General features: G+C 34.6%; 1 long non-coding RNA gene across 2 annotated transcripts; it reads left to right on the top strand.

The window, feature by feature from the left end:
- Positions 1 to 37,973: 37,973 nt before the first annotated feature.
- On the top strand, positions 37,974 to 58,118 carry LOC129051529 (uncharacterized). Of its 2 annotated transcripts, none has more exons than XR_008515884.2 (6): positions 37,974 to 38,051; positions 38,152 to 38,271; positions 39,307 to 39,493; positions 39,593 to 39,703; positions 46,374 to 46,476; positions 49,300 to 52,360. It is a non-coding gene; the product is annotated as an uncharacterized LOC129051529 (long non-coding RNA). The 2 variants fall into 2 exon arrangements; XR_010137570.1 differs by lacking the exon at positions 49,300 to 52,360 and adding an exon at positions 56,014 to 58,118 and having other exon boundaries at positions 38,012 to 38,051.
- The last annotated feature ends 13,971 nt before the right edge of the window (positions 58,119 to 72,089 follow it).

The following is a 72,089-nucleotide window of genomic DNA, read 5'->3' as shown; positions in this document are numbered from 1 at the left end:
ACTAACTCACTGTTTGATGGGAGACTTATCGATTGGTTTCAAGGGTTTTGAGACCCTCCACCTGCCAAAAATAGGCCCGTTATCAACCCATGGCCCCATCTCTAAGATCCTCCCCCTGTCAATGAAGCCAATGACTTTTCTTGTAGGAAATTACCTTTTATTTTCAGTTTCTGTCTGGCCCCTGCAGTAATAACCATTTATTGCAGTCACTGTCAGTTACCTTAAAAATTAGAGCTTCTGTCAGTGACTAATCAGCTTCCACCCACCCAAAGTTCAAGTGCCCTTTCAAAGCATACAGTAACCATCAGTGCCCTCCAAAATCAAAGGAATCTCAGTGTAAAAGACAGTAAAGCTTCATACCTGAGAGTAACCAAGCCACAACTCTTGGGGATCCATGAGGAAGACAGAGGACCACCAAAAAGAGAGTCACTGGTGCCTTTTTTGTGTTCCTCAAGGGGTTTCAGGGTCACTAGAAGTCTCCTTTAGATCCTCTCTTTTGGTTGTCAGCACTCTGATATTCCCATGGGAGAACAAGGATCCAATAGGCAGAAGAGGAGACGGTAAAAAAAAAAAAAAAAAAAAAAGACAGCCTGAATATCAGCTAGTTAAGCCAACTTCCAACCATAGGGCTCTTTAAAAAAAAAAAAAGTGCTTTCAAATCCTTTATCAAATTTTAGCCAGGACAAACATCAAATATTTCTGACTTCTTATTTATTTATTTACTTATTTATTTATTTATTTTTCTTTTAAACCAATCTTACCTAACATATGACTCAGAACCAAAATCAATAAACCTTTTATGACTTAACCAAGGATGCATGAAGCTCCTCCAAGGAGATATAAACATACAGTCTTCACAAGATCCAGAGTCATCCCCAAAGACAGCAAAAAGGGAAAAGATACATAGATAACTTATTTAGAGCTGGTGGCTGTTGGCTCACTAACCATAAATGGGGCCAACCCACATTTCTATTCAGCTGCATTCTTTTTATGGGGTCCACAGGCTTTTGGTTTATCATCTGTACACACCGACCTGATAACCCATGTGCCCCAACAGGAGGCAAGCCAAGCCGAGTTCTCAGAACACAAAATGAGATAAACAGAAAAACAATAGCTGTCAATGAGAGGGAAAAGGATCATTAATAATTGGAGGCCCAAAGCCAAATTTACAAAAGAGTCATAATTCAAACAAATGATTTTCTCCTGCTAAGCTGAGTTTGGAAGGGGAAGGATATGAAGATAATTTTTACCTTCCATTCTTAACCGGGTGCTATATGTAGAGATTCAGGGGAGACGACATTGGTAAAAATTATTACCTTTGTCTGTTATCTTTTTGTTAGTTATCCCAGGACCTCATCTGCAGGCTCTGGGGCAAGTCAGGTGTCCCAGCCATCCCATTCTTGTTACCAAAACTGTATAGGTGGAGAGGGGTGAGCCTTTTACCCCACCATAAGAATCACAGCCACCACACTTATAACAAAGACAGATTAACAAGAGAAAAGCATAATAGATGTACGTGATCATAGTTTTACATGACACAGAAAACTTCAGAATAAGACCCAAAGATACGAGGAAAGCCATCCATTTTCATGCACTGATTCAATGAAGAACGGAAGCCATGTAGCACTGTTTAACAAAAACAATATGAACTAATGTTAGTAGAGTAGGTGAGGAAACTCAGTGTGTTAGTCCATCCTTGCATTACTATAAAGAAATACCTGGGACTGGGTAATTTATAAAGAAAAGATGTTTAATTGGCTTATGGTTCCACAGACTGTACAGGGAACATAATGCTGGCATCTGCTTGGCTTCTGGGGAGGCCTCAGGAAACTTACGAACATGGCCAAAGGTGAATAGGGGGCAGACACGTCTAACATGACAGGAACAGGAGTAAGAGAGAGTGAGGGAGGGGCTAAATACTTCTAAACAAACAGATCTCATGAGAACTCACTCACTATCATGAGAACACCACCAAGAAGATGGTGATAAAGCACTCATAAGAAACACCTCCATGATCCAATCACCTCCCACGAGGTCCCACCTCCAAAATTGGGAATTACAATTCAACATGAGATTTGGACAAAGACACAGATCCTAACCATATCACTTAGTAAGGCCTATCAATATTCTTCTTGGCCTCTCTGTGCAGCATTTGTTTATTCTGTGTATGGGGCAGGACCTTTGCTGAAAGGAGGGGACCTTAGGGCCTTCAATCAAACAAAGTAGGTCAGAGAATTTCTTTTATAGCCAGTTCTTACACAGATAAATGGGAAAAAGTGAAGAGTATATTTTATGTTTTGTGGCTGGCTTTGGGGAAAAGGCGTTCTGGTTTCTATGACCTGCTTTGGGGAAGAGGAATTCTAGTTTCTATGGCTAGCCTTGGGGGAGAATGATGGATGGAGAGAGGAGGGTAGGAGAAGTTCAGAGAGAAACTTTTTTTCTGTGGCTATTTCTGAGGCCTTCACATTAGGGTATTGCATTCTGAGTGGCAACATTATGCATATTAGTTTACTTAACAAATATGCTTAAGATCCTACTCTATGTCAGGCATTCTGGCATGTTTGAGGGCCATGTGAAGGAAAATAACTTTGTCTCTGGAGTCTGAACTTAAGAATCGTAAATCTTTCAAGCAGACAGACTAATCTCTGCATGCCACTCTTCCTGCCCTTGTTTCAATTCCATAATCATGCCATGTTCCATAAAGCCCCATTCCCTAATGAACATTATATGCCATTCACCCCCTCCTGCTTCTCCCCACCAAAGACCTACTCATCCTTAAAACATCACTTCCTAAGAGAAGCCTTTCTTTATCTGCTAGTCTAGGTCATGAGAATAAATAAATATTTCTTTATTACTTGAATGATTGATTGAAATAACAAATGAAAGATGCTGAAGGAGAATTCAAAGTTTTTTGGTGAAGAAGACTTTGAATTGGGGAATCTCTTTACATCCATTGGGAACCTCATATGTCCAGATGTGAATGTACAAGTTCTTTGTTTTTCTGGAAGTTTATTTAATCAACGGAAAATAGTCTCACTGATTTTAACTGTCTATTTCTAAGTCATTCTTAAATATTTTATTAAAATATAAATATTTAAGGTTCACCATGATAGACTTACAGACACACTACCTCAAAATACGGCACTTGGCATTTGGAAAAAACAGAAGTAGAAAACTCACTCTCCTCTTCCACTTGCTCTTTTCCTGAAGAGGTGTATAAAATCTAGCAGACCCTAGCAGACCTTTCTCTGAAGTAGGCCATAAGATTCTCACTCCAGGAGGGTCCCTTCTATGTCCAGAGAAAAGGACTATCACACAGAAAAACAGAGAAGAATCTGAATAGGCCTTGCTAAGTTCCCCCCAAGTCATTGCTATTAGGTCATAACCTGTTAAGCTCCGATCATACTTCAACACAACTGTCCAAAAAATGTACAGTTTTTCCTATTTCTTTGGGTCTTCATTTCCGAAGGCTCTTGTGTTACATAAAATTTATATTAAATAAATTTCTATGCTTTTCTCTTGTTAATCTGTCTTTTCTTATAGGAGTATCAGCCATGAGCCTACCAACCGGCAAATAAAGAAATCTTTTCTCCCTTACAACCATTAGAAATAGTGATTTTAAAATTTTCCTCCTGTCATCTCCCTATGAAGCCTTCCTTGACTCCTAAATCTTCTGTCATTGAAAATAAAACTCATGATCTAAGAAATCTTTTTGTCCAGGTCAGTTCTGTATCACTAGTGCTTAGAACAATACTCAGAAGAGTTGATGAATAAATGCTTTTCATTTCCCCATATTACTTATATCTGCTCAGAGTCATTTACAATTTTGTCTTACTTATAAGTGTGGGTTCTTTGAGGACATAGACAGCACGTTCCATTCATTTTCATATCCTGAGTAATTGAAAATATATATGCATCATCCATGTTAGTAAAGTGCGCACTCCTACTTGCCTATTAGGGAAGCACACATATAATAACTGGCCTGTAGAGAATGGATTGGAGGACTTTAAGACTGGAGTTTCTCAAAGCAGTAGAGATGTAATTACAATAGTACGTGAAAAAAATATGGATGTGTGAAATATATTAGCAACAAAAAGAGGAATGTGAGAAGAAAATCGTTTGTGATTCCTTTGGTGCTTGAATGTAGGTAAAAGAAGAAGGATGTATTAATAAATATTTAAACCTATTTACAATTTTCTAAAATAGGCAACATGGGTATGTTGGGGCCGAGGAAACTTCCCCTTTGCCCTTGAAAGTTTCACTGAAAAATCAACTCACAATAAGGCAGATTAAATTAGAGAAAAGACTAAAAATTTCTTACTACTGTGCACACGGGGAGAATCACAGAGTGATTGTCCAATATTCCAATGGGGTACAGATGCTTATATACTTCTTAGAGAAAAGAGTGATGGAGAAGTGTGGATGATGTTCAGGAGATGGTAAATGAATTTAAGGGCAATTCAAATGACTTGGAAAACATACAATGATCTGGCACAAAGGCTGTTGAGCACACAGAGCATGAGACAATGGTTTGAGACTAAAGTCTGTTCAGGTTTGTTGACAGACTTTAGTCTTCCCGTGATATGAGTTCAGTTAATGAAAACCTAGGGAAGAGGCTGGAGGTAATTGTTTTCTTCTTTGGTAGGTCCAGGCTTGCAGATAATGGAACTTCAGAGTACAACTGTATTTTGTGCTTAGGAAGAGATTGTGGGGTAGGGGGTGAAACAAAGAGACCTTGAGGCCTCTTCTTTAGTTCAGTATATACAAAGCATTGTAATTTTGGGTTATCAATTTCTGAGCCCCAACAAGTACCATTAACTAAAAAAGGAGACACAAGAGAAAATTCTAGTCTATAGCAGAAAATACAGAAAACAAAAATTGAATTTTAAACAGAACTGGGATATACAGCTCAGGCGTCCCCAGACCTTGGGCCACGCACTGGTACTGGTACATGGCCTGTTAGGAAGAGACCCACACAGCAGTAGGTGTGTGGCAGGCAGGTAAGAGAAGCTTCATCAGTATTTTTTGTTTGTTTGTTTGTTTAATTTTTTATTTTCACAGGTTATTGGGTAACAGGTGGTGTTTGGTTACATGAGTAAGTTATTTAATGTTGATTTGTGAGATTTTGGTATACCCATCACCCAAGCAGTATACACTGCTCCCAATTTGTAGTTTTTTATCCCTCACCTCCTCCCACCCTTTCCCCCTGAGTCCCCAAAGTGCATTGTGTCATTCTTATGCCTTTGCATCCTCATAGCTTAGCTCCCACTTATGAGTGAGAACATAACGATGTTTGGTATTCCATTCCTGCGTTACTTCACTTAGAATAATAGTCTCCAATCTCATTCAGGTTGCTGCGAATGCCACTAATTCATTCCTTTTTATGGCTGAGTAGTATTTCATTGTATTTTTGTGTATATGTGTACATATATATGTATATATATGTACACACACACCCCAGTTTTCTTATCCACTTGTTGATTGATGGGCATTTGGGTTGGTTCCACATTTTTGCAATTGTGAATTGTGCTGTGATAAACATGCGTGTGCAAGTATCATTTTTGTATAATGACTTCTTTTCATTTGGGTAGATAACCAGTAGTGGAATTGCTGGATCAAATGGTAGTTCTACTTTTAGTTCTTTAAGGAATCTCCACACTGTTTTCCATAGTGGTTGTACTAATTTACATTCCCACCAGCAGTGCAGAAGTGTTCCCTGTTCACCGCATCCATGTCAACATCTATTATTTTTTGATTTTTTGATTATGGCCATTCTTGCAGGAGTAAGGTGGTATTGCATTGTGGTTTTGATTTGCGTTTCCCTGATCATTAGTAATGTTGAGCATTTTTTCATATGTTTGTTGGCCATTTGTATATCTTCTTTGGAGAATTGTCTATTCATGTTCTTAGCCTACTTTTTGATAGGATTGTTTGCTTTTTTTCTTGCTAATTTGTTTGAGTTCATTGTAGATTCTGGATATTAATCCTTTGTCAGATGTATAGATTGTGAAGATTTTCTTCAACTCTGTGGGTTTTCTGTTTACTCTGCTGATTGTTCCTTTTGCTGTGCAAAAGCTTGGATCTTCATCTCTCATCTTACACATAAATTACCTCAAGATGGATCAAGTTCTTAAATCTAAGCCCTGAAACTATAAAAATTCTAGAAGATAAAATTGAAAAGCCTCTTCTAGGTACTGGCTTAGGCAAGGATTTCATTTATTCAACCGAAAAGCAAATGCTTCATTGATATTTACAGCCACTCCCCATCACTCACGTTACCACCTGAGCTCCATCTCCTGTCAGATCAGTGGCAGCATTAGATTCCTGTAGGAGCATGAACCCTATTGTGAACTGTGCATGTGAGGGATCTAGGTTGTGTGCTCCTTAAGAGAATTTAAAGCCTGATGATTTGTCACTGTCTTCCATCACCCCCATGTGGGACCATCTAGTTGCAGGAAAACAAGCTCAGGGCTCCCTCTGATTCTACATTATGGTGAATTGTATAATTATTTCATTATATATATATATATAATATATATGTATATATATCTCAATGTAATAAAGTACATAATAAATATAATGTGCGTGAATCATCCCAAAACCATCCCCTTCCCCCAGTTTATGAAAAAATTGTCTTCCACGAAACTGGTCCCTTGTGCTAAAATGGTTGGAGATTGCTTGGTGTGGGTAATTATATAAGTAGGTGATTGGATAAATGGGGTTTAAGCACATTTCTCGGGAAAGAAGACTGAGTTGCATATATGGTTTGGGGACATAATGGTCAATGCTACAGCACAGCATACAGAGTTGGAAGGCTGAAGTCCAAATGTTGGAAAATATTTAAATGGAGGGAATGTGATTGCAGAGTAATCAGTATAGAATTTTATACACAGTGAAGTACATAACAAATGGAGAAAATGGAACAGTTAAAATAATTGTAAAAAATTAGTTTCAAGGAAAGAAGGATTGTCATCAAAGTCAAAGATGAAACCAATTGAATATTTGCTATTACGTTGGTGCAAAAGTAATTGCGGTTTTTGCCATTGAAAGTAATGGCACTTTTGTACCAATCTAATAGATTTGACAGTTAGATAGTTTTGATGACTGAAAGCTTAGAGAGAAGGCAGAAAATTTTAATTCAGGTAAGTATAACCATGTTTGTAAATAGTTCAAGACTAGGTTAGATTCTGTACATACAAAAATAAATATAATACCAGAAGCATTTTGGTGTCAGAAAACATGGGCTAAAATATGTGTGGAAAGAATGTAGAGAAAGCAATTTGGAATAGTAATTTGCTGTTGTTTGTCCTCTGAAAGATAGACTGTTTTGCTCATATTTGAGATTCAAAAAATTAAATTTTGGTGTTTGAACATTGTTCATTTCTTACAAGATATTATATATTTTAAAATGGTTGTTTCTGATTAGATTTGTAAAATAAAAAAATACTTTTAAAATTAGGTTTACAATGTGCTTGAAGGTGGGTTTTTTGTTTTTTTTTTTCCTTGAGAGGGAGTTTTGCTCTTGTTGCCCGGGCTGGAGTGCAATGGCATGATCTCAGCTCACTGCAACCTCTCCTTCCCAGGTTCAAGCGATTCTCCTGCCTCAGCCTCCCAAGTAGCTGGGATTACATGTACTCACCACCAAACTAGGCTAATTTTTTTATTTTTAGTAGAAACGGGGTTTCACCATGTCGGCCAGGCTGGTCTCGAACTCCTGACCTCAAGTGATTCATGTGTGTTTTAAGATTGTGTACAGTCTACATAACAGAGACTTAAAATATCATTGAGAATTTGTAAACTACATATATACATGGAAACTACTATAGGTATAAGAGTACAGTATATATGAAAATGTATATGAGAATTTTAAAAGTGTCATTGGGAGTAAAGAAGTATATATGCAAGGCGACAAGGCTGATCAGATATTTTGTGAAGTTTTCTGAAGTGAGAAAGTCTATTTCTAAATAGTATCATATACACTTGACAAAATGGTGTCTTTGATATTATACAGGCAAATGGCAAAGTGTCATTCCTAATTCTATTCCCATGGGCATGTTAAGTCCTGACATAATTAGAAAATAAATCATATTTATGAATATCATACATTCCTACTGTTAACCAGAATTTTTATTGGTAAATATGTGACTACAGTTCTGAAAAATAATAACAGCCTTAAAATTTAAAAATGAAATGCATTAGGAATGTTAACTGTTAGCTAACATGTTTCTTCAAAAGTGAAAATATTCCAAGGAATCTAATTAGAGATTAACAAATACGTGTGTGTGTATATATATATGTATACATATATATATATACACACACACGTATTTGTATATATATACACATGTATTTTTATATATATAAATTTTATATATATAAATTTATATATATAAAATATCTTTTAATACAACAACCAACAAGTTGAAGTTGCTAAGACCAAATCCCCTTTGCTTTTTTTGTTTTGAAAAGTAACCCAGTACAGAAGAGATTGTACTACAGTAGCTATTCCAACTTAATATTCTGCACATCTTATGACTTAGACTTTCACACCTAGGTGAACACTCAGCAGATATGTGTTCTTATGATCACCAAAAGACATGCAAGAATTTTAATAGCAGAGCTACTCATAATAGCCAAAAACTGAGTACAATGCAAATATCCACTAATAGTAGAAGAGATAAATAAATTGTGGTGTATTTCTACAAAAGACTGCCACAAATCAATGAGAATAAACAAACTACAACCACATACATGAATGAATCTTCTAAATATTACTGAGTGAAAGAAACCAGGCACTACACAGTACATACTGGGTGCTTCTATTCATCTAAAGTTCATATGTAGGTAAAAAGAATCTATAGCAATCAAGTAAGAATATTAATTACTCTTAGGAAGGATGATGACCATAAAAAGACTGAAGAGGGGCTCCTGGGCTGTTGGTAGTATTTCCTATTTTGATCTTGGAACCATTTATAGTATATTCACTTAGGGAGAATTCATCGAGCTGTACCATTATGACATATGCACTTTTTATTTGTGTAATACTTTAATTAAAATTTGCATTAAAAATGACCTGTTTGGGGAACTAAGAAAAAAGTATATTGGCAAGTCCCTCAGGAAGGATCCTAGTTCTGACTTAACTACTTTACACTTCTTCTGCTACACTGTGACTAAATCTTCACCATCAATGGGGGGTGGGGGGCGTACATTCAATAACTATAATATCTACATTTGTTTGGGTAATCTCAGGGAATTTTTCAAGCTGGTACATGTGTATAACCATAGCCAATGTCTGCTAATAGGGATGTTTAGGAAGAAGATAATTTTAGGTGCTTTTGATGAACAGATTGTGAGTCCAGATGAGCTCTGTTGGATATTTATTCACAGCTCCCCAGAACATATGAAAACCAAGCTTTTTTGACCTTCCAGGAACAGATAGACCTAAATTTTATTTATTCTCTTCCATTTTCCCCAGCAAGGCATTGTTCTAATAAAACATCAAGTCTAAATTTACTGAGTTAAATTTTGCATGAGTTTTCCCTTTCTAGATGACTTAAAATGTTTCACTTAGAAAAAAAAAAGACTGTAAAATTATATCTGTTGTAAATAAAACAATATCATGTTTTTAAAAATGTGACAGCAAACTATAAACTGAAAAACCAACTGGCTTGCATAGTCAGAGATGCCATATGGAAATAACAAGTCAGTCAATCTGTCAACAAACATTTGTCGAGCATCTACTTTGAGCCAATCACCATTCTAGCACTGACAATATAGAGGCAAGCTAAACAAATGTGATACCTGCCCTCATGGGGCTTGCTGTAGAATGTATATATATATAAAATATATATATATCATATATATATAAAATATATATATGATATATATATAAAATATATATATATGATATATATATAATATATATATATGATATATATGTAAAATATATATATGATATATATGTAAAATATATATATATGATATATATATTACATTTATATATATATATAAAATATTATATATATCATTATACCCACCAGTTTGTGGATATAATGTCAGTATCTATTATATATCCTTATATTGGAGTTTTACATTTTATTTTAGTTTTCATTAAACACAACCATATGATCACTGTGTGATACCCAGATTGACTTTCTTTAAATGGAGCACGAACTTGCTAACACTTGCAAAGTGGCCTGAATGCAGAATACCTCCAGCTATTGATTATTTTCCACATTTTTTTCAGTTTTCTCTACTACATCTACTTTTTATAAATTAATGTCTCTTTATTGATCCTTCCCAAAGCATTTAGCTTAATTTTTATAGAAATGACAATTCTATTTCCTTCCATACTGCTATGTCATTGGTTTATAAACAAATATATTAAATTATTATAATAACCAATATAACTGGCATAAACAGGTTTGAAAAAGATACAGTTCATACTTCTTAAGTATATAATTCAAATGGTGGGAGCAGATATTCATGGATGTATAATAGTCCCCCGTTACCTGAGGTTTTGCTTTGCACAGTTTCAGTTACCCATGGTCAACAGCAGTCCCAAAATATGACAGAGAGAGAGAGGGAGAGAGGCTACATTTATATAACTTTTATTATAGTATATTGTTATGATTATTCTATTTTATCATTAGCTATTGTTCTTAACCTCTTACTGTGCCTAATTTATAAGTTACATTTTATCATAGGTATGTATGTATAGGGAAAGATAGTATTTAGAGAGAGTTTGGTTACAATCTGTGGTTTTAAGCATTCACTTGGGTCTTGGAAGTATCTCCCATAGGTAAGCAGGGACTACTGAATAAAAATGTTGCCTGTGAACTCCGGATACTCAGCATCCTATAAGCACATTTTGGTTAACAGAAAGAATAAACAGAAGTGATTAATCAGGTAAGTTGTTTAAGTAAATGCAGAGGCCAAGGGAGAAAGCTTCCCCTTTCACCTTCTGAAGGGTCACTGAAAATGAACTGACAAAAAGTGGACTAGTAGGGAAAAAAAGGCATATACATTTATTTTAATGTACATATCACAGGAGAATTACAGGGCAATGGTTACTTAATAACCCAGTAGGGTACAGATGCTCATACATTCTTTTTCAGAGGGAAAGAGGAGATGGGGAAAATGTAGCAATTTGAGAAATGGAAAAACAATTTTTAGGGGAAATGAATGGCTTTAAAACTTAGACAATTATTAGTAAATATTTTTCTTTGAAAATTAAATGAGACGGAAAAGACAAAGGTTTGACACAAAGTTTGCCTGGGCTCCAGGAGTGGTGCTTAATTTTTAGCCTCTCTTCCTCTGTGATATAAGTTTTAATTTTCACTGGCTAATGAAATTTCAGGGAGGCAATCGTATTTCTCTTTGTCATGTCTGGTTTCTAGGTAGATCAGGGAACTTCAGAGAACAGTTTCATCCTGTGCTTTGGGAGAGACAGAGGATTGAGAGATGGAGGGAAGGTGGAAAGGTCAGAGAGATCTTGAGGCTGCTTCGAGTTAAGCACAATATTTTGGAGTAAGGTTTTCTGATCCCCAATATACAAGTGTAGGTTCAAAGAGCTACTAAAGCTGTAGTATCCAATAGGGAGCCACTAGCCATGTGTTGGCCTTGAGATTTTGAAATGTGGGTAGTCTATACTGAGATATGCTGTAAGTGTAAAACATATACTACATTTTTGCTACATCTTTGTAAAAAACATAAAATACCTCTTTATTCCATGTTTATACTGAGTATGTTTTGAAATGTCAATATTTTAAATATATCGGGTTAAGTAAACATTTATATTGGGTTAATATTATTTTGGTCTGTTTCTCTTACTCTTTTTAAAGTGACTACTAAAAAATATAAAATCTTATGTATGGCTCACATTTATGGTTCTCATATCTCTATTGGACACCGATGTTCTAATATGCGCGTAGATATATATTTATATTTCACTTATATATTCATGAAATAGGTGTATTTCATTTACAAATAAGAAAACTGAGGAACAAAAGCATTAGGAAATGTGCTCAACATCACTGTGTAGAGAGCCAGGCTAGAAATCGGGCTGTTATTCCCAACGCCGTCCTCTTAAATCCTACCATGCAGCCTTCCGCTAGCACGTGCCACACACTAGCACGACAACTTTCATGTGTTCCGCCAATAAAATGACAATTCTAAATAGTCATGTTCAAACTGGATCAATTGGAAAGACTTAAATAAAGGATCAATGTATAAAAATGTGGACAGCGTTTAGGGATAGAAGTAAGGGAAAATGTAATAAACTCAAGTTAGCAGCATCAGGGAGCCTAACTCCCCCTAGTGCTAAAAGGACAGAGTAGTTTCCAGAACATAGAGAGGTCACCCAGAGGGATACAGCTAACAGATGGTAACAGTAAAACGGTGCCAGGGGAACATAACCAGTCTTCATTCTCCTGCCTCTGATCTGCTAGTGTCTCCTATCGATCAAAGCCAACAGGAAGCCAGAGGGCAAGGGCATCATTAAGCAAGCTAAATGGTTCAGCTCCACAGACCACAGAGCAAGGTGGAAAGAGGGTGAAGGGTAAATCTAAGCAGACAAATGAAAGATATTTAGCATTCTATCAAAATAAATTATGAGCTTATTTCTAACCATAAACTCCTATGTCGGATGGGTGTACTTCAGTGCAACAAAAGACAATCAGAAATGTTACTGCATGTAAATTTCATGAATACTCAAAAGAAACTACTTTTTTAAGGGAGAGATAATGAATATAATGTGGCAATAGCTTAAATCATTAGGCTGAAAAATAGGAATATATCAGTTTTGAACTCAGATCCACAGCTCAATAAAATCTTCTGTTGTATATATTAAAGATTAATTTTATAAAGCAAAAAAAAATGTTACCCCAACTATCTATTGGGATTATGATAGGGAATTCACTGCTTGAAAGGTATAAAATTATGAAGTACTACACAATGTAAGACATGCTAGTTAGAGCTAGAGGCCTTTAAGAACAGAAAGTAAATAGTCCAACCTCTGATCTAAACTCTGACATGACCAAAGCTCTCCCAAGTGTTGCTGCAGATTCATGGGGTATCATGTTCTCATCTCCATCCTCGTCCCACCCCAGGTTCTAGGCTTCTGCTTCTGCTGAATTGGAGTTACGAATTGTCTCATTGACCAACATTCACTTCTTCTGTGCTACAATGTGAAACAAAACATCTTTCTCAATTTCCATTAAAAAAATTCAGTGCCACTCAGAAAATTGTGGGTGAAATAGGCCTGATTTTTGAAAGGAGGAAGTGTTTATGCTAGAAAGCCAAATATAGTTGTCATCGATTTTGTAACTTTGGGCGCGTTATTAACATCTTTATCTCTCAGTGACTTCATCTATGAACATAAGCTGGTTAAAAGATTTTCACAATTTTTGAGTGTCTTTTGGTCTAATAGTAAAAATAATATATAACAGTATAATAATTTACAAGATAACGATATAATCACCAGTTTGGTCAAACATTTTCACTTCTTAGTGGTTATGTTCATGTTACACAGCCACAATAATAAATTTGCTCAACAATTAAATTCTCTTACATTTATTAAGAAGGTAAACTGAAAAGTTTATAAAACTTTAATACAACTTCCAAATCATTCCAATACTAAAACCAGGCCTTTCTTCTAAATCCTAAATAGGATTATGCCAGTAAGTTTCTAACTACAGAATATCTCAGCAGCACTCTCACATGCAAGATCAAGTTTAAACTCCCTAATGTGAAACTTCCTGTTTACCTTTCCAGCACTCCTCCTCTTCATCACCTTCTACCAATATCTTCAGCGCTTATTCTGCTCTCCAGTGGTACCCGTTTGAGAGATGCTTCCTCCCACAAACCCGCATGTATCCACTCCTTCCCCCATGACTGCCATCAAGGCTGGGATTATTTGTCCCGTATATGTTTTCTTTAGTCAGTCTCAAATAACTCCATACAACTTACTATACTATATTACTGTTAGCTTATTTACTTATTTACTTATTTAGCTTATTTACTTATTTACTTATTTCTCTCCCCACTATACTTTTAAGAAATTTCAGGACAGAAATTCTTTCTTATTCATTGTCTTTTATGAATCATTTATCTTCTTTATGTCTCTAATACCTAGCAAATAAATGAAATAAAAAACTAGACATTAAAAGGAAAAGTCATTTGTAGTATATATGAAAGTTAGCCAAACTGAATAAATAGGTAACAAAACAAAAAAATCCAAAATGAAAGATTAACTGATAGCAAAACCGAGGTAGAGAGCTATTCTTTAGGCACAGAGGTGTGTTAGTAAAACCCAACAAAGCTGTTTAAATTTAGGATGAAAATTAAGAAGCAAAGTACAAGAAATTTTGAAAACAATGAAGCTGTCTCAAGAATAGTGTCCTACTAAGTATAATTCAATATTTCTGTCAAACTCTTCTTTTGTCAGATGACAAAAATTATTTTTATGTTCAAAGAGTCAGTATCTGTGTTTTTTTCATGAAACACACACTAAAGCAGTTATTACACATCGATTTAAAATGAATACTTTCTCTATGCCCACATATTTAAGGTACCCCAAGGGCCATTTATAAATGCATAATTGTTCTTGGAGAGTATTATTTACCTTATCCTAGCATCAATAAAGTTAATTTGTAAAATTTGTACAGCAAGTTGATATTTAAAGGTCTCTGTTAAAGAATAATTGTACCAGGTGGATTTAAACTGCAAGGAATACTGGAAAGGAGGAACTCAATTCTCTTGAAACAAAAGGGGAAAGAGTTTTTAGGTGCTGAGATGGACTAAGAAAGAAATACTGAAGGAGGTTGAGTGGGGTGGGGAAGAGTGGTTAGTCAATGCAATGAGACCATCTGTATTTGCTAATTGGTGCTTATGGAAGCTAAGCCCCTACTCCCCCACAGAAATTGGGAGAAAGGGGCACTATGGCCTTCAGTGATTACATTTCAAAGAGATGGCTCCCAGGTCCTTGAGAAGGACATTTCTGGGTTGCAGAAGATGTACCTCTCAAAGGGACAGATACAAATTTACAGTGAAGTGGTTTCTAATGTGAATGCTCTAAGAAAAGTGAGGTCAGGAACCTACAGTCAGAAAGAAACCTCTCTAAAGTTTAGTCAAGCTTAGGGGAACTTCAAGGCCATATTGATTACCTCAAAATTATGGCTGTCACACCTCAAAATCCCTCCCAAGGGAAGAGGAATATGAACTACCTCATTCCATGTCAGCTCATTTGTCTTTGCCCTATTCTCTCCCCAATAAAAGGCAGGTGTCAGTAGAAAAAAAACACACAAAATACGCATCTTCCAATATCTCTACAGATAGAGAATTTTCAAAATAGGGCATAATATTGCCTGATTCATGGATAAAATAGATGTTTGCTAGAAAGCAACTTTTCCTTCTTCTATCAAATATGTATGCTTTAATACTCAGAATCACAAATATTGACTGAGTGCCTCCCATAGCTGAATCTTTTACTTAGAACAATGCTAACTCCTAAAGTGTGCTAGAAAAATATGATTATACTCACTTCTCCTATGAGGACAATATGTCCACAAACTCCTATGCAGTTTGTAAAGTGCTTAGTCCCATTACAGATACAATTGATATCAATCATATTCTTGTATTACCAGATATTCTAATGCATTATGAGTTTTTAAAGAAACCTATATTCTAAGCAGCAAGACCAGTTTCTTTTTTTCTAAATTAAAACTGATTTAGTACCAGTGTTTTTCGATTTACAAGGAGACTAATTGGAAGATATATATGTATGTATTCTTCCCAAAACCCACTGGCAGGTAAGTGGCTATCATTTGTTCAATCAAAAGTTGTATTTTTCATAATTTTTTAAATGATAAACTATTTAGAAATAAATTTAACAAAAATAAGCAAAATTTTATTGAGGAAAGCCATACAACACTCCTGAAAGAAAAGTTGATCTGAATAAATAGATATCCTTTATGTTTGGTTGAGAAATCTCAACATAATCAAGATGTTAGCCCTTCCTAAGTTTAATTTATGTGTAAAGGAATTTCAACAAAAATACCAAGAAAATTTTTTAATGAAGCTAGAAGATTTGACACACAGTGAGAGCCAAAAACCACTGAAAAAGAAAAGATATGGGGTAGAGATGGGGAACTAGTCCCAGAAGACATGAAAACAAACTAGAACGCTGCTATAATTAAAAGAGTGTTCTGGCACATGGAAAGACAGAGAGACTAATGAAAAAGATTAGAAAGACCAGAAATAGACAAAACTACTCATAGAAATCGAGTGAAGGTGGAATCATAAATCAATGGAGTAAAGTTCTGCTTTCTGTGTGTTTTTTAAAGTAAATGATTTTGGTTAAACTGTTCAGCTATTGTGAAAAAGATAAAATTAAATCATTTCTTCTCAGCATACACACAAATAAACTCCAAACATATAACCATGTATATATGGTTATATACATAGATGCTGTTATATATATGTACATATGTATATACACACATATGTATATAATTCAAGTGTTGGAAGAAAATTAGGGTGAATTTCTTTTTAACTTGCATATAACGAAAAGTTTTATAGCTATGACTAAAATGCCAGATGTAAAAAAAGTAAAGATTAATACATTTTACAAGATTAAGAAAAGCCAATTCATGGTTTAAAAAATCCTAAACAATGTCAAAAGGCAGATGACAAAATAAGATAAAACATTTCCACGTATATTATAGAAAAAGCACTAATACCACTAATGTACAAAGAACTTTTTACAATTGAGAGGTAAAAGCCCAAGAATCCTATTGTAATAAAATAGGTAAAATTAAAGACAATTTTTAAAAGTATAAAAACAACCTTAAAGATAAAATGTTGTCCAATTTCACTCATAATAAGAGAAATGTAGAATGAAAACACACGGAGTTACAACGTTTCACCTGTGAGATGGGCAAAATCTCTAATAATTGATAATACAAGTTTCAACAAGGCTTTGGGCAAAGAGCGTCCCCACAGGCACATTGCTAGTGAGGATGCAATTGAGCCAGTTCCAGTGGAGGAGAATTTAGCAAAATCTGAGAAAATTATATACTGCTTTCAGAGATGTACCCTTTTGATACACCTCCAACATTATTAAAAATTCAAATGGGCAAGGTTATTCAGTGTATAACTGCAAAATAATGGAAGCTACCTAAATATCTAAGCATAAGAAATTGGTAAATACAGACTGGTATGTACACAATGGCATAATATGATACAGATAAAAAAAATGAGAAAGATAAAATAAAAAGGGAACCTCTATAATTGATAGGGATTGATTTCCAGGTGATAGTATTGGTAAGAGCAAAAAGCAAAGTACAAGTAATTATATACATATATACATATCTATATACACACACAGGCATATATACACACATATATGTATATGTGCATATATACACACATATATGTATATATGGTTATACCTTTATGTAAAAAAGGGAAAAATTAAAAATCTACATATATCTGCTTATCATTTCAAAAAGAAACAGAAAGCACATCAGTAAACAAATAAATTTATTACTTCAACAAATGGAGGGAAGGTGATGGGATGGAAAACATATGAGAGAGGGTGACCCCTCTCTGAATATAACTTTGTATTTTCTGACTTTGGGAACATGTTAACATGGTACATATTCAAAAAATAAAGTATTGCCCTTTAAGGCTCAATTATAGTATCTGCTAGGTGGCAACACCTTTTAGCAACACCTACTGGCTCAGTGGCAACACTGATAACACATTTGTGTGGCGTGAAGTCAACGTAGGGCCTTGCTATGTCCACCGGAAATTTCTAAATGAGTGACCAATATATTGCACTGCTTCTTTCACAGTCAAGGTTTGAAGCCTGAGTGTCAAGGGGTAGAAATGAGAATGTCTTTTGTGTCAGTATTTATCCACTGTCAAAATTTGGCTTCCCATTCAGCAACTTTGGGTTCTGTTGGTCTTGAAGTCTTGGTTCCCAAGAAAAAACACTTACACAGGACACCAAACAGTTGCTCCATTATGCTGGGAGCTGAGACTGCCACCTGTCCAATTTGGCTGCTTATGCTACTGAATCAAAAGGCAAAGAAGGGGGTTATTTATTCTGTCTAGAGTGGTTGGTCTGATTATTAAGTGGTAATTGGGTTGAATTTACACAATGAGGATAAGAAGATATATATTTGGAATGCAAGAGATGCCAGGGAAGTTCTTAGTAGTCCAACAGTTTGTGATTTAAGTCAGAGGAAAAGCAGAAAAACCCAATACCAAAAGGATTTTTCAACAATGAAAACTTAGCTAACTCCATCCATCAAAAACCATGACCCAAAGAGAAGCTTGCTGAGAACAGAGAGAATATGGAATGGGTTGTGGGAAAAGGTAGTTATCAACACCAACTACAGCCACTTGTCCAGCCACAGACAAGGACTCTAATAGTTGTAACTATTTATTTGATATATTTGTGCATATACTATTTTTATTCTTTTCCTTTCTGTCATTCCATTGTCATCTAAAATATTATGTGTTATAGTAATTCACCTTATATTTTAGTATGAAAGTCCTAGGATGTCAAAAGGGAGATGTCACCCTTCTAGAAAAGAAATTAACATCGCTCAAATGTGGATAGTTTGAATATTGTATGGAGAGTTTTGCATATATTTTTGCCATAGAAGTGGCAGCTACATTAATTTATGCAAAATGATATATTCTTTTACTACAGTTCTATATGAAGTTATATAAATATTATATATATATATAATATATATGGATGTCAAGTTGACAAGTCATAAATTGTGGTAGATTTCTATTGTGTCATGTTATAAGTTGGGACTATATTTCTCAGAATTCCCTTCCATATGTGGTTGGCGTTCATGTGAGTCACAAAGACTTTCCCACCAGAATGAGAAGGTGGCAGTAAAAGCAGCTATATTCTTTTAACACTTGAGAGGTCAGCTCAGGGCCTGACGCTGTTGCAGATCATGCCTGTTGTCACTTACATGCTGCTCCTGATTGACATGGGGGCAGTAACTAGGGCAATGCTCCTCGAGGTTCTGAAGATCCTCTGCTTCAGCTTTTCCAGGCCTGTGTCCAGTAGAAGTTTAGCTTCGTGATGAAGGACACCAATGCAGGCCACCCTGTCATGGATCTAGATTCTATTACATCTATATGGATTACCACTCAGCCTCACAGATGTTAGATTTTCCATGTTTTCACCATTGTATATCTTTCTTGCCTTTTTTACAGCCTGGCCTCTGAACTTCAGCGTAGAGCAGCTAACAGAAATATCAGCCTTCAAATAGATAATTTAATCAGTCCCCACAATTATATAAGGCCAAATCCTAATATATAGTGGCTCTGCATTGTGATCAAATTATACTGATAGAGTCACCTGCATAAGTTATAAGGAAATAGGTTGGAGGATATTTAGAAAGGAGCACTTTTCCGAGTATATTTTTCATGCAGTTTTGGTGATGAGAGTATGTAAATATTCTATATGTTTGAAAAATAAAATTAAATCAACAAGGATGGAAGGGAGAGAAGAAAAAGTAAAATTGAAAGCAAACAGAAGCAAGTAAGCTCAACTGTGCTTCAAATTAAAATTATAATACTACTGAAGGGGAAAAGGAAAGCAATAATTCAAGTAATATATGAACACAAAATTTAACTATGTGTTCTCAGTCTTTGGCCATGTTGAAGGAACACTTTTTAGCAGATTGGGGTATTTTTTGAAGTAGGAATATGTAGAGATCAATTTTGAAACACTTTAGGTATTTTATAACATTGTCAAATGTGGATTCTCACTGCGAAAGAGAAACATACAAATATGGAAGAAGGAAGGCAGAAAAGAAACCTGCAGAGATGGATGGAAATTGACAATATTGGTGGAAACATATTTGTAAAATACATATATGCATGCATATGTTCATATGTATGTATGTATGGGTATGTGTAGGTGCAGCTGCGTATATATCTATGTATATGTATGTATTATTTCTTAACTCTGTCTGCTAAGAGGTTCTAGAAAAAATTCTAAATGAACATACCTTACACCAAAGTCTTTATTTCTAGTACCATCCTACACTAATTATAACCTAGGCTATTTAAGTAAATAAATACCTGATTCCAGAGCTGGAAAAGAGTAGACATAAGAGAATCCTAGAACATGTTATGCCAAAAAGTACACAAAAAGTTAATGAGGGCGTGTAACAAGAATTCAGAAGCCAACTTGAGGGGTACCAAAGGATTCAGTATAGTAATGAAATATTAACCATTGAAAATAAATTCTATGCCCATGTTTATAATAAATGGTGAAATAAGTGGTAGAGAATGACAAGTCTCTTGGTGAACGTGGAGGGAGTTTTGGAGGTGGAAAATAAATAAGCACTTTGCAATGATCACAGTAAAGACTGATAGTAGCATGAATCAATTGTTACATTTTGATGAGGAGCAGGGTATTTGTGCCATCAGGCATCACTTAATGACAGGAATACATTCTGAGAAATGCATCTTGGGCAATTTTGTTGTGTGAATATCACAGAGCGTACTTACACACATTTAGATGGTATAGCCTATTATACACCTGGCCCGTATGGTAGAGCCTACTGATCCTAGGCTACAAATCTGTGCAGTATATTACTGTCTGAATACTGTAGGCATTTGTAACACAATGGTAAGTATTTGTGTATCTAAACACAGAAAAGGTACAGTCAAAGGATGGTATTATAATATTATAGAACCTTGTTAGTATATGCAATCCATTATTGACTGAAATGTCATTAGACCATCCATGGCTGTATTATCTTGAAGTATTTATATCAGACTTACTGGTTGCAAGAGAAAAAGTTTTAATTATCAGTGAAGAAATCAACAACTGTTTGACAAGGTAATTAAAATTAAAATCAGCAATGAAGAGCAGATGGGTATCTAGTATCTGGTAGACATCTCCAGATGTGAAAGCTAAGAATGACACAAACTTACATGGTGTTGTGTCTGGAAATGCATAACCTGAGATGAATATGAGGACTCATCAGAGAAGCATGAAATAACATTTTTAATATTTTTAAAAGATGTTTTTCAAAAATATTGTCAAAAAATACAAAGGAAGACTATGTGAATGTTCCATATAAATTGAGTCTAAAGATAAATGACAACTAACCACAATATCTCATCCTAGACTGGATCCTGTACTGGAGAGGGTGAAATGCTATTTAGAGCTCTATTGAGTCAACTGGCAAAACTGGGATATAGATGTTAAATGAGTTAAAAGTGTTATTTCAGTGATAAATTTACTGAATTTAGAATTGCACTTAGATTATGCAGAGAATTAATAAAGGCAATTTCTTCTCTAATAATTCACAAAAATATTGTGTATATAAATACACACACATACGTCTACACTTATGAACACATACACATACACACATGGATATGGGACACAAATGACCAAGAAAATGAGTTGAAATAGTAACAATAGTTGAACCTGGTACTATTTGTACTATGTTCATTCTTATATATTTGTAACTTTATAAAAATCTTTCTAAATAAAAAGGTTTTTTTTAAAAGCATACTTGAAGCTATGCCATGGTAGTTGTCTAAACAAAAGCTGAAATGTCCTTAACTCAATGGCATAAATCTTATCTCAACAGATGAGTACACAAGAAGCTTTTTTAATTTATTGTCCTAAGAAATGGAGAACTGTAAGAATTACACATAATGAAAGCTGGATAAGCTGTTTTCTGTTTGTGATCAAGCATTTATTAGAACAGTTTTCTTTTTCGTCTTTTTTTTTTCTTGAGAAACCTGAGCCTGAAGTATGCAGAAGTTAATAAGTAGTTTTTTCACAAATGTTGATTGGTTTTTTCCCTTTTATACTAGAATTCCAGCAAGTTTCCTGAATGGATTCCCATTCACTGATCTTGGTAAAGAATGTCTTGAATGAGTTAGTGCAGAGCCATAGTCTAAGATGATCTCAGAGTTCTTTTCATTCCGTGCTTGAGGAGAATACATCAAATTCTGTTTGGAAGTCATTTTCCACTGAGAGTTGATTTTGAAATAAACTGAGTTGTTTCTAGATAAATGGTTGCTTAGAAGAGGCAATGACTCAGTGCTTGAAATGGCCAGCCAAGATTCATAGTGACTAAAACTATTTAAGAATAGGGCACTGCCTCAGTAAAGCTGCATGGTTAATGACAAACAGCTCAACTTAAAATTCTTTATTTTTCACTTTGCTATATTAGGAGCTATCTGAATGTGGATTAAACAATGTTTAGGTTTTCTGAATATCCACAAAAAAATAAAATAATTCTTGCATGCTTTTACATGACAACTAACTTTGAACAAACTTGCTGTATTTTAGTTAAGCTGTGGAATCCATGTGGCCAGACCTATGATTGTTGTTTTTTTTCTCTGTGGCCAGGACTTGGGAGAGCTCTGGTTAGAGACGGGGAAATCTTTCCTTTCCCCTTCCCAGGGACTCAGTAAACATGCAGGCACCACAGCCAGGGTATTCAGTGATCAGAGGTACATCCTTCCTCCACAATAGACAAATCGATCACTCTGGATCACCAAGAAGATCTACCTTGTTTACATAATAACAACAGTAGGGTTTATTACAGTGTAATATTGTAATGACTTTTTGTCCAGGAAACTTGTGAACATCCCATTTTTATCCACAAACTGTTATTCTTTCCTGCAAGGTCCCCAAGGGAAGTATACATACAATATAATCAAAACACAACAAAGAAGCATTCTACTGTGCGTTTACCATACACTCTAAAGTGGAATTTCAAGACACTAAGCAAAAGCATACTTTATTTTAAATGTTAGATATGCTGGAATGTTTTGTACAATCAAATACTTATGAGACCTGTTCTCTCCATTTGTCCTAGTGAGGCGGGAAATTAAAGAAAAATAAAATTAAAAAGAAAGAGAAATAAGTTTTCCTGTATTATGCTAACTTGTCCCAGAGGCAGCAACAGGCACAGCCCAGACCCAGGAAGAGTCTTGCTAATATTATCTAATGTGCTCTGGAGACTCTCCCAGCATTCCTTCAACATAGGGAGAAGAAAAACCAAATTTTCCTTTGTTTTATGGAATGAGTTTATAGATTCCTGTTCTCTGTAACTAGTGACTTCAAGTATTGTTTTATCTAAGAAGTACAATGAAGGTCATGAGAAGCCTGAGTAGGCCTGAACTACAGCTGCGTGGGAACCATAGTGAAGGTTACGGGATGAGAACGTGCCTAGGCAAACCTAGATAATGGACATCTGGGTTGCATAGCAATGGTTATGTGCAATCCTGAGTTATACACCTGTTACAATTTGATTAACTGTCATTGTCCTGCCTCTGTATCCCTGCTTTCACACCACGGTAAGCTTGCTTCAAGCTAGCCCACCCCCTTTTGTGAAGTGTATATAAAAGTCAAGTGCTGTCTTTGTTCTGGCCCCAGTCTTTGGACGTGAGTCTGCTGGGCCTGAGTGCACTCAATAAAAGGTTCTCCTGTTTTAACCCGAGACCTCTCTTGTCCTCCTGGATCCCGCAACAATAGAGCCAAAATCTTGGTCACTGAATTTTCTCCTTTAATGGGACAAAGTGTTCAGGGGCCACCACTTCTCGAACTTCCATAGAAACTGCTCTGTTTTTGGCCTATACAGACTTGATTCCACCATCTATAAAATGTAATTTAAAAGTAGTCTCAAATCTGACCAACTTACTTAGATAATTTTTTCTTGTCTTTCTTTGAGCATGGAGTAAAATGTGATTCATGGCCAGGCATGGTAGTTTATGCCTGTAATCCCAGTACTTTGGGAGGCTGAGGTGTGTGGATCATCTGAGGTCAGGAGTTCGAGACCAGCCTGGCCAACGTGGTGAAACCCCATGTCTACTAAAAAATACAAAAATTAGCTAGGCATGGTGGCAGGTGCCTGTAATTCCAGCTACTCAGGAGGCTGAGGCAGGAGAATCGCTTGAACCTAGGAGGCGGAGGTTGCAGTGAGCCAAGATCAGGCCATTGCACTCCAGCCTGGGCAACAGAGTGAGACTCCGTCTCAAAAAAAAAAATGTATTTTAAAAGGACTTCCTTCTTCTGGTGATCAACCAAGCAGGTAGTGTAAGAAAACAGTTATTTGTGACTATGCATAAATTTAGACACAGAGTATGCCAGACAGATGCAAACCTGTGTTCTACAGGCATTATAGTCTATGGTCTTGGATCTCTACCTTGGAGAGAGTTCTGGATTCAAATGTTGGCTCCATTATTTAACGTCAGGTGAATCTCAGCAATTGTTTTCAATGTAATTTTCATAACTAAAATATGAATAATAATAAAGTTATTATGAGGCTCATTCTATGTAACAGACATCTACTGCATGCCAGGCACTACTCCGAACATAATGGATTCAAAAATGAATAAGATTTAACTCCTCACCTCGCGACAATACATGTGAGGCAAACATTCATGTGAAATATAGATACATTTATGTAGCATAATAAGCACCATGATGCTGGTATTCATGGGGCAATGGGTGCATAGAAGAGAAATGCTGAGTCCAGCTTAGAGACTCAACAAACACTAAATAAAGAAGAGATTGCTGGCCAGGCGCCATGGCTCATGCCTGTAATCCCAGCACTTTGGGAGGCCAAGGCGGGCGGATCACGAGGTCAGGAGATTGAGACCATCCTGGCTAACACGGTGAAACCCCGTCTCTACTAAAAATACAAAAAAAATTAGCCAGACGTGGTGGCGGGTGCCTGTAGTCCCAGCTACTCCGGAGGCTGAGTCAGGAGAATGGCGTGAACCCGGAGGTGGAGCTTGCAGTGAGCCAAGATCGCACCACTGCACTCTCCAGCCTAGGTGACAGAGCGAGACTCTGTCTCAAAAAAAAAAAAAAAAAAAAAGAAGAGGATTGCTATCCTGAGTCATGACAGATTTGTAGGAATTACCCAGGAGTAGAAAGTGAAATATGTATTCAGATGTTAAGCAGGAAGACAACAATAACACATTCAGAGCACACCTAGGAACAAAACATATATGGCAAAGATTAAAAGATAAAACTTCAGGAAGTCAGAAAGGGTCAAATCATGAAAGATAATATATGTCGGCTTCAGAACTTTATGAAAATGCTGGCACTTAAAAATGCAAACAAAAACAAATCAAACAAATAAAAAAGGAAAAAAATAAAGGCCTATTTCAATGTTCCCCTATTCCCAAAAGATTTTGGATAGATAAAAATTTAATCACTCCTTTTGGAAGCAGTGAGACTCATGGTTGATTTGGAATTCTCATTTTATACATCAACCCCACCTCAACTCTGCTCTTTTTGGGCTTTCCTTTTAAAGTTGCACTTCTGCTGGCCAGCAACTGATTTATGCTGAATCCTAACTAGTATTCAGGGAACACTGGAGAGGTTGAGAGATGCAGAAGATTCACAATTCGACACATTGTAATAAATCCAAATAAAAAGACAGCCTCTGGCCTACATGATTCCTTTTCATCCTAAGAGGGGTGCCAAGTTATTTCTGTTGTCACAATGTTACATAAAGTATGTCAGGTGCCAGCTGAAGTTAGACTGGGGTGTGGGCAATTCCAGCTAAAGAAGCTGTATGCTAAGCTGCAGCGGCCATAGTATTTTAGGACCATTTTTACTCAGAACTCAACCATCCTGAAAAAACTAGAGCAGAATAAGGTGAGACACTCAATTCATATGTAGTTTCAGCAGCGGAGAGAAAATGTTTGTAAAGAGGAAGCCTGATAGTAAAAATAAAAGATTGGAAATGGTTCACTCCTAGGCAGAATTAATGTAGAAGTAGATCTTTTAGCTCAGAAAAAGAGTGTAGGAGACAAATCAGAGTTGAAAAGGTAAAGGAGTGCAGATGAAGGTAGCAGGTAGAGTGATTATAAGACCTGAAATTGGTAGGCTTGATGGGTTCGGGTCAGAGAAAGATCAGGATTAGAGATGGAGGTGCTGCCTTCCAGGAAGCAAACAGGATGATATCAGTCAAGATGGGCTCCTCATGCTGTATTTCTGCTTTATTTCCAGAGAAAATCTTTGTGACCTCAGACAATGTATGATACTTAAATCTTTGTGAATCAGCTGTATGCTAAAGATCATGCCTACAGGATGACCCTGGCTTAACGACTGTGTTCTTGTGCCCCCTAGATGATGAAAAAGATTGCGTCCGTCAAGTATAGAGAGATTATATCTGTCCCTTCACCTAATCAGTCAATAAATGTGTCTTGAGGATTCTGCAACACATGCTACCTGATACAATAGCAGTTAAAATAGTTAACAGAGGCTTTTATCAATGCTCCTAGCCTAAGTTGCTTAGAATCCAGTGCAGAAGCTAAATAGAAACACATTCAGGTTAAATAACAAAAGGGAAAGAAAATATCACAATGTAACATTTCAAGAAGTATCACAAAGAAGTGCATAATCAATTGATTAATGGACTACAATGTGAATTGTACAACAATGTATAATATATAAATGATATGTAATATTCAACTCAGTTATTTTTACATTAGCAATTTTTATGACTATTACTTTGTTTATAACTTCAGTGTGTGATTATCTGCCTAATAACAGTCCAAGAAATAGTACTGCTGTCTGGATAAAGTGATTATGCAATATGAACAAGGAAAACAGGGATTGTATTTTTTAATAAAACTAAAATATTATCATTGTAGAAATGTAAATGACTAATAAATAATATACTCAGTAATACAAATTAAAACAATAAGATTTAATTTTCTACCATGCAATTTGTCAAAGATTTTTCAAAATTTCAAATTTGTCAAGGATATTATGACCCAATTTCACATATGAGTGGGAATATAAGTTAATACAACCTTCTGGAAAGCAGTTAGGCAATATGTTTCAAGAGCCCTAAGCACATTCCTACCTTTTGACTCAGCAATTCAGCCTTTTTATATTTAATGAAATAGTCTTGTTTGTATAAAGATATGTGTATATAGATTTTTATGAGAAACAATCTAGTATTTTAAATGACTTACATTTCCAATAAATATAAGAGTGGCTCATTGAGAGCATATTCAAATGGTGGGTGGTTATAGCTGTAACAAAAGATATTTTTGAAGAAGACTTATTGACATGAGAAAATGCTAAAAATAAAATCTGCTTCAGAATGCTTGTGCCTTTTGATTTACCTGGGCAATGATGGGCCTGTGCACTCTCTCTTTTGCCAAATTACATAATCAGTTTATCTATCTAGAAATGCCATTTCTTATGCTTTTCTTAGACAGATATTCACATATTGAATTGATATGCAAAGTAACAAAGTCAGAAAAAAATTGTTAATATAAAAATAATATGAGTTGAATAATGTTATGCACCATGTGCATATAATACATTGTTGTACATCTCCATTTTAATCCATTAATATACTGCAGGGCAGTGATGGGTAGGTAATGAGTGTTGCAGAGACATCTCATCCCACTTCAGTACTGAACCCCTATTCCCACATCCTACCACCCCTAGGTCTAACGGTAAGTCTCAACAAATAGACTTTGACAGAAATAAGGTCCAGGGCTGCAGCCAGACTCAAAATCTACCAATCAATAAATAAAAGAAAGAGGAGGAGACTTGAGACAATCCAGTTTGGATCCAGGAAATCCATAGCAGTGTTCCTGAAAAGGTCTGTGGAGCCAGAGGTCAAGGACCAATCCAATTCAGAGTTGTTTCACATGTTATGATAGAAACGAGAAAAAGTATATAATGGCCTCAACTCAGAACAGTGATCTCTGTGGTGTAGCTCTTGCATCTATCTGGCTACTTGATGTTAGAAACCTCCCTGAGCCACGTTTTCCACTATTTAAAATAAAATTCATAGTTATCTGCCTGAGCTCTAAATTTCTGTAATTCTCCAATTCTAACATATTGTATATTTTTAATATAAATTTGTAAAAGAGAATGTCAGGATAAAACAAGGTATACAAAATGGCTTAAAAACTACTTTACAAACAATACTGTATTCATATGTATAATATCCTTTGCTAAAGAAATAGTCTTAAACCATCTTCCTTTTTTAACAATGTAGTCAAATTATTTTAAAAATCTTTGGTGAAATTCAGCACAAAACATTTAAATGCACAGCCAAGTTGAATATCAAAGTCTTTATACTTGGTTTATTTGTAAAGAATAGGTTAACATTTTACAGTGACCTCTCATATTTAAATACGAAAGAAGAGTTCCAAAAACATCAGTATTTATACCTGTGAAGTGCCAACATACTTAGGTGTTAAAAAACTTTATTTTTCAGAAGTTCAGATTTGATTGCATAGAAGTGTTTATTTTCACAGTAGCCAGACAAATAAATAGATACAAAGTGCTTTTATAACCTGAAGGCAAAGTCATTCCAGCTAGTATGTAGGTCATCAGCTGTTTGCTGGATTCTGTTTTTGTCCAAACAAATACTTCTTTTCACTCTTCATTGACTATTAAAGCCCACTACCATTCTTCAAATGTTATTTTTCAAATTCTTTTCCATTAGTGAAATCTCGAAAATCTTACAATGCAGAATTTAGAGTAAGATTCAATGGAATAAAGACAACTCACATGGTAAGTATGAGGGACTAAACAGAGGGGCGGGTAGTATGGGGGTGGCGCAGTGTCACACTATTCTCCAGCACAGATGGAATCAGCAGCCCCTGCTCAATGTGATTGGAGAGCCTCCAAGCTCTTTCTGTCATTAACATTTCCCTCATTAATCTGGTTTGATTTCTTCTTCCCCACTTACTTGGCCTGGAGTTTTTTATTTTTAGAATCTTAGTGATTAAGAAAATAAAGGCAGAATAATCTCTTTGTGTGACAGCTTGGTATAGCAGTAAGAACATAAATAATTTCTGCAATCAAGCTCCTTTTTGAATCTTGGCTCAACTACTAAAACTTAACCTATCTGGATCTCAGTTTTTCGAAATGTGGCAAGAGAAAGAAAGAACATTTTTACTTCTAGCTTAAAGGGTTGTTTTGAGAGTCAAAGGATATCAATACTACATATGACAATGCTTCGCAGACCGGATGACACTGTGTAAAAATTAGGCCACTTTAAATTATATGCTTTATTTAACAGGAAAGTAGAGGACCCTCTATCTTTTTGAAACATTAGTTGCTCAACTTAGTTAATTGTCACCATCTAAAGAGCGAGGTGGTTCAAGAAAGTTAAGTAAGGTGTGTGGCAACAACAAACTAGGAGGGAAAGTTTACTACCTCCCTCCCCATCAGGGGCTCCGAGTAATTAGGTATTTTTTGGTGGGAAGCATAGTTCCTTTGCTTCCAGGTGAAACTTAGAGTTGAAATTTACAACTCAGGGCTTCTCATGAGAACTACCTGTGTCCACCTAAAATCAAACTCTTGCTTCCTTCGCCTTTCCTGTCCTGCTCCATGTCCCCGTCTCCTTTCTGGATGCTCCTGGAAACACATCCTTAATGCATCACTTGCGACTCTGTCCTCGGCTTTGGATCTGTATCTGGGATAAGCCAACTTAAGAAACCTAACAAATGAATTTCTTTATTAAATCAACAAATATTTATTGAGCATCTACTAAATGCAACTACTGTTCTTTCCCATATGGCAGAGGGGAACAAAACAAACTTTTCTCCATGCACCTTATATTTTACTGGGAAGAGTGAGAAAATAAATAAATAAATAGGTCTATGACACTATTCAGCAGTAAAAATTCTATGACAAAAAATGAACCAGAGTAATTTAGGGAGGGGATAGAGAAAACGTAAAGTACTATTTAGATAGAAAGATCAGAAAAGGCCACTCTGAGAAGTCACTGTTGATTATGAACAGAAAACATCTTCCGCCCAAATATTATGTTGTTACTTTTTAATGTTGATGATTATGTTGGCTTAAGCCTGTGTGAGAACTTAACATGTGCTGAGCTCTCTGATAGGTCCTGAGAAGCCACTTCCTCACAGAAGAATAGAAGAGGCATGGGGCTGAGATTGAGTTGAGGAGCTGTTTGGGGATGAGTGGGAAGGGATGCATCCATTTCCTGCCCCTGTGTCCCAGCAACACAGGACAGAGGTAGGAGGAAATGTGGAGATGCTGAGGTATGTTCTAAAGTTTGAGATATTGAGACCATTCAGCCCTATGGAAATCCAGTAAAGGAGCTTATTCTGTTGGTCTCTTGCTCGTCTTTTGGGGAAAACATGTACTCTTACCTATTTGTATGCTGCATAGTAGTGTGCATGCTTTTGTGTGTGCAGAAAAGCTCTTTCTGTCATTAACATTTCCTTCAGTGGTATTTCTTAAATGTTAGTTGATTAGAAAAGTGTGTGTGTGTGTGTGTGTGTGCTTCTGTGCGTATATGTGTGCACACACATCCCAAACTTTGTTTTACACATATAAATACACCATTGTTTAAACCAATTATTGTGATGGGACAAATAGTAATATACAATTAAAATATGCATATCTACATAGACTATATTGCATGTTATTACTCTAAGTTCACTGTTATCTATATAGATTCTTCCTTTTTCACCTCCTTCATTTCTAAAACTGCAATCTTTTTCTTTAAAGCATTTGATTTTTGCCTGTGATTGCATTAAATGCATGCTAAAATAGAGCTAATATATAATGTATCCTAGACTTCTATGTATTTCAACCCTTGGAGACAAATCAAAACTGAAATATAACTCATGATTCATTTTGTAAAATTCAAGTTTCCCATAATCTTAATAAAATCTTCGCAAACTAAGCATCCAAAAAGAGCTATTCAATAATCAAATACTGCTGGCTTTGTTTCCTAGGAGGAAAGGCTAAATGGAATATTTTAAGCAAATCATGGATGCAAATGTGATGCATTACTTCAGAGCCTCTGTGCCTGATTTCAAGAACATCAGTTCACTGGGCTGTACCAGGATCTAGTCCAAAATGAATGAAGCATGTGAACTTAAAAGTGGATCTGGATGGCAACAATTCACCATAGGTTATTTCCATCCTGTGAGATTGCATTCCCCTTGTTCCATTTCTGTGAATAAAGAAAAAATAAATAGGTCTAGCAATGTAATTCCTTATTGTATTGATCAGACTCTCGGCATTAAAAATGTCTGCCCTTTAACCTTTTCCTTTTCATAAATCTTTCAGTGACTCAGATGAGCATGACATGAATGTGTTCCCCAGAAGACACTGTAAGCAATACTTTTTTTATTACTGACAGTGTAAAAAATGGACATGTTTTAAGCCCTCTACAAATTGCTATTTAAAAACACAAGACATGATTGATTACCAGATGGAGCAGTAAAAATGAAAACTGGGAGATAAAGATGGAATACAAATATTTAATCATAAATGGGAAAACAATGAAAATCTGAGGATAACTATATTCTGCTTGCAGATAATAACTTTTCATATGAGAATGAGTCACTTATGGAGTCTAACATAGGGACATAAATCCAGTTGCATCATAAATACAAATTTTTGCCTGGAACACACTTGCTTATGACTGAAAACATTTGTTTAGATATTCTAACTTGGAAAAGTCTAATATATTAGAATTTTGACATCACACCAGTCAAGAAACATTACTTCTTATACCAAGAAAAAAGTCTTGGCTGTGTCCTCACCCAAACCTCATCTTCAACAGTAGTTCCCATAATCCCTGCATATCATGGGAGGGACCCAGTGGGAGGTAATTGAATCATGGGGGCCGTTACCTTCATGCTGTTCTTGTGATGTGGATGAGTTCTCACGAGATCTGACGGTTTTATAAGGGGCTTTCTCTGCCTTCACTCTGCACTTCTCTGTGTTGCCTGTTGTGAAGAAGGATGTGATTGCTTCCCTCCCACCACAATTGTAAGGTGTAAGTTCCGCATGGCTGAGGTCTCCCCAGCCATTCTGAAGTGTGAGTCAATTAAACCTCTTTCCTTTGTAAATAACACAGTCTTGGGTATGTCTTTATTAGCAGCATGAGAACAGACTAATATAGTCTAATATGTTAGAATTTTGACATAACACCACTCAAGAAACATTACTTCTTATACCAAGAAAAAAGTCACTTTCTTCCATAACTTAAAGAAAATATGACAGCATCACAAAGCATATTGATAGCATTTTGACGAGACATTGGATGCAGAATAGTAGAGGCCTTATGAAATACTTTCTTTGGTATTAAATAGTTCAGCTCTCAAGGGTTCCAGGACGTTGATGAAACAGAAATTTATTTAAAAATATTTAACAGATGGCATTGCATTATTCCTTTATGCAATTGAAGTATTTAAAATCACTCACACATGAATATAACATGTTAGACAAAACAAATTATTTAATCAAAAATTATTAGTTTAATAAGACATGGATATTGAAGTTCAATACACAAAGATATTGGGATAAGTATAGGAATTGACTTTTCTGTCACAATGTAAATTACAATAAAAAAATAACTATATGAGAAGTTGTGTTATGAGTTTTCCAGCACTTAGCGCAAGCACTGAAATGTAGTATTTACTAAAGAAAGCATGTTAAATTTATTAAATCAAAGCATTTTGTGTCAACTACTTGTGTACATTAACTTCTCTCCACCCCACAGCACCCAACAGAGAGACTCTGCTTACTGTCATATCCATTCACTATCCCATCCTCACATTTTGAAAAGTCCAGCCTCTAAATGTTAATAATTTGGCCTCTGCCCAAATACACTGCAATAAATCAAAATACTTACTGTGAAGGACGGTATTTGTGACTATCTGGTATTATCATACTGAACACGACTTTGGTATTTGTTTCTATAATGCTTGATGGCAGGTTTGTCTTACAGTTTTGACATAATTCTTCAAGTCTACAGTTTTACGTATTTAGTCCAACCTCCTGGTTCATTGGCAGTAAAGAGTTAGGGAGAACAGGGCAGTGTCTTCTCATAAAAAATCTAATGTGAGAGTCACATAATTGCTTTTATAAAGGATTAGTATTTAAGATGCATGAATGGCTTGAATTTTAAGATTAAAGAAAAGTAATAATGGTCTTCTTGGTTCCCTGCCTTCTCATAATCTGTCAGAGTACCAATCAGGTTAACACATTAAGGAGAGTTCAACTGACAGAAGAGAAACAAGGTAAGCTTCCCAAAATAATTATTTCTTAATAAATGTGTGTGATTCCAGTGAACAGTTCTTCCAAGTCCATGTAAAACATCTTCTCAAACATCATCTGATTGTGACCATCAATTTCTGGTACTTTTATTCTTTTAGTTTTGAATTTTCTTATTGTCCAGCTTTGACCAAATGATCCACCTGTGCACTAAATTCACCTGAGAAAGCCATGTTAATAAATAATTTGAAAACACCTCAGTAACTCTACCTTTTGTGATATATTTTCTCATCAAAAGCAAATAAAGACAATGAGTACACAAAAAATAAAAATTAAGAAACGACATCATCTCACAAGAGAAAAATCACCTTCACTAGAGAAAGACAGGAGGAAAATGAAGAAGGAAGAGAAGATCATAAAACAACCAGAAAACAAATAACAAAGCAGCAGGAATAAGTCCTTACTTCTCAATAATAACATTGACTGTAAATGGACTAAATTCTCCAATCAAAAGACATAGAGTGGCTGAATGATTGAAAAAACAAGACCCATTGATCTGTGTCCTTCTAGAAACACACTTCACTTATAAAAACAAACATAGACTGAAAATAAAGACATGGAAAAAGATATTTCATGCCAATGGAAATAAAAAAAAAGCAGGAGTTGCTATACTTATATTAGACAAAATAAATTTCCAGACAAAAACTATAAGAAGCGACAAAGAAGTTTACTATGTAATGACAAATGGGTCAATTCAGCAAAAGGATATAACAATTTAAAATATATGTACACCCAACACTGGAGCACCCAAATATATAAAGGAAATATAATTATAAGAGTTAAAGAAAGAGATAGGCCTCAATACAATAATAGCTGGAGACTTCAATACCCCATTTTCAGCACTGGACAGATCTTCCAGGTGGAAATTAACAAAGAAACCACAGACTTAATTTGCAATATAGACCAAATGGATCTAATAGCTATTTGCAGAACATTTCATCCAAGAGCTGAAGAATATATATTGTTTCCTTAACACACGGATTGTTCTCAAGGATAGATCACATATTAGGTAACAAAATAAGTCTTAAGAGTATTCAAAAATTTAAAATATTATCAAGCATCTTCTCTGACCACAATGAAACAAAACTAGAAATTAATAACCAGGTAATTTTTGGAAATTATGCAAATACATGGAGATTAAACAATATGCTCCTGAATGAACAGTAAGTCAAACAAAAAATAAAGAAGAAATTTGAAAAATTTCTTGAAACAAATGATAATGGAAACACAACATAGCAAAACTTATGGAATACAGTAAAAGCAATACTAAGAGGGAAGTTTATAGCTATCAGGGCCTACATCAAAAAAGAGAAAAAATTTCAAATGAACAATCTAATGATGCATCTTAAAGAACTAAAAAAGCAGGACAAACAAAACCTAAAATTAATAGAAAAAAAATGAAGATCAGAGAAGAAATAAATGAAATTTAAATTTAAAAACACAAAAGATCAATGAAACAAAATGTTGGTTTTTTGAAAGTTAAACAAAATTGACAAACCTTTAGTCAGACTAAGAAAAAGAGAAGATCCAAATGAATAAAATTAGAAATGAAAAAGGAGACATTACAACTGATACCGCAGAAATTCAAATAATCATTACTGGCTACTGTTATCAACAACTATATGCCAAAAAATTAGAAAATCTAGAAGAAATAAACCAGTTCCAAGACACATACAACCTACCAAGATTGAACTGGGAAGAAATCCAAAACCTCAACAGACCAATAACAAGTAACAAGAGCGAAGCCATAATAAAAAGTCTTCCAGTAAAGAAAATCCTGGATCCTGATGGTTTCACTGCTGAATTCTACCAGACATTTAAAAAATAATTAATACCATTCCTACTGAAACTATTCCAAAAAATATTGGAGGAGGGGATACTTACTTACTTATTCTATGAGGCCAGTGTTATCTGGATACCCAAACCAGACAAAGACACATCAAAAAAAGAAAACTACAGGCCAATCTCTGATGGATATTGATGCAAAAATCCTCAACAAAATACTAGTTAAGCAAATTCAACAATACATTAGAAAGATCATTCATCATGACCAAGTGGGATTTATCCCTGGGATGCCAGGTTTGTTCAATGTACACAAGTCAATCAATGTGGTAGATTATATGAACAGACTAAAAGATAAAAACCATGTGATTATTTCAATTGGTGCTGAAAAAACATGTGATAAAATTAAATAATGCTTCATGATAAAAACCTTCAAAAAACATGGTATAGAAGGAATATACCTCAAAATAATAAAAACCATATATGACAGAGCTACAGCTAGTATCATACTGAATGGGGAAAAACTGAAATTCTTTCCCCTAAGATCTGGAACAAAACAAGGATGGCCACTGTCACCACTTATTCAACATAGTACTGGAACTCCTAGCTAAAGCAATTGGACAAGAGAAAAGTATAAAGGGCATCCACAATGAAAACGAAGAAGTCAAATTGTCCTTGTTTGTTGATGATATAACCTTATATTTGGAAAAATCTAAAGACTGCATAGGAAAATGATTAGAAGTGATACATTCAGTAAAGTTTCAGGATACAAAATCAACATACAAAAATCAGTAGTATTTCTATATGCCAACAGTGAACAACGTAAAAAAAGAAACAAAAGTAATCCCACTTACAATAGCCACACATAAAATTAAATACCAAGGAATTAACTTAACCACAGAAGTGAAATACCTCTATAATGAAAACAATGAAACATTGTTGAAAGAAATTCAAGAGGACATTAAAAAATGGGAAAGTATTTCATGTTCATGGATTGGAAGAATCAATATTGTTAAATGTTCATACTACCTAAAGAAATCTACATATTCAATACAATCCTTATCAAAATGGCAACGACTTTCTTCACAGAAATGGAAAAATATATCCTAAAATTTATATGCAACCACAAAAGAATAGCAACAAGAATAGCCATAACTATCCTAAGGAAAAAGACCAAAACTGGAGGAATCACAATATCTGGCTTCAAATTATACTACAGAGCTCTAGTAACCAAAATAACATGATACTGGCCTAAAAACATACAGACATATAGACCAATGGAACAGAATAAAGAACCCAGAAACAAATGCACACACCTACACTGAACTCGTTGTTGACGAAGGTGCCAAGAACCTACAATGGGGAAAAGATAGTCTCTTCAATAAATGGTGTTGGGAAAATTGAATATCCAAATGCATAAGAATGAATCTAGACCCTTATCCAACACCATATACAAAAATAAAATCAAAATGAATTAAAGATTTAAATCTAAGACCTCAAACTATAAAACTACTATAAGGAAACATTGGGGAAAATTTCCAGGACATTGGTCTGTACAAAGACTTCTTGAGCCATACCCTGCAAGTACACGCAACTAAAGCAAAAACGGACAAATGGGATCACATCAGGTTAAAAAGCTTCTGCACAGGAAAGGATACAATCAACAAAGTGAAGAAACAACCCACATAATGGGAGAAATATTTGCAAACTACCCACCTTATAGGAATCAATAACCAGAATATATAAGGAGTTCAAACAACTCTATTCTAAATAGTCTAATTTTGATCAGATTGGTCAAAATATGGGCAAAATATTTGAATAGACATTTCTCAAAAGAAGACATACAAATGACAAACAAGCACATGAAAAGGTTCTCAACATCACTGATCTTCAGAGAAATGCAAACCAGAGCTATAATGAGATATCACCTCATCCCAGTTAAAATGGCTTATATTCAAAAGTCAGGCAATAACAAATGCTGGCAAGGATGTGAAGAAATGGGAACACTTGTACACTGTTGGCAGGAATGTAAATTAGTACAACCACTATGGAGAACAGTTTGGAGGTTCCTCAAAAAACGACAATTGGACCTACCATATGATCCAGCAATCCAATAGCTGGGTCTATACCCAAAAGACAGGAAATCAATATATTAAAGATATATCTACACTCCTATGTTTGTTGCAGCACTGTTTACAACAGCTACGATTTGGAAGCAACCTAAGGGTCCATCAACAGATGAATGGATAAAGAAAATGTGGTACATATATACAATAGAGTAGTACTGTTCAGCCATAAAAAAAAGAGTGAGTCCCAGTCATTTGCAACACCATGGATGGAACTGAGATATCATTACATTAAGTGAAAAAAACCAGGCACAGAGAGACAAACATCACATGTTCTCACTTATTTGTGTGATCTAAAAATAAAAACCATCGAACTTGTGAACACAGAGAGTAGAAGGATGGTTACCAGAGGCTGGGAAGGGTTATGGGGGTATAGAGGGGAGGTGTGGATGGTTAATGGGTACAAAAAAAATAGAAAGAATAAATTACACCCATTATCTGATAGCACAATAGGGTGACTATAATCAATAATAACCTAATTGTATATTTTAAAATAATAAAAAGAGTTTAATTGGATTGTTTGTAACTCAAAGGATAAATGCTTGATGAGAAAGATACCCCATTCCTTATCATGTGCTTATTTCACATTTCACATACATGCCCTGAATCAAAACATCTCGTGTACTCCATAAATATATATACCTACTATGTACTCATGCAAATTTTATACATTTTAAATATCTTTTAAAAATTATTTTTCTCAGCCAATTGATGAAAGTACAACTGTCGAGAATCCCCTATTTGTGCAACAACAAAAAGCAAATAAAGACCAATTCACTAATGTTGGACTGTTAATAAAAACTTTTCCTTTTGTTCTTTTCAGTTTCTCATAATCTAATGAGTTCATATTAGTTTTCCAGTATCTCACTGTTTGTGGAACATCCAAATTGTAGCTCAGAGCCCTGGAATTCAAACTATTCAATAATGCCAGTGCTGATTCACTCAAGAATGCAGTTCATTCACAGAGAATGCTTAGCGGATTATACAGTAATCCATAGCAATTTTCCCTTCTGGTTCTTTTCTGCCACTTCTAGGTAATATGGATATGAGTAAATAAGACTTTCCTGGAGGAGACCATTTGCTCTATTAGATTTCGGGTTCTTACATTCTTAACACTCCATCATTTCTTACTAGGTCTATTAGCCTTCTGAGAAAAAATAGAAAATTCAGCTGTGTCAAGACAACCAATTGCCACCTAGATGATGGCTTGACAGGACGTCTAGCATGAGCCTTGTTCACTGCTGTTTTCCTCAGGTAGGTGCCCACTGCTGGGTCTATGAGTGCTAGCCGAATTAATACAAAGTTCTCTCTTGATAGGAAAAGAAAACAATTTGATAAACACAGTGTTCAGTAGTATCAAATGTTGAATAATTTCACTTATCTTATTGCCTGGGTGATTATTTAGTTGTTTAAGGGATTGCACCCAATAGAAAAAGTTTTACTCTCAGATAGAAACAGAGTCTTATGTAAAATGGTTTGATGATACCTCATAAATTTATGAATAGTAAATGCAGTAATATCTGCCAAGTGGCTAAGATATGATGCTTAGTACAATTAGATGTGGTCAGCAAATGTTTATGTTCATTGTTAATATTTAGTGTAGGTGAGGTTGTTTATAATGCTACTAAAGGTAAAAATTAATCTATCCTGCACAGTTTGCACTAGCACCTCAATAAAGTGGCCCCAAAAGAAAAGTAGAAGAGAAATAGTATATCCTTGATGATTCTAGATGATAGTATAATACAGATGTTAGATGTTGCTATCTTTATCTTAGAAAGTTGATTAGCAAAAAGCAAAATGGTAGCTGAAGTTTGTGTTCAAATCCAGAATTATTATGCAGCAGCACAGACACCAGAAACCCTGAACTATCACCCTCACATGGACCTGCTTCTCCTGTACCTCACCATACCTTCTATATTCCAATTTTTTCGTCTGAAGTTTTCAATTCTGAGTATTATAGTTTTGACAGTAGTTCTTTGTATCAGCTAGATCATCTGCTGTTATCTTTGAGAAGATGCTGATGAATTAAAAGTGGTTGCTTTTAATTGAGAGCGTATATTTGCACTTTAATAGCGTTCTGCTTTTGGCTTGAGTCACTCAAGAGTGACTCAGGATCCAGGATCTCATACTCCCACTCTCGCTTCTCTGACTCATTTTTTCCAAAGGAAGACTCATTTATCCAGTGAGTAAAAAACTGTGTTCCCTAGTTTCTTTTTTTTCTGGGATCTTTAACCATATATTTACCACTCTATTATGAAGTCATCTTCTAGGGTATGTTTTGCACTGCAGGCATCACTCCTGGATTCTGGATGCAGAAGGAACATTGCGGACAAGGGATGGGGAGGAAGTAGAAACATGGTTCCAGTCTGGGGCTGAGTTTCATCTTCCAATCCAGGTTTTATTGGTTTTTAAAACTTAATTTTTGAATACTCATTTGACTCCTGTGCTTGTTTCTCAATTGCCTCAGAAGAAAAGGGTAAGATGATTACCTAAATTATTCATGTAAATTTCTTAAACCCCACAGTAAACAATCTATGTCTTTGAATTCATGAGAGACCATTCTATGACTCTCCAGGCACATGATAATTTGGGAAAGAAAAAACAAAACAAGCTTGAACGTGGAAATATGATCGCTTATGACAGAAGAGCTGATGATTATTCAGAAATACAGTCATCCACATCTTTGGTAAGAAAGGTATATCAGAAGTTGGGCATCCATTATTCTTCCAGTAACAGCTGATTCCCAGAGTGACAAGCAGACATAGATGGTAGATTCCTTTGTCAGTCACCAGTAATTTCAACTTTGAAGACAAGGCCGCTACATGTTACTTTTTCATTTTTCCATCACTTACACTGTTTCTGACAGAAGGCTGAGGTGAAGGTGCCAATGTGGGAGTTGAATATTTAGCATTGAGGTTTCTTGCCCTTATCCTTTAACGCTCCTAATTTTTATTTACTTTTTTTTTTTTTGCAAATATGTCTGCTTCCTCATAAAGATCAAGTCTCTGAAAATAATTTTACAGTTATTAATTGAAATGAAGAGTCAAATTCTATTTTTAAAACAGAAGTCTCATACATTCTTAAAATTGGAAAGCAGTCTCAAGAGTAGGGAAAACACTTTTCTTTTTGTAGCAGACAGCATTTTATTTGATTCACAATGAATAGGGTTTCTCCTATCTGATAGCTACACATGCTGGGCTTAACAGCAGTACATAGGTGTACTTGGAGAGAGAGAAAAGTATATTTTGGAATATTACACAATGTTAGCCTTTATTATTATGATTTTAATATTCCCTGAAGTTTGCAAAATAGTTTACTACCTAAATCAACCTTTAAGGGATTTTGATTCCTGAACAATTCTATACGTTCACTAATGTTTCTCCCCCTTGTCTTATTTTTACTTCATGGGAAAATGATAGGATTTAACTTTATTTGGTGGATGAATGGGCTAAAATTTTTGGTAATGCTCTCTTCTGGTACAAAAGAGATGAAATCGTTCTGTCATTCCTTTACTTGAAAAAAAATGTTTTATATAAATAAAATGTATTTGGAAGTTTTTCATTTATTGAAGACAGTAACATAAAAGTGTTACTTGTATTTTGATGTTGTAAATGCTGTTTGAATACCCCTGCACATATAGCATTTCAAATGGGTGACAGTGTATCTTTTGGATAAAGTCCAAATAATGGAATTATTGGGTTGAAGAGTAGATGCATTTATACATTTAGTATGTTGCTAATTCTACCCACAGTGATAGGGTCTCTTACACTGCCACCAGCACTGCTGCAACTCAGCAAATCAGTAAAGTTGAATTTTTGCCAAATAGAAAGGTAAAAGAATCAGTAAAGGCTTAGTTTGTGTTTTTCTAATTATGAACAAAGTTGAGTATTTTGTTCATGTTTAAAGGTCATATTACTTTCTATTCTGTAAACAATATCTTTATTGTGTTACATAGTTCTCTATGACTGTGTCAATCTTTTCCTTATCTATTTATAGGAGCTCTTTAGGTATTAAGAATATGGTAATTTGTCTATTATATGAGTAGTGGATAGTTTTCTGGATTATTATTATTTTAGCTTTGCTTATGATTTTTTTGTGGTATAGATTTATTTATTGTTATGGAGTTTAATTTAACAATTAAAAAATATTTTGTGTATTAGAATTTGAAATAGTATAAGAAAGTCTCCTTCCACTTGAGGTGATAAAATAATTCTGTATTTTCTTCAGCTATATTTATGTCTTTATTTTATATATTTGAATGTTGTAGCTAGTTGGACTATATCCTGGGAGTTGATGTGATGTGTTAATGCTAATTAATATTCTTATCACACCATTTTCTACTTGTTTCCACATCATTTATTGCCTAATCTATTGATAAAGTCAGTTTGTTTCTGAGTTTTCTATTCTTTCCCATTGGACTTTCTTTTTCTTCATCTGTTAGTAGTATACTGTTTTACTTATTGAAAGCATCAATCTTGAAGGGCTAGTTTATCTTCTTCTGTGCATTGAAATCTTGAAGGGCTAGTTTATCTTTTGTGCTTTCTTTCTAAGTTTTCTTGCTGTACTTTCTTATTTATTTTTCCTTAGAAGTTTATATTGATTTAGCTTGTCTAGTTCCACTGTATTTTTAAAAAGGACTTGTGTGTTTGCATTTGATTCATATTTATTATTCATATGAATTACCTTAGGAAAGTTAACTTTATTCAACAGAGTAAGTGTTCAAAACCTGGCTCATTCCAACCCTTTTGCATCTCAGGCCTCTCACTCATGAATGTGACTCATTCTTCATATATTATATAATATATAACAAATATATTCAAAAGTTTGCTTTGATCATGGTTGTTTCCCATTCAACAAACATTAATGGAGACATTTGGCTAATCACAGTACTTAACTAGCTATGTGGGCTATTAAATACTGCACAAATCACTTTGAATTTTTCTGTCTTCCTTGCCCACATTTTCCACCCCGGAAAAATGTCTTACCCAACCTCTGGCAGTCACCCCTTTTTAGGAACAAATCACATCTGCACTGACCATGTCAAATAAGAGTGTTTGCTCTTTCTTTTGAAATCTGCTTTTACTTCCTCTCTGTGTCAATCATTTGCCTCTTGCCTTGGACTTTAAGGCTAATGACCATTTTACATGCAGCATTTCCTTTTTTTTTTTTTTCTTTTTGAGACATAGTCTTGCTCAGTCGCCCAGCCTGGAGTGCTGTGGTGTAATCTCAGCTCACTGCAACCTCTACCTCCCGGATTTGAGTGATTCTCCTTCCTCAGCCTCACAAGTAGCTGGGATTACAGGCATCCTCCATCATGCCAGGCTAATTTTTGTATTTTTAATAGAGATGGGATTTCACCATGTTGGCCAGGCTGGTCTCCAACTCCTGACCTCAAGTTATCCACCTGCCTAGGCCTCCCAAAGTGCTGGGATTACAGGTGTGAGCCACCACGGTTAGCCATAAATTCTTAATTAAATCATGAATTGGTTAAAGAAAGGTACTAATTCATAAATGTTTTCTTTCTTTCGTATTCCTATAGACAAGAATACGGGTCACGGAGTAAGGGAGGGTGCATGTATGTCTACTCTCTTTGCATTAGTTTCTCAGGATTCTTCACCTCCTCTAAGTGTTTGTCCCTAGCAATTCAACATAAAAAGCTCACCTCCTTCTATTCTCAATAATGAATTAAATATTTGACTCTGTTCCAATAAGCAGACAGTTCTTTTTTTTTTACAGCAGCAAGACAATATTCACAATCCTGCCTTTTGTAATTAATCCAGTTTTTAATAATGAACAGAACTTTCCCTCTCCTTCTGTTGCCAAGAATTTACAGGTTCTTGGGAACTGACATGCAACAAAAAATGAATTTGTCCAGGGGCAGAAGCTAACTCTGCAGTCTCTGGTAAAGCTAGACTGTAGATAGGCCAGATGGCAAAAAAGCTTCTTGTGTGTTCTCTAAATGTAGGTACAGATTCCCACTGTCAGGTGATACTCAGGATAAAAATATCCTTTTAAGAGGCATTGAAAGTCTAAATTGAATACATCTGGCAAACCTCCTTTATTTACTCTTTGTTAAGCATCATAAAGTATCCTTTCAAGGCAGAGAGGGAATGATTTACATTTGCAAAGCCCAGGCTGATTTATTCCTAAAGAATTTTGCTCACCCAGATGATTTGTGTTCCACCTTCCAAGATCTTTCAAACTAGCTTTCCAGGAGCAGAGGTGAGAGTTGCCAGTGTATAATTTTTGGATTACCCTTCACTCCCTTCTGCAAGATTTTCAACACTTTGGCTATGCTCCAATCTCCAGTTACAGTCTCTGCTTGAAAGGATAAACTACATATTTTTTGTAATTATATAGAAATAAAAACACATTTTACCAGTGAAGATGCCAAATCTGCCAACTATCTTAAAACATCTTTATTCTCATGCACCTGAATCTAAAAATAAGTTCTATTTCAAATTAGATCCCTTTTGCAGTGTTTTACCACTGCAAAAGATTTAATGAATCTTAAAAACAAGTACCCTAAATTTAAAAGACTTAGAATTAGATAGTATAATTAATGATCATTTTAAGAAAGGTAAAGCAGAGTAGTTGTTTTAGACATCAGACAAGACCAGAAACTAATAAGATAACAGTTATTCTGTAGGGACTCATCCTTTATCTTTAATCTTTAGCTTACAAAGACATTGAAATAGGGCTCACATCTATGATTCTCTACTTAACCAATTATGAAACACATGATTCCTAAAAAGTTGTAATTAATTTTTAAAATATCAATAGGAGGTAGGCATTACCCATGTAGACAAAGTGCTTAAAAGAAGAGTTGCTAAAGTATGAACCCTTAAAGCATTAGGTAGTCAGAGAAACATCAATATTTGGATCTTATCTACAAACTCCAGCTGTGTGGTTCCTCTACATAGAGATATCCTGCATTAGTTGTTTAATTACTTAACATCAATGCATTAATACATTTGATCAATAAAATAATTGAACTCTATCTTAGGAGCATTTGGTTAGAGCATGGACCAGCATGTTTGAAATGGCATTAAGGATGATAACTTTGCATTAAAATTTAAATCTCTCCTTAAATTTATCCAGGAAAATAATGTTATTGTTTCTGTGTAGAGCCGTTGAAATAAATCTAATTGAAGAAAATTATTACTAGAAGGGAAATTAAAGCCAACAATAAATTAAAGTCACACAAGTATTAATAAATGATAAATAATAATAGTCAATTAACAGCAAAATAAACAATGATATTCCCATAAGAGAGGTAAATGAACAATGAGACTTATTAAATTGCATTGATCAGTGTGTAAATATATCCCTAGACCAAATGCATTTGAGCAAGTTCATTAGCCTCCCCCAAGCAAAAGGCCCAAATCCATGATCTGGCATTTTAAAGAGTTTACTAAAATGGATATGGAGCGAGAACGATTGGAATTGACCATCACTCTCTGAATGTTCTTACACAAACCCTTGTGTGGATATCAATATCCTAGCATTTTTCACACCGCAATTATTTCTTTTATTTACTTTTTATTAAAATAATACATAAAATAAAAAAAACCTAAATACTACCAAAGGGTGTGCAATAAAGTTAACATAAACACCTCAATATTCCTCAGACACAGCTCCCTTATCCAGAAGCAACAATTTACAAAGATTTCTACATTTAATTTGTCAATGAATACCCTGATAATTATCAACAGTAACACACCCCAAAAAAGTAAAAAGTAAACTTTCTTTCAGATTTTTCAAATTTACCCATTATCTATTAATATCTCACTCTAAAATGCCAGGCTTTTAACTCACCACCCATGTATCCACTCCGCACTCCCAATAATTATCTCATAATTCTCCGTTTCTATCTTCACTGTTTCCATCTGCAAATTCAAGTGATTACTCATGGTCTATGAACCTTAATTTTTATGCCTTGACACCCACTTTCTAAGATGAGGGCATTGGTGCACCCATTTCCTCCAACTTATCTGTATTAACTCCCTGTATTTTTGCTTTTATATCCTTATCTTAAAGCAAAGTTAATTATCTCATAATCTGTCTACAGGTTTATCATAAAAGTATAGTGCAAATGTAAATTAGAGTTTAGAATAAGGCCAGGTAGTGTGTTGATTACATCTTCTCCTTTGTGATATACTCATATATTTATATTCTATTATGCTCCTTCTGATCTAAACTAGACAATAGGTCAATTACAAAGTGACATGTCAGAGCTTCCCTATCTTGTTCTCTTGTATTTATTTCCTGATTTTCACATTTTGCTTTCTTACTCATTTAATTTGCTGGAATATGACCACAATTAATTTCCTAAGGAAATTTTTTTCAAGCATACTTCCTGAGTTCTTTCAGATTTCAAAATATTTTATTCATTCCTAACATTTTAGTGAAAGTATTCTTGAGTATGTAAGTCTACATCAACAATCATTTCTGCTGAGAATTTTGAAAGCATGTTTCCGTTTTTATCTATAATGCTAAATGAATGATAGTCTGATTATATGTCATTTACAGGTGATTTTAGGATTTTTTTCTTATGTTTCACAATGATGTGTCTAAATATTTTAAGGTATAGTGCATGGAAAGCCTTTTAAATTAGGTTGGTTTCTCTTTTTAGCTTTTAAAGAATTTTTGGTCCCATGTCTTTGATCATTTCATCTTTGTTCTCTTCATGCTTTTTACCAATAACTTCTTTTAGCTAAGTGTTAGCCATCCTGAACTGATGTTATTTTTTTCTCTTCCATATTCCTTTATTTTTATTGTAGTTATATCAAATGAGCAATTAACTTCATATTTATTTTCCAACTTTCCTATTAAATATGTTATTTCAATAATGACTTTAACTTCCAAGATTTTTTCTCCTCATTAACCTCCGTCCTTCCCTCCCTCCCTTCCTCCCTCCCTTCCTCCCTTCCTTTCTACCTTCCTTCCTTCCCTTTCTCTTCTTTTTTTCTTACTTTCTTTCCTTCTTTCTCTTTCTAATTCTCATGGCCAAAACCTCAAATCCGCCTGAGGAGACTTTTGAAAATTATTTTGGTTTCCTAAATTACTCTTATTTACTCAGGGTTAGTTTTTACTTAATATATCTTCATCACTCTATTTCATGTTGCAGTACCTTTATAGAACTTACGGTAAGTCATGGTAGTTAAACCATACTTAACAATAAGGGTCTAAGAAGACTGATAGAGAGACTGTGTCCAGCAGAAAATGCTTTAGAGAAAGAAATCATGGCGGTGAATCTTATGCTGCAGGACTCATATATAACAGGACAAGAAAGTACAAAGAAGATGTCACTCTAGGTCTCTGTTACTTAAACTAACCAACCTTATTTTCCTCAGATGGCGTTGTCAAACTTGTATTTGTCCCTGCGGTAAAGGGCTTCAATGTTGAGCATCGAGCATAAGGAGTTGGAGAAAGATGTGGGTGACTTACATCTGCCATGTAAGTCCTCCATTATTCGTCTTGTCTTAGTCCTATTTCTTCCTTGTACCCATCAAAGCATTGGCATTTCTTAGTCTGCATCCTCTTGGGGGTTCTGCTGAAGAAGTCCGCTTTTCATGAGCTGCAACTTTCTTTTCAAGTGTTCTAGGTTTTGTCTTTCTGTTCTTGGATTAATGACTCACCCATTCATCTCTTTTTGTCTGTCAGAAATGTGTTTAAACCTGTCTTTAATTGATGCCCCCACCCTGCTCTCAGCTGTCAACTTATTTATTTACCTTCTTTACCTTTATTTTACTTGCATGTTGGGACCTGAAAAAAGTGGAGGTAGGTATGTACCAATGCTTTATCTACTATCTTGCCCTGACGAATCCACCTCTCACATGAAACAGCGAGTTACTGAAAGGCAGCAATTGTACCTTTTTGTTTTTGTATTTCTAGTGCCTATCATGAGGCCTGGAATATATTACATGTTCAAAAAAGTATGGGATAAAAGAAAACAAAGATACTTCTATCCTAGGCAGATGTGTGGTATCTAAAGGTCATTGCATTGTCACTGTACAATTCTTGCAGAAAGCAAGGCTGTGCTGTGTGAAGCAAAATGTCGCAACAAAGTCTGCCATCATTCCAAATCCTTCATGTGATAATTTCTGAATTAAAGTGTTATTATAATGAGGAAAAATGAGGAAATGGCAAATTTTCTTAATAAGGAAAATAGTAAAACCATGAGCCTGGGAAATTAATAAGACTTTATAAATGCAATATATTTACAATGAAAATCTCATGCAAGGGAAATATTTAAATTACATGAAATCCTTGCACAGAACAGCAATGATAAATATATTTGGATTTAATGGCATGTACTCATCAAATACTCATATCTATGCATCATATAAAACATTTACATACAATTACGTTTGTCACAAATGCAGGTGGTTGATAGCTCAGTAACTCATTCTATGTCATTGATTCAGAACAATGATCTTTAAATATTACCTACATGGTAGCTCTGCAGGGGTTTTAAATGAATAACATTATGATAACTTCTCAGTGTTTATGGGGAACACGCAATGTAATTCAACATCATAGTGAAATGTTGTCTTTTTAAAAAGACAAAGTAAACCAAAGCAGTGTGTTTTCTTTTTCAAAACTCAGTGAACATTTTTCTAAATGCCATTTCATATCTTACTTACATAAAAGAGAGAAAAGATAAATTCCTACTTAAAAGTCAACTGACACCCTGATGCTATACAATTACCACCTCATTACACTAGTGTTTCAGATGAGGAAATAGAATCCTAAAGATAGTTTAATGTGCATTCAATACTCTAAAGTTATTTACAGTGTTAGAACTAGAAATAAGAACACCTGGATTCTAGCTCAATCTATTACTCTTTATATTACACAGTTTATGGCCCATATGTGGAAAAATTGGGGGGAAACAGGAAACCATCTGAAAGATAATGGTTTGAGTAGACCTATGCTTTAAAAGACTGGTCTTCAGGTCCAAAGAAAACAAGGAATGATTCTTTACAAACTATGTCCACAAAGAATTCAAGGAAACAAAGCAGTTTAAGACAACCTGGGCCTTAAAAGAGGAAACTAGGGATGTTGTTTCGTGATTTCTCATTAATAGTTTCTGAATGACTGAATATGGATTGCTGCCAGTTAGGGCTGGTGTCACCTTTCTCAAGGACACATCCATGTTGATCTCCACATAGCACTTCTATCGATCCATACTGACATGAACCACACCTTAAGAATGTACCCTCTTTGGTAAGAAGATGAAAAACTTGGCAGCACAGATGGCACTCTCATCACATAGTCTTACTGAGAGTTAGGAGTTGAGAAAATAACCTAACATGTGAACAATGAATGTGCAGATGGTATCAATAAACAGCATCTCAATTCCTGGATAATGGAATTGCATGTCAGAATTACGAGCTCATAGCTGGGGGTGAAGTTCACCTTATGAGTAAAAGAAAAATTATTTTTACTAGAGCCTGCAGTGCCTGCTCAGAGGGCTTTGTTCTAAATATAGATCAATGGAGGAGAAAAAGGTAATAAATGTCAGACAATGACTAGCAAATGAGCAAAGCACAAACAAAAGGAGGATAAATGGTTTAGATGATGTCACATATCATCACAAAATGTCTGGCTGGGGTTACCTGGTTGCCCCTCTGGCCACTCGCCCAGGAATGTACCTTGGCAACTATGTACTCATTTTTGTTCTGAGGGTTTTGTGGCCTTGTAAAAATATTTGAAACAGTAGTCTGAAAAATGTAACATGATTAATAAAAGATCAACTGTTATTGGTTTCCATATGGGATATGTCTAGGCAGAAGACTGTTATTTTCTGTAACAAGAGGATTCTACTCAGACACTATAATACATTTTCTGAGGCTCAGTCTCAGTAAGCTGTAAGTAGAATGTGCTGTCCTAAAACATAAAAGTAAATATTTTCCTAAATATTTGCTTTAAGGAGCATATTGTCAGTAGATGCAGCATAGTATGAAGACACAAGAATTTGCTAGACAACCTCTGCCTAGGCTTTCCAGCACAGGGTCTCCTTTCAGTGATGCACATCAGTGAAACAAAGGGCAGGAACAGGGATGTCTATCTGATCTTACAGAGGAGCTGCCCTTTGGATGACTATAATGTCTAACTATTTTAAGCCCTATATCTGGGTTTCCAGAGTTTTTACCTCTGCCTACAATTGTCTGTGCTTGGAAGAGTAATAATTAGTTCTGTAATTCTTTAATATTCACATATGTAATTATTACTTTGCATGCATTGAGCTGTGAAAATTTCTGTCTTCTGCTTTAGAGATATTGGATTGGCAAAAATAAATGAATTTCATCTGAAGAGAATTAACACAAGCATACACATATACACAGGAGTGCACATAAAAATTAATCATCAAGAGGATAGAAACAGGGGATGGTGTAGTTCCTGCCATGAAGTACAGATCAACTGGTACCAGAGATTCAAAATTGTGGAATGGATCATGGGGATTTCTCTCTTCCCTATCATAAAGAGTAATTCAATCAGGAAAACTGACATGCATTGTTGTATTGTGGGTGCAAGAGCTGAGAAGACAAAAAAGACATAGAGAAAGGGGATATTGGAAATAAAAGGATGTTAAAATGATATAATTTTTAAGAGGCTTGAGAAGGAATATGGGATATTTATATTCCTCTAAATTTGATAGATAATGATGTCCACAAAGAAGAGTTTGCTGAAATAATTTTAAATTTTGGTGAGCACAGACTATCAATGCCACATACAATGGGTAATTTTCTGTGTCAGCTTGGCTAAGCTGTGATCTCCAAGTGTTTGTTCAAACAGCAATCTTAGATGTCCTTGTGAAGGTATTTTTAGGTAAGATTAACATTTAAATCAGTAGTCTTTGAGTAAAGCAGATGACCCGCAATAATGTGAGTGGGTCTCCAATTTGTTTTAAGTTGAAGGCCTTAAGAGAGAAAGATTAAGGTCATCCATGAAAGAGGGAATTCTGCTACCAGATTGCCTTTGGACTCAAGCTGCAATATCAGCTCTTCCCTGGGTCTCCAACCCGACAGCCTGTCCTATAGATAAGAGCTTGCCAGTCCCCACAATCACATGACACATGAGCCAATCCCTTTTTTTTTAGCCAATTCTTTAAAATTCTTCTCCTCTCTCTCTCTCTCCCCCCACCCCGTGTATACACAAACACACACACACACACACACACACACACACACACACATCCTATTAGTTCCATTTCTCTGGAGAACCCAGACTAATGTACTTCCTCAGTAATTGTTTTAGCATTCTGGATTCTGTTACTTTACTATCAGCCTTCAAATTGCAAAAAGAAGAAGGAAAGTTTTATCAACCATTTCAGACACTAAGTTTTCAGCCCTTTGGGATAAAGGAAAATACAATCCATATGTTTTGGACTCACTTGCTATTATCCAGATCATTATATCGGAGATGGTTTAAAATTTCTATATATGTATTTTTCTTGAAAACAAGTAAACAAAACAGTAGGTTTTCTACTATATCCCGATGCAGAGCATAAAATCTGTTTTCTAACTCAGATTTTCCAATACTTCCTTGGATTCCAATGTTGACAAAACTCCCCCTTAATACTGAAAACAAAACAAAGCAAAACTAAACTAACTGCTGGCAATTACACCTTTGCGCTATAAAATATGTTAGTCTGAATTAGGTCAACAGGAAATAAATTGATTGTCAAAAGCTGCATATTAAAAAAACTTTCATTAAATGCATTTGATATGAATACATAACTGTAAAAGGTATATATTTCTAATGTACATATATGACATAAATAAATCTGAAGCCAAGCTATACTGTTCCACTAAATAACTTAATGTTGAAAAGAAAAGCTTTCTATTCTTCCCTGACCATTCAAACAATATACTGAATGTAGGCCTCAAAGTGCCAATTAAAAAATGCCTTTTTGCAGAATGCCTTATTTGAGGTGTCAGGTAATGAAAGATTACCAACTGGGATTAGAGAAAAAGAATAATTTTCCAAGAGAAAAATATTGTTGCAATTTAGTTTTATTCTATATTTAATGAAATTATTTCAATAGACCTCAATCTGAAGAAGTAATAGCACACAAATATCCAAGTAATTACTGGCTATTTAAAACCCCCCACTTTTTTTTGGTTTGTTTGTTTTTCATTCTCTAGAGTAAAAACATAGAGGAAAGGAAAAGAAAAGTGATATATTTATTGTATTCCTGATAAGAGATTAAAAATTCCTCAGTGAGTCTTACTATAAGTGTCTGGTATTTTATTTACTATCATTGTATGTCAACTAAACATCATATAAAACATGACATGCTGTAAATGGGGGAGGAGATAGTACCGGTTTCAAATGTTTGGGAAACGTAAGATTTATTAGATAGGCCAACCTTTCATTTTCTATCAGTATATACTCAGAAGCCTGATAGATGTGCCTTGAACTCTTCAGTCCCATACATCATCAAAGTCCACTCTTATGATGTTCTGATAGTTAACATTTCAATTCTCTCATTTCAAGGGCCCAGGATGGCTTGTATTATGACAAGACCAAGGGTGGCTGCCTCTCCTTTGACCTATAACAATGACTTTTGGTCCCAAAGATTGTCAAAATGTAAGCCTCTGTTACTGCTAATGATATCTCAAGAATATGTGAAAAGGGCTGGCACAATCTGTAGAAAATGGCTACATATCTGGAATTTAATAATGACTTTTCATATGGTCAATAATGAAGACTTTTCATAACATCAGTTAAAGGCAAGACAGTAGCGGTTTTATCTCTGCTTCAGCAAAACACCAAATACCGATGCATATCTACTGATTTTAAGCATTGGGTGACTGGCGCAGAATATTTTCAGATGTTGCACCACAATACTTTTCCAGCATTGGTCAGTATTTGATTGGAAATTTAGAAAGTATTTAGAAAGTTCTATAAAATTGAAACAGATCAGAGGAAGAAATTGTAAATATGCAATACAGTTTAAAATAATTATAAGGAAAGAGATAGTTGTTAGAAAATACGAAGGAAAGAGACAGCTGTCAGGAAATATTCTAAAAAAGAAAAGTTTAAGAAATATTAGAGTGAGGGACAATGAACAAAGTATGATCCAGGAAGAACTAGACCAGAAGCACAGAAGCTCCATCCACCTTCCTGTAGAGGAGAAAGCAGGTCTACAGTGGCCTAAGAGAGTTCATTTTAACTTGGCCAAGACAAAGGTATTGAGATGCTGGGTAATTCTATAGAAACCAAGCATCACGAAAGTGCACATGTCTTTTATTTGAATGTTTCTCAAGCCGACCAGTCCTCAGAAGAGCAAATAATTTGAAGATAAAGAGCTGCTACTGTGATTCAGTTATAGGTTTGCAAAAATGTCTCACTCCAATTGATCAGACCATGCTAGAAACTGCTGGCACAAATGTTTTTCTGATCAGATACATTTGAAATAACAGCTGAATTATTCAGTCATGCATAATGGTCCAGAAGAAAAAAGAAAAAAATGACAAAAATTATAAAAACATAGAAGATACACTCCCTTCCACTACTGAGGGATGGTAACATTGATTTTGCTTCGCTATGAAACATAGCATCCAGAAAAATAACAGGATTCAAGCACGTGGAAGTAAACATCTTTTCCAATTTCACATATTATTAATAAGGTTTTTAAGATTCAGGCTACAGAGTCTATGCCAGCTGGTTTAAATAAAAATTGGTTTATTACAGGACATTTCAACTTAAAAATTACATAACCTAAAACAAGGAAGCCAGAAAAATGCCTAACTATATCACAGGACTGACTCAGCAGAAATCCTTCTACTGCTGCTTGCTAGTCAAGAGCCACAAAGCCAGGATCTATGCCACAGCTGCATAGGAAAGAAAAATGAAATGCCTCCATGATCATGTTTGTGAAAGACCTTCCCCTTTCCAGTTCCCACACTGCTGCATCTGCTACTAAATTCCTGGTCATATGCAGGGCACTAGCTACAAAGGAATCTGGCATATGTAGTTTTAATACTCCATACTCTGAGCTAATCCAGAGTATCAGTCACTGACACTCATACAGAGAAGTCAAAATGGAATGACCATCAAAATGTTGGAGAAAGATTAGGGAATTATTAGAAGAGATACTAGGGGAATTACAGTCATACTTTTAATATTTTGAGAGTTTGAGAGTTTGAGAGAATCTATGAATCTCTCATAGATTACATAGATTAGCTGAATTACTACTAGTCAAAAATTACGTGTTTTATTTTATACCGTATTATAATAGGTGTCCTTTACTTTGAAAAATTGTAGCATTTTTAAACCAATTTTCTTAAGAATGTGATACAGAAAGAAAACTGAAAAACAACATATTTATATTTTATCTGATTTTATAAGATTTTTTTTTCAGTCAGCTGGTGAAATTGGTAAATCCTGCCAATAAGTCTTTATACCAAATTACGTTTTAAAATTAGTTTCATAAAAGGAACAACAGCATTTCCATGCTAGACAAGATGTGGTCATTTATTGTCAATTTAACTTGAGGCATTTGAAATAAAACACTGTATTTTTACATTCAAAATTATTTGTTACAGCAACTTGATAACATAATCCACAATGTGATGTGAGGTACTTGTCAAAAATTTTAAAGTTTATAACACATAAGTAAACATTTGAGAGGATACCAGTTTGATTTGTAAACACTCTAAAAAATAAAATTTAGCAAACTTTTTTGTTTTTTTTTTTAAGAGATATGGTCTTGCTTTGTTGGCTAGGCAGGAGTGTATTGGCTATTCACAGGTGCAATCATAGCACACTACAGCCTTCTGAGCTCAAGAGATCCTCCTGTTTCAGCTTCCCAAGTAGCTGGGAATATAGGCATGCACCTTTACATTTATGAGTGAAAAATCTCATGGCATCACAATCACCTGAGTTATTCACATTTCTCTTTTGCTTATAACTACTTGCCATCCAAAAGCTGTTGTTTTTCTTTTAACGTGTCAGTCATTCCCTGTGCCATTTACCTAGCACTGAGACCAGCATATGGTTGAACTTTAACCTCACTTTTCAACCTTGTCCTACTGTTAACATTGACAGGCGTTTTTGTTTAGACTGAAATGTTGCCTCTGGAACCGACTGGAAATGCAGTGGTTTGCATTCTCTTGCATGGAAAGAAAAACTCAACTTACAAAACAGAGGAGTGGAACACAATAGCTTTTTTTTTTTAATGTCAGAATTATAATTATCTCGAGCGTTAGGCCCCTCACATATTTTTCTGTCTCGTTTGTGTAAACGACTCTGTCATGCTTCAGTATTTGTGAAGAGAGTTTGAAAATTACAGACACAAGTGTTTAGAAATTTCCCCTTAACCCTCCCTGAAATGACAATAAACAAAAAAAAAAAGAAAAAAAAAAGAGAAAAGCATGTTTATGCCTCTTAACCTCATAGCTAAAAATTAAAAAGGTTTTCATTTACATAATTTATCTAGCACCAGCTTTAAGAATAATAGGCTAGCTTCTAAATAGAATATATTCCTGAATTGATTCCATAGGCAATTTGGTTACCAGGTATTTCCTCCTGGTAGTTGTAGAAATAGAGAATGCACATATTTCTCTATTAACTATTTCTTCCTTATCTTTTGAGAAATCTCATAACGTCACAGAATGTTATGTTTCACACTACGTTAAAATGTAAAAACGGCTTCCTCTTACCAAGAAGTGTAGCTGTTGTTGGCTAGCGCCTCATCAGTGAATTTCAGACAGATGTTCTGCTTCCTATCTGCACACTAAAACCTAGTGCTTTCAGTACTAAAGATCTTCCTCCTGTCACATTAAACTATGACAGGCCCTGAGCCTTCCAACTGATAGGAAGAATCAAACAGCTTTATTTACTTCTGAATATACTGCAGGGCTTGGGGGTCGGGGAGGGCATGATATCTTTAATTTGAGCCAGCTGTGAAGCTTCCAGAGACTCCCTCTGTAGCCAGTGCTGGGCTAAGATTAAACCAGGCAAAATGCCTGAAGAGATACTGAATAGGTTTGATACAAATTACATTGTCCTGCTGGTTTGAAAGTGCACATTACTGGAGTCATTTACCATAATCATCCTCAATTACAAGCACTATAAGCGTGCATACAGCAGCCCAGTAAATGCAGCCATTGTTTGTCTGCAATGTCCATAATCTATGAAGACATTGCCTCCCCACACTGGACAAGAAGCCACCTTCTTTCTGTCCCTTTCCTCTCTCTTTTCTATATAGTCCCAGTGTTTCAAGCTTTATCTCCAAAACAGTGAAATCCGTCAAAGCAATTTTTTTCTCTGACAATTCAATATTGTTAAAGATACTACTTTCCCTGTTCCATGCTAAGGAATACGCATTAGTTGTGACAAATTTCAGATTCGCTTTTTCTTGCCCTATTAGCTTGGCCAATTTTTTTTTAAATAATACTTTTCTAATTATTTTTCAATGGTATCATAACACTTCATATCACAAAGTGGTAACAAAATAAGGAAATAAACAGGATACATGGTTTATAACTCTCATATTGTAACATGTAATTCTCAGAATGTGTATGCTTCCAGTTAAGGTTGAACTGAACAAGAGTTTGGGAAGACACACTTTATATATATATATATTTTTTGAAATATTTTCAGACTAGCATAGTAAAAAGTACAAAGTAGTACAAAAATAGTACAAAGTATTGTCATATCTTTCCCCCTAAATTTCATGAATGTTAACATTTTCTTCATACATGCTTTATCATGCTCTTCACTTTCTGTCTCTCTATCCATCATCTATCTATCTATCATCTATCTATCTATCTATCTATCTATCTATCTATCTATCTGTCACGTGTCATCTCTATCATCTATTTTTTGTCTGTGTGCTATACGTTGCATATTTGTCCCTTTTAAAACTCATGTTGAAATTGAATTGCCATTGTAACTGTATTTAGAGGTGAGGCTTTTACAAGGTTTTCGGACCCGAAGGCTCCATCCTGATCTGTAGATTTAAATCCTTATTAAAAGGATTTCCAGGAACGAGCTCTCTCTCCAGCAGTCTTCCACTCTTCTACCATGTGAGAACAGAGGATTCCTCCTCTCTGGAGAGTGCATCATTCAAGGCACCATCTTGGAAGCAAAGACTGGATCCTCACCAGACACCAAATCTGCCAGCACCTTGATCTAGAACTTCTCAGCCTCCAGAACTGTGAGAAATGGATTTTATTGTTTATAAATTACCCATCTATATTATTCTGTTATAGCAGCACAAAACTGGCTAAGACACTTGTGTGTTTTGTTTTTTTTAATACGTTTTTTGGAAAGTAAGTTGCAGATTTTACATTTAAATACCCCTTTACTTCTCAATATTTCAGTGTGTTTATAAATTCAGTAGATTTCTAAAAATAGGACATTTCTTACACAGCCAGAATCCAGTTATTAAAAGGAGGAAAATAACACTGATAAAGCAGCATTGTCTAATCTAAATCTTTTCATCAGATTTTGCCACTTCTACCACTAGTGTCCATTCCTGTTGCAGAATTCAATACAGAACGGCATGCTATCTTTAGTTTCCATTTCTGTCAGACTTAGTATCACCTTACATATTTAAAGAGATCAGGCCAATTATCTTGTTGACTGTCCCTCATTTTGAGTTTGACTAATGGTTTCTAACTATTAGATGCACATTATAAAATTTTTGCAGGAATATAACAGGTGTGATAATGTGTGTTTCTCAGTATTTCTTATTAGGAGGCATCTGGTATTGATTTGTCCCATTGCTGATAATGTACATTTTAAATCTGCAGTTAAGGTTGTGTCTGCCAGGTTTCTCCACTACAAATTTACTATCTTTTTCTTTGCAATTAATAAGCATCTTATGAAGAGATGTTATCAAGTGAATATTCAGTTTGTTGTCGTACTTTTGCCCATTATCCATTGATATTCTTGTCTGAATCTATTACTCTTGTGATTGCAAACAAATGGCAATTTTTCTAATTCCATGATTCTTTTTACATTTATTACTTGACATTCTACAGTAAGAGCTCTTCATGTTCCCCATTTATTCATGTATTGGTTCACTTCAGCATTGAATCCTTGATTTTTATTATATTCTGTGTGTTATATTCCATTACTATTATTGTGATTTTCATTGGTCAAATTGTTCCAAATTTGGTCAATGGGAGAGACTTCAAGCTGGCCCTTATGTTCTTTTTACATGTCCTCATCATTTTCTGAGCTTGTTTTTTACTTCCTAACACCACCAAATGTTCTAAGTACATCTTATAGTTTCCATGTTTTAGCCTTAGAATCAGCCATATCTACAAGGATACCTGCATACCTTTTAGAAGAGAATAATACTTAGAAGCAAAAATCTGTGTGTAATGTTTGCTCAGTGACAGTGGGATGTTTTTGCCTTTCAGAACTCTCAGAGTTGGAAAATATATTCATGTATGTATGTGCACTATATGTGTATGTGTGAGTATGTGTGTGCACAACATATGTATAACTATTTGCTATAGATATAGTGTGGCTGTTACCTGCTGAGATTTGGTGACTAGTTTTTCTTTTTAATTTATAGCTAATTTTTAATTTGGGGATTTTCTGTATTTGAGCATATTACTTTTGCATATTTATTTTTTTGTTTTCTTCTTTTTTTCTGCATTGTTTTGGGAGGAACTGTGGGCTAACGTGGATTTAGTTGGGTGATGTTTTCTCTGGCTCTGTGGAAGTCTGAGCATAATTTTCCCTGTATTTCAATAGTTTTCACTTGGAATTTTTTTATTCAACAAATACTAAGAACTACAAGAAATGTTTAAGATACTTCTTATATAAGGGAAATCGTAAAAAAGATAACATTCCTTATCTTTAAGAAAAGATAATTATAGTATAGGGCAAACAAAACCTAGTGTCATGAATATCAGGCATCAGAATCAATAATAAAACATTATTTATTACTAGGCTCTTTCTTTGTAGTTATTTCAGTGGCTTTTGTTTTGGACTCTGACAGTAAGTTTCACTGAATTTCTTACCTTATTTAAAGCCTTCCCGCAGGCAAGATGGAGACTACATGGGGAGTTCATTCAAACCCAAGTGGATTCAGTTTTGTATGTACAGTTGTTGCTGACATTTCTTGCCAACTCTTTTTCAGCTGAAAAAATCTCACTCGGCATTAGATGAAATTATCTTGAGCCCTTTTAATAACTCCTTTCAAGCAGTGAGATAAATATTGACAGTTATTTTTTGCCAGAAATATGCCAGTCCTTGAACATTAGTGATTATTTCAAATAGTTTTTTATATCCCTTTAAATATTATTGTAAATTTACAATTTGATTATGCATTACTCACAAAATATTATATTATTTCAGAATTAAGTTAGTAAGTCCATTAATATAAATTTATCTAGAGCTTCCTAAGTTGTTTTTATGTTATTTAGTAATTTTCAATTCTCATATTTTTCATTTGAGTAAGGGTTACTGTATTTAAAGCCATTCCCCTCAGATATGAGGCATTGTTGAGATTTCAAACTTCATATATTTATCATTTAACGTGGATATCATAAACAGGGATATCATTTAACAAGAGTGGAAATATGTACCCATGAGGCATCCTATAATTTAAAAACAATGGTCAGATAGGAAAAAAAGAAAGAAAATAATTAATTGATATCTAGGTTAAATAATTTAACTATATTTTTATTTAGAATAACTTCTCTAAGCTACTAGTGAGACAGGTAATTTCATATAACATAAAAGAAACTTCCATCGGGAAAATTAAACAAAAAATCAGAGCATATGTTATTTCTGAAATGTCAAGCAATAACCTTTAGCAATATTTCTTACACTCTGAAGTAGATAGAATAACTTTTACTACCATCTCCACTATATACTCCTATACATTGCTGCATTTTTGTAGTGTTTACCATGGGCTGTGCTGTGTCCTACCTGCTTTAAATAAACTAACTCATTATTCTTATAATACCCTATGGATGAGGTTCTAATATCATATCACTTTTAATTTGAGCAAACTGAAGTAGAGAGACTTTAAGTACCTTGTCTAACATTACTGAGCTAGGGAATTGAAGAACAAATCACCAAATAACAATCATACTATTATAGCAGAGAATGACTTTAGTTACCGGGAGACATTTGGGTTTTAACTTCAGAGTTTAGGCCCTCTGATTAGCAACATTTAAAACTATGATATATAATTAAAGAATTGTGCACCTTCAGGTTTTACATAACCACAGAAAACTTAATGTTTTCCACTGGCTATTAATAATCTATAACAAAAACAATAGTGTAAAACAACAAATATAACTACTTTATTATTGACCCTGATATTAACATCCAAATCCCAGTATCTACTACCATACTCATTTTTCTCCTTAAAACTAAACTACAGAAATTACTTAGATCCCACTACATCTCTTTGCTGTAAGTAAGCACTGGTAAGAACCAAAAATTTCAAACAGCCTCAGGAGTTCATTTTATCTGGGTCCTATGGGGCATTTCTTCCTTCCCTTTACTGCAGTCAGTGGCCATCCTCAAACCATCTTCGTTTATTCTATTGCAGCATATGTTTTGACTTGCTTAAGTTCAATCATAAGTTATGTAGCCCAGTCCAAAGCCTTTGATGCATACATACAAATACTAAGTCATCGATTGACTATCCATTGAGGGAAGATGAGGAAGAGGCACAAAATATTAATTCTAAGCCAGGTAGATCAAGATTTTCTGGACCCTCATTAGTACTCCGTAAAGGAAGCAAATACTATAGTTTCTTTTCATGATTTGTCCAGTATTTTGGAAAGTTTTTAAATATAATAATAACAACAGTTTGTATTTATATAGTGTTTGACAGTTTTGAAAATTTTTTCAAGTAGAGTTATTTATTGAATTCAAAATAGAACCATGTGAGGCAAGCAATGCATTATAAGAATTTCACAAATAAAGACAATGAATAGAATTTTTTTCTTAATTCAAGCAGCTAATAGAAATAATCTGTATTCAAAATAAGATTCCAAATTCGAAACGTTTCTTGAAATTAATATGTTAAGTGTTGTATCTTAAGATGAAAATAGAGGTAGCAGTCAAGAGTATAACCATAGTTGAGAAAACAAATGAGAGTTTGGCAAATATATTCTACTCACTTTGTCTGATATATATTGTATCAACTGGATTGATTGTTCACTGACCTTGGAAAGCAGTTGTAACAACTTTTTTTTTTCAGGGTATGTCAGTCAAAATGTCAAGTTAAGAATCAGTGGATGAGATATCGTTACCTGTCATGTCTCTGAGACAGAAAATCCACCAAGTAAAATTTTTATCCCTACAAAATACATTGTACTTGATGTTTATTGGATATTTAAAATGAAAACAATAATAGATACTCTACTAAGAGGTCAATGTTTTGAAGCTCAGAAGAGATGATGAAGAAGAGTTTCCAGCTTCATGTACACTATCAACAAAATAACAATGTAGGACATTGCAGAGATAAGAACTCACCAATATATAGACTTTAAGGGGTAATCAGGAAAAAAAACTAATGAGATTGTTCTAAATGAAAGATATTTTTCTGTTACTAAATAGAGTTTAGGTAATGATACTTTTGAAATGCAATGACTTAAAATTAGAGTATAATTCAAGTGCAGCAGGCAGTTGAGATTCACAAAGCATTTCATACATACAAATCATTTCTTATACTGCTACCTCATCTCGAAAAGAGAAGATAGAATCAAGCCATATGAAAACTGTATAAAACTAGATCAAGAGATCTTTTTTCGGAATGGTATGTATTCAGCAATATGACAGAAATGTATAAACTCAGCAAACTGCTAGCTTTTTGCTTTTTTTGTTTTGGGTTTGTTTGATTTAGTAAGAGTGTAGGATTTTATTGACAGAAAATTGTACCACTGAAATATTTTATACTACAGTCTATTTCAGGATCCCTGGAGGTTTAAATAACTTAAAGTCACTCTTTGGAGAATAGCAGTTGACCTCTGAATAGGTCATACTTTACAGTGTTATTTACTTCCAAAAGAAATCCGAGCACTGGAAAGATTTCGAAAGTCAATCAGTATTGTAGAAAAATAAAGTGATAATTTGTTCAATAGTTTATACCAATAATCACTGTCAAAAATAGGATATGATTTAGGTTAAGTTTCAGCTGAAATACAATTTAAATATAGGGTTCTCAGCTTATATGAAAGCTCACCTGAATCATACATAACCACATTGAAATAACAGAGCTCCGTGGGTGTAGTGCACAGTATGGAAATAGAATTATTTTGCAAAACATATAAACAGTTGCATGGAGTGAACATAATATTGTATCTCTGAGATTTTTCACCAAGCCTACTCGCAAATCCAAGTAATCAATTTCTTATCATATGTGACATTTATGGCATGATTTTTGGATGTAGGGTAAGGGGAGCTGGATTGGTATTTGGCAAGTGACATTTCAAAGTAGAAAATTAAATTACAAAGAGGCTAAATGTTGCACCACAGAACCAAAGGGTTTGGCAGGAGCAAAAGCTGCGAAGTGATTTTTCATATATTCTCTAAAGGATCATTTCACAGTTTATGCCGAAAATCCAGCATTTCAGTGGTAATTAACAGAAGTTAATCCAGATGACTGTCTGTGGAACAGACTTCATAAACTTACAGAATGTGAATTAACTGTCCATCAAGAAAAAAATAAACTATTGCAGAGGCAGATTTATCACAACTATAAGAGAAATAGAATTGTTTGTTTTGCGCTGATCAGCTGCAAAGTAATTTCACTTGAGCAAATGTCAAATACAATACATGAACAATAAAAGCTAACATAGAATGTTTGTAATCAACATTTTGTTTCACAATTTTAAAAAGATTTTTTACCCAGCTTACATGTTGTCTCTGTGCTATCCACCAGAATGTAAAAAAAAAAAAAAAAAAAAAAAAAAAAAATCATTGCTGTCAAGTTATTTATAATTTAAGCCATGCATGTGGTATTATGTGTTCTAAATTAATTAAAGAAAAAACAGGGTTTAGGCCCATTGGAACCTGACCACACCAAACATAGATATGAACATATAGTAAAAGTTACATTTAGATCTATGTATGCAGCAGAATTATTTTGTCACATGCGTTGAATAAAAATGTATGCTTCAAGGGAAATTTCTGGCCATCATTTCATGGTATCATAAACCCCCTATTTTCTTCTTAAATCCACATTAATAAAATATTTAGTAAGTTTGTTATGTTTACTTAGATTCTTTCCTTAGGGTTTAAATTGTATGATTCTGCTACTAATTAGCTGCCCAATCTTGAGCAAGTCAACTGAATTTCTGTGCGTCTTGGTTTTCTCAGCTATAAAACAAGTGTATAGGCTTAGACGATTTCCAAGGACACTTCTAGCTTTATGTACTATAAGCTTTTGATTATCGTAACTATCATAAAAACTTCTTGAGAAGTAACATTGTATACAATCATATTTTCAAACTTATTCAATTTCAGAATTTGGAAAGTTATTGACTTTGTGACTGATATGACCTTGATACAACAAAACTCAAATACTGCGATATTTCTAATATCACATATATTCTCTTATCATACAAATGTTATAAAATCAAATTTAATATTCAAAGATCTAGGAAAAGATTTGTGAATTCTGGAAGCAGACAGGAGACAGCAAGACTCACATTAATTCTTCCTAACACTGATCTTTCTCCCCTCACTCGGTGATTGTTGCTGTTGTCACACCCTCCTATGCCTCTAAATTAAAAAACTCACTTACTCTATATTTCTCTGTATTCATCCTGTCCTACATATATCACTCAGCAAATTGTCTTTTTGACCTCAATGATGATGCAAAAATATTCAAATATCCTTACTACTACATCTGTAAATTTGTCATCTTTCACTGAACTATCATAATAGAGTAACCTAAATTACCAATCTATTACTAGCTACTACTTTCCTCAAACTTTACACCAAAATTGATGACACAAATTAGCAAATATTATAAATCTGGCCTAATGATGCATTCCATCTGGTTATTGCAAAGTGTATATATGTGCATGTATGCACAGAGAGTGTGTGTGTATGTATGGCATAATAAATATATTTATACTTATTTAAGATGATTTTAAAGCTTCCAGTTCATCATAGGTCCCACCACTCCCTACTGTATTTTTCCAAGCTGCTTTACACTTAATAGATGAAAAAGCAAACTGAATGTTGGAATCCAGCTACTTAGAGCTCTCCTGATTTGCAAAGCAATATAATTGCATAGACCATTCCTACTACTTTAATGCACTCACCCAATTTGTCTACCCCTAAAACTACCATTTGCTTTTCAAAACTCAGCTCATGCATCATATCTGTAGAAACTGTTCCATGAAATTTTCTCAACTGGGACTTTGCCAACCTGTTAATACTTAGAGTTGTCCTTATAACTTGTATGTACCTAATCTATTTTTCTTCAAACCCTATCATATATTTTTACATTTCAAAAATCGTGTTTACCTGAAAAAAAAAATAAGCAAATTGAACGTAAGTTCACACCCTTTTCTTCTCTTAATTCTATCCATAAGCTTATACCTGGTAAATTGTAGATGCTCAGTGAAAGAATCAAGTCATTTCTCTCAATCAGACTTTCACAAATAGAATTTTTCCTGATATACCTTGAAATGTACAATGTATTTATAAAACGTAAGTAGGAAGTATAATATGTATATGGAGTTTAATTGCTAAGAAAAATATTCAAAATTTGATGCTTGTTTAATTTGTAATAAATATCCAATAGGTCCAATAATACATATGTTAGATACATTTTAATCTGTGTTTAATAAAAATTAACACTTTGAAATTACACATAATAATGACTAGTGATCATTGAATGACATTTTACTTCTTTGTTCTCAATCCTCCGTTGCACAACCCTCCTCTTTCAAAACAAACACCAAAGTCCTTGCCATGTCAGTAAGCCTCCCACACTCCAAACACCTTTGGTTTCATCATCTGTCTTTCTCCCTTCCTCTCAAGCCACACTGGACTCTTTGACCTCCCTACAGTTTACCAAGGACATCAACACCTCCTTGTCTTTGAGTTTGCTCTTCTTAGTTACTTGATAGCCCCATGGCTCCTTCATCTTGAGTTACATCTCTGCTCAAATAACCTCTTATATGAGAGGTTATATAATATCCTGTATAAAATGGCATCCCTCATACCATTGTGATCTATCCTCCTAGGCTAGTTCTTCCTAGTACTTATCATAATTTGACATATTAAGTATATGTGTTACTTTGAGATCCGAGTCCCTTAACAGAACATTACCTTCACAAGGTGATCACTTTGCTTCATTTCTTGTCAGGCACATAGTAGGTGCTGAGAAGACATTGACTCAATGTATGAGGAATTCACATAAACAACACTTCATGGAGCTCATTTTGGAAACTACAGCTCTAAACCATTTTCTTTTTTCCTTTTATAAAATGTATACATAGTAATTGTACTATTCAGCCAATCTTGTCATTGGTGACAACATGGATGATCCTGGAGGACATTAAGTGAAATAAACCAGGAACAGAAAATCAAATATTACATAATGTCACTCCAATGTGGATCTAAGCTTTTTCTGAAACTAATAAAACTATTTCAACCTTATTTTATTTAGTCCTATTTCCACTAAACAAAACTGTCCATTCTGGCAAAATAGTTACACATAATCCATATGAAACACGATTTGAATAAATAAATGTAAATGTGTATTAAAAATTTTATGTAAACTTTGAAAATGTTTGAAACTTTGCTAAATCTTTCAGCCATACTCATATTTATTTGTATAAAAATATCATCTAACTATCCCACAAAAGCCAAAGAGCTTGGTTGTTTAATACATAATTTAGCAATATTTTTTAAAGTATAAATATTCTTTTCAATCTTAGTGTTACTAATAAGCCCTACCATGGGCATATTCACTTCAAGTAGTTACCTTCTGAAATCTTTGTAGACATTTATGCTTTTATTATTAGAATAAAGCTTCTGAGCATTTAACTATTTTTGAATATTCACAGTCTTTTTACCATAAATTACTATCTCAAAAGAGTTTAATTGGAACAGATTTTAACTACCAAATGTCATAGAATGGAATAATTTAGGGGCTCATTTGTACCCTTAAATACATTTTCCCTCATTATGTCCTCTATTTGATGTTGCATTAAGCTAGAGAAAAGGTGAATCAGACATGCTATTAAGATTGCTGCAGCTTAAAAATCAGTACAGTGGATAAAAAAGGTATTACTCAAATGTGTCAAAATGGAACCCAACCATGCCTGATCTTAATAAGTCCATTATAAGCGGTATTGATTAAGAATGCTTGTCAATCATTAAAAGACATTTTACAGAGATATTTAATGTGTTAGAATATTTTAAGATACGAACAATTGAAATAAGCTGTCAGCATATTTTTAAATGACAATCAATCAAGTATTGTTTATTGAATAAAAGCACTGAATTAAAGACCACTAGAAATATAAAGACACATGAATATAATCTTTCTCTAAAGGACTCAGAATTCCAATTGGGATGAAGGATATGCACACATATAAGTTATCTATGTTGGTCCTCAATTTCATTCGTTGTAAATATGAAGTTAGTCTAGCCAATGCATCAGCTCCCTTTTTTGCCTTTCCCTTTCTCTTTCTTTTAAATTTATTTTTTTAATTTCTATACTCGAACAAGAACAATAAAATTATAAAGAAGTGGGAATTTTCTTAAAAATTGTAGGTAACACCATTTATTAGTTTCTTATATAGGTTTCCATGCAATTCTTATATATAAAGCAAGCAAATATGAATGCACGCTTGCTTTTTAATACAAGAGGTCTCATACTATATAAACTGTATTTTACCTTGAAATTTTCAATTAAAACTGTCCTAGAAATGTAATGGTTTGCCATTTTTTTCTATAGCTGCATAGTATTTCAGTGTTTATTTAACCAATCTCTGATAAATGGATACTTAGGGTTTTTGTGTTCGTTTTATTTTTCCCCTTAACTGCTGTAACAATGTTGCAGTGAATATTTGAGTGTTTATAAACCGTCTCCGATAGTCATGTATACGTACGTGATGTGTTCCCAGAAGTAGAACCCCTAGGTCAAAGCCAAATGCAAATGTAATGTTGCTATAGAGTTGATATATTTCATTCCCACCAGCAATGCACAGGAGCTTAAGTCCTTCCTAAACTGAAATTCTATGTGTTTCTTGAAAAACAATACAAAACTAGAGTTACGACAGTCCAAATAAAATACACTTATAAGCAAAATGTATTGCTCCCTTTTTATAGAGACACAATGGCATAAAAGGTACATTTTATCGTAGAAACTAGTTTTGGTTCTTGTCATCAAAGGTAGAAGGAGACTTACTTTTCAGTGGAAGACAAAGGCTCATCTTTTATCCTAAGACGCTTTTCTCTGTGTTTTTGCATGTGAAATTATCTCCTAGCACCTTTGCCATCCAACTAAGCGTCCTTATGTCCCCTTGGTGATTTTGCACAGTCCAAAATAAACCTTTTTAGTTTGTAAAAATCCTGGTTCCTATCTGTGATGTTTCTGAGATCTGTCAAGATCCCACCAAATAAGAATGATTTTCTGTCCAGGTGAATAAGTGATCATGAACTCTAAAATGTGACTTTACAAAAACCATTTTAGAGTCATTCTGTTGCAAACCATTGTCAGGCACATTATCTCGTTATCAAGAGTTCTGACCATTCTATACTTTTATCTGACTACATTTATGAGTGACAGGAAAACCCAGACCCAGACCCAGCAACTACAGAAAAGGGTATCTCAGAGAGATTAATAAAGCCAGTCAGATGATGGGAAGTAAATTGTCTTGGTCAGATCTACCTAAGTTAAATTGTTACACTGTTCTTCTATAGTTTCATTTAGAGAAATCACAATGTTTTTCACTTAAGACAAGGAATTTGGAGATATTTTTATTTTACTTAATTAACTGAGAGCTAAACTTCATAGTCCCTGAGAAGAAAGGAAAAAGGACATCAGATTCATCTTCTACATGAGTCTATGTTCCTCTGGGATATGTCTTCCTTAAACCTACGTTCTCTGTACTTTCAAGGGGAACTAGATTTGGGTGCCACCCAAGTACTGACTCACTCACAACGACCCATGTATTTCGTGCATTACTGCCAGTCAACATGAATATTATCTAGTACCATAAACACTCGAACGTGCACAGGGCTGGCACCTCCCTGCTCTTTTTGAGAGAACTGAACTCTATTTTCCCTTAGTTGGAAAGAATTCCCATTTAGTTCTGAATCGTTTAGAAGCATTAGAAATATCACATGGTCAGTCTATAAAGAATGATGAATCTCTACTTATTCAAAGGGTCAAGGATGTGGATATAGTGTTCTAGTATTTTGTATATTCTGGTGCACCTTGAATATATCCACAGAAACTTAGAAGGTATTATTGCACCATTTTAAATAGAAATAAAGGAAAGGGAGATAAATTAACTTCTAAAAATTAAACACCTGGTAAGTAGCAGCATTGGATTTGAAATCTGGCTGTTTTGGATATGAAAGTAGAAAGCTGTCTCAAATTTTGTTTTATATGCATATACAGTTGATTCGCATTATTCATGGTAATTATGTTTTATAAAATCAATGCAAATACTGAATTAGGGAATACTGAATCATTACTCCTGGCAGAAATACATGAGGTTCCCATAAGCATCTTGCCACAACATTTTATCAACAAACAAATAACTTTGTTTTATGTGTATTTCTACTTAAAGATATCTTATTTAATATATGTTGTTAATTCATTAACATTGAATTTACAGCAAACAGCGCTATAACTCATGCCTGACGAACCTTACTTAACATACATATAAATGCTCCTCAACTTGTAAAGGAGTTATGTCCAGATAAAGCCATGGTAAGTCAAAATTATAAGTGGAAATTGCATTTAATATCCTGATAAACCCATTGTAAGTTAAACCATTGTGACCCGGGAAGCATGTGTATTTTTTCCACAAGGAACATCAAAGGCTTCTTGCACTTAGGAACACTAGACAAAACTTCAACACTGTGCTTGGGGGTCGCATTAAACAAAACCACCAAAAAAAGAAAAAACCCGCAAAATGTGGCACTAAAGAGATTATAAAAAGACACACTTTTATATCAGTACAAGAGCTGATATGAAAGACAGAGCATCACCTTGCTCAACCTCAGCTGGGAATATATTCCTTAGGCAACTCACTCAAAATTTTTACTACTCTATATGCATGTTAGTGAATAACATAAAATCACTGTGAGTATTGATTTTTGGGTTACAAATAAATTTTATTGAGTATCAGAATTCACAAACACAGAATCTATCAATAACAAGAAGAAAATATGCACACAAACATGTGTTTGTGTGTTTAGGTATTGATTTGAATCCTCTGTTCCTTAATCTATATGAGAAGAAAGAATACAAGTATACTCATGCACCACTTAACGACAGGCATACATTCAAAGAAACGTGTTTTTAAGCAATTTCGTGGTTGTGCAAACATAGGGTATATTTACACAGATCTAGATGGTATAGCCTACTACACATCTGGACTATATGGTATAGCCATTATAATCTTATGAGAGAATAGTCATGGTTCCTCATTGACCAAAACGCCATTATATGGTGCATGACTGTATTAGTATCAGTATTAAAGTTGGTGTTTGAAGGGCGCCAAAATTAGCACCTTTCTCACAAATGAGTGAGGAAGTGATTAAAAGATCAAGACAACAGGAAAATAAAGATTAAAATATCATGATTAGTGACAAACCCTTAATTGGAGGAGATGGTATAATTCAATGCAAAAATGGACTATAATACTCAACCTCTAAATTAGACTACCAGTTCAGCCATGAAACACAGGCTCGAATGGCAGCCAGGCCTTGAAAAACATATAGTATGAAGGTACAAACCAAAGGGGTGCTCCAGAGTCAAGAGAATGAGTGAGGGAACAGTCACATACTGACATGAAGCATTAACGAGTGTCTCTTTATTTCAGAAACAAACATCAGATGCAATAAGCTAGTATTCCTGATAGCAACTAATAATTCTTGTTTTCTAGGATTCTACTAAGGCATAAACTTATGCTACATAATGCTCAACATAATTCTGAGACATCCATACAAAAATTCCATTTCACAGCTGAGTAAATTGATAGATTAAAAATTTTTACTCCAATTTCACTATGAAAAATTATAGAAGTTAGATCTTTATAAAGATCAGTAAGGCTCAGAAGTCCACATGCAGAGCTGCTTTGAAGATAATCCTGTAAAAATCCATCCACTTGCTAAAATCAAACACAAATGTAATGAAATATGAATATGACTTCTAGGCTCATTCAATCTTTGAATGTCCAGCTTGGTTTATTTAAATTCCTCCCAGTGGTAATTCTGTGTTCACTGATATCAAATGACATGTGAATTTCCACATCATTTTCTCACTCCATTTTCTGATTGACATTTATATTTTAGTCTAGGCCAGATAGACCAGAATTAGAAATTAAGAAGTCACAGTTCTTCAAACACACTATTAGGTATTATTTAACTTGGTAGTGATAGGATATTCCCAGAAAGGTATAAGTCAAATTCATTTTCATTCAAGAAATAATTACTGTGCGCATTGTTTTAGTATACTCCACCTCCCTAATAGTTTTACTTCTCCATTGATTGTTCTCTGAAGTGTATCTCTTGAGTAATTTGGTAGACCTACATCTTTAAAATCCTTTTAATGCAATCAAGTTTCTACCTAGGAAGTAGATTCATTTAAATCACTCATGATATCTTCCCTTACCTCCAAAAATATCTGGCCATTCTATGATTACTGAGTGTTGTAAAATTTACATGTATTTTAACTATCTATATGTACATATAAAACACATATATACTCATACACATATATTTTGCATTTTTTCAAAAATTATCTAAGCATGGGTCCCTGATTATCTCATTGAAAACATAAATAAATCCAGGGTGGGCATGGTGGTTCACACCTGTAGTCCCAGCAATTCCAGAGGCTGAGGCAGAAGTATCACTTGAGCCAGAGATTGAGGCTACAGTGAGCTATAATCATGCTACTGCACTCCAGTGTGAACAACAGAAAAAATTCTGTTTCTAAAAAAATATTTAAGTTCCATTTTTTAACAACAGGTATGCTTTATTCTTCTTTATACTTCTCACCATGACTGTGAGGTAGAAAAAACAATGAAAAGAAATGCATGGGGAAAAGGAGAGCGTCTGGACTAGTGACCTGGGTGCAATACTACCAAGGCTTAATTGTTCATTTCATAGTGCTAATTCCCTTTTCAAAGAACCCTCCTGTCTCAGATACCCCAGTGCAGCAGTTATAGAATAAGAAAAATTGCTGAAAATGCATCTCTAAAATACTAGAGCTACCATACCTTGAGGTTTAAGTGTGGGTCACCACCACTGCAATCTTATTATTATTTTTTTTTTTGAGACAGAGTCTTGCTCTGTCACCAGACTGGAGTGTGGTGGTATGATCTTGGCTCACTGCAACCTCTGCCTCCCAGTTTCAAGTGATTCTCCTGCCTCAGCCTCCCGAGTAGCTGGGATTACAGGCACGTGCCACCACACCCAGCTACTTTTTATACTTTTAGTAGAGACGGGGTTTCACCATGTTGGCCAGGATGGTCTCGATCTCTTGACTTCGTGATCCACCCGCCTCAGCCTCCCAAGGTGCTGGTATTATAGGCATGAGCCACTGTGCATGGCCCACCACTGCAATCTTTAGGGCATTGCTACCCAGGTCATCATGATAGCTGTGAACCGAGAGCTGTCCTATACTCAACCACTAAACTAGACTTACCAATTTAGACTTACCAATAAGGAATTCAATGGCAGCAAAGAAGGAAAGATGAAAGTAACTTATTTCCCTTTCTAGTTTTGGATTTTCTAGTTAGGAAGTTGAGGGCATGCCTGTGAACTAAGTGAAATGAGAGAGGCTGCTTTCATGTGCTAGGGCTGCCATAACAAAATACCATAGACTGGGTGGCTTAAACCAAGAGGTTTATTTTCTTACAGTTCTGGATCAGGTACCGAATAGTTCAACACTTTGATTTTGAGTGAACGCAAACATTCAGTCTTTAACAGAGGTTAAGTTATGGATCAGGAAGGATACTTGAAGAAGAAGGTACAAGATTTCCTGATCAGTTGGAGCAATGGTGACAACAACAGTTAATTAGAGAAATCAAAGTTATTACAGTATTTGTATGGCAGGCTGGTAGTATGGGTCATGCTACCTACATACCTATAAAAAGAAAACCAAAACTGATATTGATACAGTAAGTTCATTTAGCTGTTACAGTTGTAGACATAGAATCCTTTGAGTAGTAATCTGATGTTTTGATTTGATTGAGCTTTTTTAAAAATCAGTTATAAGTAGAGTCTAACTAGGGATGATGCAGTACATTAATAAAATAGTGCAACTTACATCTTAGTAAAAACATAATGAAAGCCAAAGGATTCTAAACAAGAAAAAGACCGTGATTATTTTTAACACAATTTTTTTCTAGTGTTTACCTTTTCAATGTAGCATGACATAAAACAGACTTACGTAATGAAGGACATCAACTTTAGAAGTCTTATGATAATGTTCTTACTGGCTAATGAATTTACACGTAGACCTTTGGCATTTTTCTTGTTCTCCATATAATCTTTTCATTCCCAATTGCCATGAACAATTTCATCAGCAATTGTATCCTTTGAAGAGCATTTCTGTTTCCCTGGGATGTGGTGGAAATATAGGAACGCTACTCCCTAGGAAAGGTGGCAAACCCCTGAAAGCTAAGAATGATTAAAACAATGTCAAAAGAGGAAAAGGGTAAAATCAATCATATTTTTCATAAAAATCTGTAGATTTCTAAAGTATATAAGGTTTATATATATGTAAATCAATAGAAATGTCTAAACTATTAAATGTATACACATATATTTCATAATACTTAAATTCAAAACTTTCCATTAGGCTTCATATAACCTAATATCCTCTATATGGTCATTAAAGAAGACCATATGATTTGTTTTTG

Source organism: Pongo abelii, chromosome 17 (assembly GCF_028885655.2).
Source record: "Pongo abelii isolate AG06213 chromosome 17, NHGRI_mPonAbe1-v2.0_pri, whole genome shotgun sequence".
Classification (NCBI taxonomy): Eukaryota; Metazoa; Chordata; class Mammalia; order Primates; family Hominidae; genus Pongo; species Pongo abelii.
This window is presented reverse-complemented; position numbering and strand designations above follow the sequence as displayed.